The sequence below is a fragment of the Salminus brasiliensis genome, chromosome 5 (genome assembly GCF_030463535.1).
Source record: "Salminus brasiliensis chromosome 5, fSalBra1.hap2, whole genome shotgun sequence".
In the NCBI taxonomy this organism is placed as follows: Eukaryota; Metazoa; Chordata; class Actinopteri; order Characiformes; family Bryconidae; genus Salminus; species Salminus brasiliensis.
The window spans coordinates 24749967-24817240 of record NC_132882.1 but is presented as its reverse complement, the minus strand read 5'-3'; the positions used below and the strand labels follow the sequence as shown (position 1 = coordinate 24817240).

At 40.9% G+C, this 67274-nt stretch overlaps 5 protein-coding genes across 7 annotated transcripts; all 5 read left to right on the top strand.

The window, feature by feature from the left end:
• The first annotated feature begins 1630 nt into the window (after window positions 1-1630).
• On the top strand, window positions 1631-12864 carry mboat7 (membrane bound O-acyltransferase domain containing 7). Its single transcript, XM_072679906.1, has 9 exons — window positions 1631-1698; window positions 2882-2961; window positions 4312-4441; window positions 5238-5364; window positions 5651-5807; window positions 6398-6593; window positions 7926-8078; window positions 8311-8487; window positions 9257-12864. The coding sequence occupies exons 2-9, from the start codon at window positions 2886-2888 to the stop codon at window positions 9651-9653; spliced, it is 1413 nt and encodes a 470-aa protein (XP_072536007.1). The 5' UTR covers window positions 1631-1698; window positions 2882-2885; the 3' UTR covers window positions 9654-12864.
• Window positions 12865-13569: 705 nt separating this feature from the next.
• On the top strand, window positions 13570-29807 carry tmc4 (transmembrane channel-like 4). The gene is made up of 16 exons (XM_072678875.1): window positions 13570-13684; window positions 16535-16721; window positions 17467-17615; window positions 17848-18021; window positions 21022-21107; window positions 21648-21793; window positions 23253-23400; window positions 23499-23657; window positions 24430-24584; window positions 25992-26118; window positions 26737-26834; window positions 26984-27167; window positions 27363-27493; window positions 27827-27982; window positions 28130-28208; window positions 29343-29807. Exons 1-16 carry the CDS (start codon window positions 13648-13650, stop codon window positions 29580-29582), a joined length of 2256 nt encoding a protein of 751 aa, XP_072534976.1. The 5' UTR covers window positions 13570-13647; the 3' UTR covers window positions 29583-29807.
• Window positions 29808-30547: 740 nt separating this feature from the next.
• On the top strand, window positions 30548-35106 carry leng1 (leukocyte receptor cluster (LRC) member 1). Of its 2 annotated transcripts, XM_072678873.1 has the most exons (6): window positions 30557-30624; window positions 31016-31153; window positions 31897-32079; window positions 32602-32799; window positions 32900-33015; window positions 34401-35106. In XM_072678873.1, exons 2-6 carry the CDS (start codon window positions 31022-31024, stop codon window positions 34609-34611), a joined length of 840 nt encoding a protein of 279 aa, XP_072534974.1. In that variant the 5' UTR covers window positions 30557-30624; window positions 31016-31021; the 3' UTR covers window positions 34612-35106. The 2 variants fall into 2 exon arrangements, with proteins under 2 accessions (XP_072534973.1, XP_072534974.1); XM_072678872.1 differs by having other exon boundaries at window positions 30548-31153.
• Window positions 35107-37513: 2407 nt separating this feature from the next.
• Window positions 37514-59949, top strand: lmtk3 (lemur tyrosine kinase 3). 2 transcript variants are annotated; one of them, XM_072679905.1, is made up of 16 exons: window positions 37514-37980; window positions 41297-41430; window positions 43166-43310; window positions 43834-43907; window positions 44411-44529; window positions 45724-45811; window positions 46404-46552; window positions 46836-46920; window positions 47473-47591; window positions 48146-48295; window positions 48499-54967; window positions 55205-55368; window positions 55858-56000; window positions 56526-56788; window positions 57020-57104; window positions 58547-59949. In XM_072679905.1, the coding sequence occupies exons 1-16, from the start codon at window positions 37881-37883 to the stop codon at window positions 58669-58671; spliced, it is 8412 nt and encodes a 2803-aa protein (XP_072536006.1). In that variant the 5' UTR covers window positions 37514-37880; the 3' UTR covers window positions 58672-59949. The 2 variants fall into 2 exon arrangements, with proteins under 2 accessions (XP_072536006.1, XP_072536004.1); XM_072679903.1 differs by having other exon boundaries at window positions 56454-56788.
• A 312-nt stretch (window positions 59950-60261) lies between these two features.
• On the top strand, window positions 60262-66955 carry prpf31 (PRP31 pre-mRNA processing factor 31 homolog (yeast)). The gene is made up of 14 exons (XM_072678871.1): window positions 60262-60390; window positions 61450-61665; window positions 61745-61805; window positions 61904-61987; window positions 62873-62970; window positions 63423-63529; window positions 63835-64004; window positions 64177-64334; window positions 64820-64909; window positions 65079-65206; window positions 65293-65365; window positions 65611-65739; window positions 66076-66174; window positions 66365-66955. Exons 2-14 carry the CDS (start codon window positions 61450-61452, stop codon window positions 66482-66484), a joined length of 1533 nt encoding a protein of 510 aa, XP_072534972.1. The 5' UTR covers window positions 60262-60390; the 3' UTR covers window positions 66485-66955.
• The last annotated feature ends 319 nt before the right edge of the window (window positions 66956-67274 follow it).

Genomic DNA, 67274 nt, shown 5'->3' with positions numbered 1-67274 from the left:
GCACGCAATGTTGATCGTAAACAGATCAAGCAACTGACAGAATCTATGGATGGAAGGCTTTTGAGTGTCATCGTAAAGAAAGGTGGCTATATTGCTCACTGATTTGTTTTTGGTTTTGTTTTTGAATGTCAGAAATGTTTATTTCTAAATTTTGTTATATTGGTTTACCTGGTGAAAATAAACAAGTGAGATGGGTATATATTTGTTTTTTATTAAGTTCTCTAATAATTCTGCACAGTAATAGTTACCTGCACAAACAGATATTCTCCTAAGATAGCCAAATCTAAAAAAAACCCACTCCAACTTCCAAAAATATTAAGCTTTGATATTTGAGTCTTTTGGGTTGATTGAGAACATGGTTGTTGTTCAATAATAAAAAGAATCTTCTCAAATACAACTTGCCTAATAATTCTGCACACACTGTACAATATAATGATTACATGAGGCCACAAGTAGTTTTAGAGTTAATAACTAATAAAGAAATGATCTTGTTTTTACTCAGACAATGACTATGAGCATGATCTTGCCCTCAAAGTGTATGTGTGTTTTGTGTGTGTGTGTAATTTTTGTTAGCACACCTGATACCATTCTGCCCCTTTTGCCCTTTAAGCTGCAGTTGTTTCCACAACAGTTTGGAGGGCAATGTGTTAATGAAGTGAAAAATCTACAGGGCGGGTTCAGGAAAAATAAAGCCCTGAATGACAGACACATGATTGTGTTCCAAATTTTGTTGCAATAAAACTCTCTCATGCTTCTTTCATACACACACACCCACATATATGGAAATAACTAAATATGACACATGAAAACAACTTAATAAAAAGAAATAGATCAATAGAAAAGGTTATTTATTAAAAGCTCTATCTCTTTTCTCTCACTTTACCATGTACAGCGAAATGTGTACTTCGCATTTTACCCATCTGTGGTAGTGAACTCACATACACACACACATACACACCCAGAGCAGTGGGCAGCCACATCCAACCCCTGGGGCATAGAGGTATTACTGTAAATCCTTCTCCACAGGACCAGACATAAGGGGGTGTTTAGCAGCATTTAAGTCATCTCTTCGGTAACTATACCAATATATATGAAAACAACTATATAAAAATAAATAGATCAACAGAAAGTGTTATTTATTATTTAAAAAAGAAATTAAAGAAATCTCTTTCTCTCTCTCAGGCCTATAAAATAAATACACCCGGACTTGTCTGAATCCGTGTTTTCTGTGTCTTTCTCCAGTCACCCCACTGCCGCCTGGTGGTCTGTTAGTTTATGGGAGGGTTGGCATGTTTACAGTTACAGTCTCCTGCTGTTTAATCCGCACTGTAAACTAATCCTTTATCCAAACCTTTAATCCGTTTATATTTAATCAGACGAATTTAAGTTCTTAAGGTATGTGTGAGAGTGTGAGTGAGAGTAAGTGAGTGAGTGTGTGTGTGTGTGTGTGCGTGTGTTTTTACTGCTGTTGGGTGTTACGCTGAAGAAGCGGAGGCTCTAGGAAGTTGCGTCACCCAATCGTATGACAGCTATTGAACCGTCAGTGACGCACCGGTGTAACCGGCTCGCTGATTGGTCGAGAAACAACACGCTTGCGAGATTTTCCCGCCTCGGACCCCGCCCACCCTGCTAAGCGTAGGAAGTGACTCGTTGAGGAAGTGCTCACAGACCCCAGGGCTCACTGCTGTGTGTGTGCGTGTGAGTATTAATGAATACATTCAGTTTTCTGCTTTTTAGCTGAAGGTCATGAGCTGATCGCTTTAAACCCAGCTCAGAGTGAGTGCAGTCTCACAGCCTGTCGCAACCCCCAGTGTCGTTGACTCATGTGATTGATAATCAATACTGCTGATCAATCTGTGGCTCTCATTGCAGTATTAGGTTAAAGTCTGTAAGGCGAAGATGCACAACCACACCTGTGTGATGTTGGAGCTCTGTAATCTGAGTAATGTGTGAAAGTGAGGAAGAAACACAGGCTTAACTGTGTTAGGGCTCAGGAGGGTGAAGAGTGGGAGAAGCTGTGTGTGTGTGTGTGTGTGTGTGTGTGTGTGTGTGTGTGTGTGTTATTTAAAGGCAGAGTTAAACTGCTTTCCCACCCAGAAATCTTTTAGTAGTGAGTTCTGCATAATTTCCTCAATTGAAGGAGATCTGTTTGGGGGGTTGGGGGAGGGAGGGGGGGGGGGGGGGGTTACTGTTTGTGAGCTACATACTAGAGTGAATTAATTCTATATGCCATATATTTTGCTGTCATGCAAAAAACTCTTCTTTTTTTTGGTTGTCGTTTTCACTCTTTGGCATACTTTGAATCTGACAGTTGTTCTTTACATTGTGTTTTACATGATAAATGGGCAAATGCAAATTATTATAAAAAAATGTATTTAAAATAAATTTAACTTTCATTTTCCTTTGCCTGTGAAGTTGCCATTTTGGAGATACAAGTTTCTTGTGTGTAATAGTGGTGATATTATTGTTGGACACTGCTATTTTGAGTTAACTACTAGTAAGAAGTACCTCTGCGTAAAAGAGCCCCTGTAGAGCTCAAGTTGACAATGGCTTGGTGTCTTCCTGAACCTGCTAGAGTAAATATACCGGTTGAATATCTGTCTGTTGCCTTGCTTTTGAGATCCATACCAAATTTTACACTGAACTCACAGGTTATCTGTGTTATGAGCAAAACCATCATTCATACAGGTGTGTCTTATATTGGAGAATTGGAAATAAACAAGTAAAATGCTACATAATGAATTACTGACTTCCTCTGCAACTAATGGAGAGACCGCACTGCCTGGTATATACACTATTCCAGCGGGCAGCATAGAGCTTATAGTAAGACCAGTAAGAAACACATCAACTATTGTTAACTCTTAACTCTTGGTGCCAACAGAGAAATGTCTCCAGATGAGCTGGTCTACCTGGGGATCCTTGCCGCATCAGTACCTGTCGGATTCCTTTTCCGCTACCTGAGTGAGTCACACTTTATGATACGCAATTGTACCCAAATGTAGTCAAACAGCCAGTACATGTAATGAAGTTTGCTTCGTAAGTTTCGCACTGGAGCAACAAGGACGTAATAGAAGCGCATACACTATCAATGAACATTTTTCAATCTTCAAACCTGAATCATCTCACCTTTTACTCAAACCAGGACAATTTGTGTAGTTTCTGACACCAAATGACAAATGAGAGGAAGTTGGGAACAACCTCACACTTGTTTTAAATTTTTACTAAATTCTTTTCCAAGTATTTGTGAGAGCTGTACATCTCTGCTCAAAATCAAAATATGAGCTTTGACCCCGTTTACACCTGGTCACTTCATGTCACTGTTTTCTGGATTGTATGCCAATAAGATTTTAGCCACATGCATTCACACTTTATAGTGCAATGTGCCTCTGGTTAGTATGACTGAAATTCGATAGCTGTACCAATCCGATTGAATTCACATTTCAAACCACATCCAAATATGATTTTGATTCAATTTGCAAAAAACAGATTTCATGTGGGGTTTTTTTGGCTGTCCTGTCTATCAAAAATTAATATGCATGCAACCTAGAAATTTTGGCTGATGGCTCAAACATAGCCCCAGTTTCCAGCACCTGCTGTTCATAATCAAATCAGCAATCTGTACAATCTGTACATACATAAATGGTGTTAATTGTGAAAGATGCAGGGAACAGTAACTGTAACGTTTAGTGAACAGTCTTCTAAATTGATGCATGATCAATTATTTCAGTACAGTTGATCCAAATGAGCTTCTCTGCCTAAATACATAAAACATGTTCATGAAGGTAAATATTGCAGACATAGTAAAACACTTAAATATTTTTATATATATAATATTTTTCTTCTTTGGTATATTTGATAATGAGTCAGTGTATAAAAAAACGTACAAATGTTTAAGATGTTTCTCTTTGTGACACTGTATTAAAACTAACCCCACAGCGTGGAGGCTGTACTTTAGTCAGACCAAAATGAAAGTTGTTTATATGCTTCAAGTTGGCACTCTATCACAGCCACCAAATATTGACGTGAATTTTTATTAAGGTACAAAATCAGGGAGAATATCTGCCCAAACAAGGTTGACATATGACCTTGCTATTGAAATGTGAGATGATGACTAAAGGCATGTTCTACTTGAACCTGTTTAACTACATAAAAAAACATTATACTCTGCAGGAGTTTGTTCCTCCACAGTTATCTAAAAACTGACAGGAGTACAGTATCTTGCCACATCGCTAGAACTGGATGCACTGAATCTAGAAGTGTGTAGATCAATTTCTGCAACTAAAATATCTATGATGATACATTATGTAATAGGTCCACCGGTAAAGCAGGGCGCAGCGCTGCTCCTGGGTCTCACCATCACCATCGCAACCTGTGGCATCCACACACTACACTCACTGTGCACGGTTTTAGGAACATGGCTGATCATCACATTCAGCTGGAGGTGAGTGCTGTTCTCACCAATGTGGATTACAAAACTCATGAAACCTTCTCACACCAGGGCCTGACTATTGCTTCTTATGACTGAAATGACGCATCTGTGGTCTTGTGAAGCTCTTACCATGTTCTGCATTTCTTTTCCCTCATCTAACTTAGAAAAGCACGTCTGCTGTGAGCTTTAGCAGAAAAGATATTATCTTGTTTTCTGAGCCTGTTTGTGTCTGCTGTGTTTTCCTGTGGTTATCTACCACAGCACAAGCATTTTGCATCACATTTCTAATGCTGAGGGTGCCTTTAAAGATTGAATTTTAATGGTTTATAGTAATGGTGATCTAATGGTAATAGTTCGCAGTTAGTTGCTTTCAGTGGTCCAGGTCATTGAGTCTTCTAGCAGCAATGAGTCAGAACCAGCGGACAGTGTGATGTCTTTAGAATTACGAATCCACAAATTCCCCATGACCCTGAGGCTACTAGGCTATAAAACCACAGGTAACAGAATTTAGTAATGACCAGGCCTTTATCTGTCACATCATGAACCCTTGCCAATTCTTGGCACTGTCTTTTGAAAGTCATTCTGGATAAGAGCTGGTGCCAAACAAATAAATGTGAAAGGAAATGTAAACAGCAAACTAAGGAACCCAGTGCCATACAATTCTCAAAAAGCAGTTAGTCAAAGCAAGACTGAAACGAAGAGAGACCCATCCTCCTCTGGACCGCACTAGATAGTGTGGTTACAGTTAAAGCAAGTTTACAGTGGCCTTTAAACAGTAGAATATTCACCTGCTGTATTTTCTCTGCAGGAATGCACCCTCTCTTTCTCTGGCATGGACATTCCTCTATCTGCTCTTCTTCCGGCTGGCCACATGGTTCGGCCTGCCTTCTCCCGGCCCTTTTGCCAACGCCATTCAGCTTCTCCTCACACTAAAGGTAAACCACGCAAAACTGCTTCTTTTTCAAGATGTAGGAACAGGTACACTATATGGTAATATATAGTAAAAGTATTGGGACACCTACAGGTGCTATTATTACTTGCCATTGGAACTCATCACATGGCTGAGATGCTGCGGTTCATGAACACTCCCACTTTTTAAAAATACCTCTCACAGTTGATGGTGGAATATCCAGGTGGAAATACATACACAGACTTGTTGCAACAATTTTTTGTTACAGAAAATCTGGTTCTACCGGCTAAGTTTTTCTTTCTATTTAACAGATGGTCAGCTTAGCCAATGAGGTCCAGAGTTATCACTTTGAGAAGAAAAAAGATGTGAGCACCTTCTCCAAGTCCCCAGTGGTTGGTGGTCTCTCCCACAAACCCTCCCTCTATGACGTTATATCCTACAGTTACTGCTACATTGGGATCATGACAGGTATTTTGCCTGACCTCGCTTGTCTGTCTTTACTGTGGACTGGTTTGTGTGTTGGGCTGAACATTTCTCATGTGCACTGTATTGTCTGCTTTGCTTGCATCATAAACTCTCTCTATCTGTCCCTTCTTTTTCGCGGTCACTAGCTCAATAATGTGAGTCCACTTTCTTTGTCAACTGATTGTGTATATAATTCCTGTGCTTTCCAACATCCCAACTCCTTGCTCCTATGCATGCGCTTCAACCCACCCCAACCCATCATGTCCTGTTCTGATTACATTGTATTTGTTCCTGTGTCCTTTACCCATTTTCATATCATTTGCATGTGCCCTACCATGTGATCATTTTGCACCCTGCACTTCCTTCATGTGGTTCATATCTGATGTATCATTTGATATCTTCTCATATCATTGAATATCTTGGCATATCTTATTACACCACATGATTTCACACACCATCATTTCATAACATTCAAACATACAAACACTACATCATATATCATACCATATACCATCTTCTCATTCTCATTATCATCTCCTACCTCTCTCCCCACCTCCTTCTTCCCTCTCTCTTTCTTGGCTGGTATCCCCCAGGCCCGTTTTTCCGCTATCAGACATTTGTGGACTGGCTGGGACAGCCGGACGCCGTGTCTCTGCCGGGCAGAGAGCCGTGTCTACACAGGCTGAAGATGGTGCCTGTCTACGGGGTTCTCTTCCTCGTTGCCAACTCCTATTTCCCCCTCTCATACGTCCGCACTGAGGAGTTCCTGGAGCACAACTACTTTTTCAGGTGAGTATCTTGCATGCATCAAAGTCTGTTATGGATCACATTAATATACAGTATGTCAGTATGCTCAATAATTACATATCATTAGAAGGCCTACCAGTCATCTTCTGTCTCTTCAACAATGGTAAGTTTTGCACTTCACTGGATGCTTTTGGTTAGTGGACCAACATTGACCACTGCAGCACAATACTACCACCAGTCAGTGTCGCTATTGGGTTGAGAATACCCCACCACCTAAATAATATCTGATCTGCAGCGGTCCTGCGATCAGAAACTGACCAATGATGAATGGGTTAGAGGGAGACTGACAATTTGTGCATCTACAGATTGGATGTAGTTGACCTGTGATAGGGGACCTCAAAAAGTGACAGTAAGGGGACATACAAGAAAAGAATAGACATAGAGAATCAGTGTACGTGTGCATCTTTCTGTTAGAAATAAGGTTCTATGTTCAGCCGCTCTGCATTTTATTAGTGGCTGGATGTTCTTGGAAATCTAATTTGAATAACTGGGGAAGGACAGTGCTGTCTCACCAAGCATATTTGCATGAGCTTTAAATAGTGCGTGGGGTATAAGGGCAGCTTAAGCTTTAATCTGACTTAAACACGAAGGTAGGAAGAGAATGTGTGATCAGTTTCTGTGAGAAGTGAGAGAAAGTTGCGTCATTGGTGTGAGTTCGGGCTGTTAACAGCTTTTTGCTTGGCTGCCTGTGAAAGTGTTACCTGTTTTTCTTTAATTGAAAAAACGCAATAACAAGTGCAGTGTGTTGTTCCTCTTGGAGCTATAAAATAAATGTAGATTTGAAATACTGCATCTTTGGGTCATGATTGATGACCAATCCTCAAAGCAGCTGCTGTGGTGATGGAAAGTTTTAGTGTGGGTAGTCCCACAAACTTCCTGTAGTGTAGTGCAAAAAACAGTTAATTTGTTAAAGCAGTAACTCTGATAGAAGCTGAAGGAAGCTTCAACTAACCATCATGATTTAAAGTAAAAAGTAGTGTTTAATAAAAGCTGTGTTGGTGTTCAAATGCTGTTAACTTCACTGTAGGAAGGATGTTCTTTCCAGCGTGTGCTTCTTTCTTGCTTCTCCAGACAAACCATTGATCCATAGGCTTAAAAAGTCCCATATATTGATCCATTTAAAACACTCAATGCAGAATTGACTGATTATTGTTGTACATCTGATGGCAAATTTTATAGTGAATCCAATGTGTTTTTTTTCTGGGCCCAGGCTGAATTATTCTGCTGTAAACCAACTGTGCTGTGCTGCTGTTGAAGCTATAGCGCTTTGCAGAGATGTGTATACATGCCGGTTTTTGTGTTCTGCTGTTGTAGGTTTTTCTACATGGTTGTGGTGTTCTTCGTGTTCCGGATGAGGTTCTACGCTGCTTGGTGTGGAGCAGAGGCAGGCTGTATCAGCGCAGGACTTGGCTGCTATCCACTAGGGGCACTCTCCAAACCTGGAGGAGGACCAACAGTCCAGTACAGGTCAGTTCACTCTCTGTTTGTGCCTGTGCTCACCTGCTGGAGGTCCCCTTGGCTGGTAAACAGGTGAAGATTGTAGTCTGTTGACTGCTGAGTCTGTATTAGACTGCTGTTGTGCTGCTAGAAAGAGGACGATGTTTGAGGTGATGTTGGCACCAGTTGTCTTTACATCTACATGCATAGCGATCCAATGATGTTTATGTGGAAGTGGTGTGTGATTGTTTTTCCTATCCAGCCCTGATCCTGACACTCCCGTGGAGTACGACTTCAAGACCATCCAGAACATTGACTGCTACAACACCGACTTCTGTGTGAAGGTCCGGCACGGCATGCGCTACTGGAACATGACTGTTCAGTGGTGGCTGCATCATTACATCTATCCAAACGCTCCCTTTAGAGCGTATGCCCTAAGGTATACACACACACACACACACACACACACACACACACCCTACATAGTCCATGTCTACTTGTGAGTTGTTCCTTTAAATCACTGCTGAATCCTAATTGTTCTGACAAAACAAATTCCCAACCTTTCTCTCTCTCTTTTTCCTTCTTGTTTATTTTCTGTTTATTTTCTGTCTTATATCTCCTCTCCCCCACTTTCCCTCCCTCAATTCTCCCCCCTCTCTTTCTTCCTCTCTTTTCCTCTCTCTCCCTCACTTGCTTTCTTTCTCTCCTCTCTCATGTCTTCTTCTTTCTTTTTCTCTCCATTTACTTCTTTCTATCTCTTTTTTTCCTCTCTCCTCTCACTTTCTCTCTTCCTATCTCTCCCACTTTCTCTTTCCTCTCCCCCTCTCTCGTTTCTCTCTTTCTATCTCTCCTTATTCTTTCTTGCTCTCTCTCTTTCCTCTATTCATATCTCTCTCCATCTCCCTCATCTCTTTTTCATCTTTATCTCCTCTTGCTCTTTCCCTCCCTACTTGCTTCCTCTCTCTCCCCTCACTCTCCCTCTCTTCTTCCTCTTTCTCTTTCTTTTCTTTTTCTCTCTTCCTCTTTCACCCTCCTCTCTTCCTCTTTTTCTCCTCTCTCTCCTTCTTCTCTTCCCCCATTGCTTCCTCTCTCACTCTCACTCTCACTCTCTCTCTCTCTCTCTCTCTCTCTCTCTCTCTCTCTCTCTCTCTCTCTCTCTCCTTTACTATCACTCTTTATTCTTCTCTCCTTTCTTCTTCTCCCCTCAGGGCTGGTTGGACTATGTTGATCAGTGCATACTGGCACGGCCTCCACGCTGGTTACTACCTGTCCTTCCTCACCATCCCTTTGTGCATCGCGGCTGAAACCTCCATGGAGGCATCAGTCAGGGCCCGTTTGGGCCCCAGTGGTCAGAAAGCCTTCGACTGGGTCCACTGGTTCCTCAAAATGAGGGCCTACGACTACATGTGCATGGGGTTCGTCCTGCTGAAGGCCAGCGACACCCTCAACTACTGGAGCTCCATCTACTTCATCATCCACGTCATAGCTCTCCTCTGCATAGCGACTGGCCGACTGGTGGGAGGAGGGAGGGGGGAGAGGAAGAGGGGGAGTGAGGGAGAGAGGGAGGTGAAGAGAGAGGAAACACTCAGAGAAAAGGCAGAATGAAACTGATGTAAGCGTCTTGTGCAAGTAGTGGGACGAGAGCTGGTGTATTTAAACAAGTAAAAAAAAACTACATTTCCCATCCTGCACTGTATTTTGCCAGCCGGCAGTTGCCATTTAATTGTTGTGCGAGGTTTTTGGTGGTTGTGTGAGGAAAGGAGATGCAGTATTATGTTATCAGAACTTACAGAACTACTGTACTAAAATGTTGGGTTTTTTGTTTCTATGACCTGCCATTTTTTATTATAACGAGAATTTAAAAAAGGAATGTGGGATTGTCTGTTTTCTGTCCTTTAGTGAATTTGTCTGTTTTTGTTTTGCCAGACTGATTAACAGGCTGATTTTTTTTTATTATTATTTTTTTTGTATCTAAATTTTATTTCGGCCCATGTCTGTATCGTGCTTGCGTCATTTTATTGTGTATTTGTATTTTGTGATTTGTATTTTTCCAACAGTAATATATCACAAAGCACATTCAGTACACTGACGACAGGGGGCCTCCTTGAGCTGTTCCTGTTCAGTCATCAGATGTATCTGGTGACTGTGACATAACTGGCTTGCATATTTCTACTGTAAAATTGACCTCTGCCTTGAGTCAAGATGGGCTTAGACATGGCTGGCCATGTGTGGACAACGAGTGCACAGATTTAAGGCTATTGTCTGTTGGAACAGTGTTACTCAACCCTGGTCCTGAAGGCACACTGCCCTGCACATTTTAGTGGACACCCTGCTCTAACACACCCCCTGCATCTTTGAAAGGTTACATGCTTTGTTAATGAGCTGATTATTTGAATCAGGTGTGCTGGGAGCAGGGAGAGCACCAAAGCATGTAGCGCCAGGGTTGAGAAACTCTTTGTTAGACTGCAGGTAGAGTTAAAGAGGAATTCCACCAGTTTTTTCAAACTATCTGCATAATGTAATCTGATGTAAATGTAAATGAACTAATTCAGAGTAGCTTGATGTAAATAGGGCTCTGTTGTTGATAAACTGAGTCAGAGTTGTTCACAGTGGTGGTGAACTACTTTCTGAAGAATTTACTACTACTCTTAAAGTTACATTGAAAATCACAGTTATTACATTAAATGATTAAATGATGCTGCCTGATGACTGGGGCACTATTTTATGATAGACAGAGATGTGGCTTTGGCCTAAAATGTATTTAAATGAAAAAATAATTGTGATGGAGCTGTACATGCAGGAAAAATAGTCAGCATTACACATACATGCTCTGAATATGTTCACTGATGGTTTGAATAGTTAACAAAGTAGCTATAGTAGACATTGCAACCCCTGGTTCCTATTATCACCACTGTAAAGAAATCTTGAGTTAGTAAAAAATCTTTCGTTTTTTAGCATTTCACACCAAACCAGTCTTAAAATAACTGAATTATGCAGACATGGTGCAAAAAACTGGTGCAAGTCTTTTTTTAAGACCTGTGGCACTCCTGCTCCACTGTCCTTTTAATGTAAAGAGGAAATTCTACACAGTCTAGGGGTGGAGTGACTTCCCTTTTGTTTGGTTTCTTCACTTTTGCAGAACTTGACCGCCTTCACTCTGTATTGCTGAAAATCAGTGCATTTGTTTAGTCTGAATTGTTGTACTTTATCACTCAATGTGTTCTAGAATGGCTTTTTGTGCTTACAGCCTACACAGTAGTTTCAGTAACTAATGTCATTGACTACCTGCATAGGGACTTCATTACACTTGCGTAAAAACTGAATACCGTATTTATAAAATAGTATTGAAATATTTCTCTCATTATGCCAGTAATTCCAAGATGAGCACCTAATATCAGTACTGTGTCATATACTTCATGAAACCTGTCCTCTTATAATTACCAGGAAAGATGTGTTTAAATACTCCGCTTCATTAATGTTATTCAGTACTTATGCATGTATTAATAAGTGTTAACATGGCTACTAATGGTTACTGTGTAATTCATAGTAATTAGGAGTTATTAAGCCCTAATTATCAAGAGTTTAAGTCAGGGTGGGGAACTCCAGTACTGGAGGACCTGTTTCTGGCACAGTTTTGAGCTTTTCCCGCTCAAGCTTGCCTGATTCATCATTTCGCTTGCTAATTGGCAGGTTTAGCAGGTGTGTTGGAGCAGGGAAATCAGCAAACTGTGCTGGACTCCCGCCTTTGGTTCCCCACCCTGGTTTAAGGCAATAAATATTTCTATTTATTTACTCCTTTGATAAGTGATCAGGTTTCCTTACCCAATATTTACAGTTAGTGTTCTGTTTCACTCCTCAGCCTTATTTTTGAATGTTGTTGTTTTCTCCCCTCTTCCATCACTGCCAGAATGTGTCTGTATGTAATTGATAGGCCAAACAGCAACAATTCACAAGCCATTGGGGCCAGTTAACATGCAGTTGTTCTTGTTTGTCTGTAGCCTGGATGTGATTCTGTGCAGCTTGCTGTGACTACCGTCCCAAAATCCTGTAAGGCTCAGCTAGCGTAAACTCTGTGCACAAGAATTCTGAGCCTGATGGTGTAAATTTGTCTCCAGTTGGCCTCAGTATTCTCTCCCAGTTCAGAGGAGTGGTAATTGCTCATCCACCTGGCCAGTATCAAAACCTGCATGGTGGTTGTAAAACATTATGGTCCAATAAACAAGGCTGGTTACTTGGCTGTGTTCTGCTGGGCTCCCAGTCCTGTCTGTTAGTCTGTCTGACTTAAGTCAGGTTTGTTGAATGGCTGTAGGATGTTCAGATGGAGAAGAGGAACCTATATTATTTAAGAAGGGCTCTAAGTGACTCAGCAGACTGAAAGGCTGACACTATGGCCAGCAGATTGTGAGTTCGAATCCCAGGTCATGCCGCGTTGCCATCAGCAGCCGGAGCCTCAAAGAGCACAATTGGCCATGCTCTTTTAACCTCTTCCTCTGACCGCGTTGGCTGCCTAGGGATGCTGCATTTGCGGCAGGTGGAAAAGAGGCGGTGGCTGACTTCGCATGTGTTGGAGGTTGCATTGGCTTGTCCCGATCCTCTTAGTGTCAGGGTTAATACCCAGATACTTCAGATACTTCAGCAAGGAGAAATGGTTTAAACCTAAATGGTCTTCATCTGAAACATGAGTTTACCGCTCCTGAATGTCTTCTTTTGTCTATTCATATGTTCACCTGTGATCATCAAATAGAAATAATTTGAAAAACATGTAATTGGTTCTATGTTTTTATGTTTTCCTATAAAGATGCTATTATTCTCAAGTGCTTTGGGCTTTTGTGGGTTTCTGTGCCATGACAAAAAAACACCTGATTATCTTCTTTCACTGCTCTCACAATAGAGTCCTTCTCAGTTTCAAGTTTTTTTTTAATATTGCGTAACTGTGTGTGTGTGTGTGTGTGTGTGTGTGTGTGACGCAAGTGTTTATGGTGCCTGTCAGTCAGTTGGAGTGCGATCTTCCTGTAAAAGACACTAAATCAGTTAATGATTAACATTGCAGACCCTGGGTACAGGTTCTGATATAACACGCTGCCCTAAGTAGCTACCAGTACTCTGACACACACCTTGTATACCTTTGGTCTCTATGGGAACCACCAGCTGACAGGCCTTTGTAGCTTCTGCTCATAACTTGGTGAGCTGATATTGAATATATCATCATACACATTAATATGAAACTGATCCTTGACTGCTGTGACCTTCCCAGGATTTACACGTTTCTCCAGAACAAATGAAGCCACAAGCCGTCCTCCGTTAGGAGCGATCACTAGGACGCGTTCAGTGGATTCATTTGCCCTCATTTGCTCTCTGTAAACAGAGAACCCTGGACTCACAATAGACGTTTGACAGGTTCTGCAACGAGGAAGTGTCCTCAAGGTGCGTTTGTACCTCGAGCTCAAAGTCCAGGCATGAGAGATTCCTGGACACACACGCACTTCTGACCCACTGCTACTGTCAGCTGGGCAGCAGGTTAGAAGAGCTGTGACGGCTGATGATGTGTCGTGCCTCACCTGTTGTTTGAGGGACTGGTGGAGACCGGGCAGCGTTCGAGATGGAGTTGAGGGAGTTTGGCGACTCACAAGCCTCAGGTAAGTGCTCAGGTGGGAGACTGGGAGGCGTAGGGATGCTCAGGTAAACTGCTCAGGTGTGAGAGCTTGTCAGTAATGAGACATTTGTTTATCCACGTTATTGGAAAGCCCTGACTTGTAATCCACCTTGCTGGTGTAATGTTAGGGACTGGGCTGGGCTGTTCTTTGAGCGATTTCATAGAAAGACAATTATTGGTTACATAAAGAGCCATGTTTGTAAAAGAGATATCTTATAGGATATTTTAAAGGTTTAAAGATGTTTATGTAAAATTGGTTCTTTCTCTATTATGAACATATGACCTCCATTAACATAGGGCCTCATTTATCTTACTAAGAATATTAATTAATCTTTATTTGTGTTTTTTATCCAAACAAAAAGTGTATTCCAGATTCATGAAGTGTTTTTAAACCACAGAATTGTTCACATCTCTGCTCTTAAAATGATGAACCCATTTGTCCTTGTAAATTAAACAAATCCTAAATAAGAAAAGCCAAATATATGGGTTTTAGAGGGACGAAATTCTGAATAAGGCTGTTTCATACTGTTTTATGAAACCAATGGCTCAAAATTCCCTTTATAGCACCTTTGTTGTTGAATGTTTAATTGTCTAGTGTTTGACCACAGAATCACTCTTAACTGGAAAGTACTTATTTGTGAGTGATGGACCCCTCTAAGCCACTCTCACGCAATGGTACCACCACCATGTGGGTGTCACTGCCGTGTTGAGAATGATTAACTACAGAAATAAATCTGGTTAACAAATGATTAGTTGTTACTGATACTCTCTAAATGATAACAGGTGGGCTACAGTCTGTATTCTGTTACTGTTGGATCAAAACAGGACAGTTTTGCAGGACTTCTGCAGGACTGCATAAAACTTGTAGACCCCTGACACACCAAGCCAACTGTCAGCTTTTGAATGCTGTGAGCATTGGGGAGCATTGCCTGCTGACCATCACTTGTAGTCTGTGTGGTGGTTATATTCTGAAAGTCTTAACAAAGACTAAACAGCATTTTAGACATGTTTGCAAATGTATTGGAAAGTAAAAAATCAAATATTGCATAAGGCATATTTAGACCCTTCTCTCAGTACTTAGTTAAAGCACCTTAGTTGAAGCCAGTGATTACAGCCTCCTGTCTTCTTGGGTATGATGCCACAGTGTTGGCACCTGGATTTGGGGATTTTCTGCCATTCTTCTCTGCAGATCCTCTTAAGCTCTGTCAGATTTGATGTGGGGATTCAGTGGACAGTTATTTGCAGGTCTCTCCAAAGATGTTCCATTGGGTTCAAGTCAGGGCTCTTGCTGGGCCACTCAAAGACATTCACAGAGTTGTCCCTAAGCCTCTCCTATGTTGTCCTGTCTTGGAATGTGAATTTTCGTCTCAGTCTGGTTTTCATTAAGAATATCTCTGTACTTTGCTCCATTCAGCTTTCCCTTAACCCTGACCAGTCTCCCTGTCCCAGCTGCTGGAAAGAAAAGCCACAGCATGATGCTGCCACCCCCATGCTTTACTGTAGGCATGGTATTGGGCAGGTTATAAGCAGTACCTGGTTTTCTTCCAGACATGACACTTAGAATTGAGGCCAAAAGGTTCAATCTTGGTTTCATCAGACCAGAGAATCCTGCTGAGAGAATCCTGACAGTCATGTATGTGCTTTTTTGTAAACTCCAGACATGCTTTCATGTGTCTTTTACTGAGGAGAGGCTTCTGTCTGGCCACTCTGCTGTAAAGCCCAGATTGGTGCAGTGCAGCAATGATGGTTGACCTTCTGAACGTTTCTCCCATCTGCACACAGAATATTTGGAGCTCTGCCAGAGTGAGTTCTTGGTCACCTCTCCTACCAAGGCAATTCTCCCCTGATTACTTAGTTTAGTGGGGCGGCCAGCTCTAGGAAGAGTCCTGGTTGTTCCAAACGTCTGTGCCACTGTGCTCATGGGAACTTTCAGTGCAATAGATTATTTTTGTAGCCTTCTCCAGAGCTGTGCCTCCGCACAATCCTGTCTCTGAGCTCTACAGGCAGTTCTTTCTTTTTGAAATGACAGGAATAAATAGTACACCTCTATAGTGGGTAACTGAAGTTCTAGTAACTAAAGGATCTATTGGGTGGAAAGTGGCCAGTTGTGTGGGCAGCGAGGACACGGAAATGCAGGTTCAGGATCCTTGTAGTACAGATGTACACATCTGCTGGGTTTGATGCCTCTACTGAATCTTATGAAAGACACTGGTGTAATGGAAGAGAGACCGTAGGACGGTGTCCTATCAGCACAGCTCAGTTAGAGAAGTGGGTCAGATTTATTTATAGTGCTGCAGCACTAACTGTAGTCTCTGCAGGGAAGGATGTTACACAACACCATCACTGTTCCCTCGAATTCACACAACCTTCATTTTACCTTGTGAAACTTCAACAGTTCCATGCTAGCAATTAATATAATCTCTTATGCCAAGCCTGGCCTTTTCTTAGAGCACTCAATATCTTATATATAATATAGTCACATGCTGGAAAGAAGCGCTCACTTAAAGCATCTAACCCTGCTTACGTATGTCCATTAAAGTTAGAGACAGCAAGTCTTAATTATACCTTTTCTATAAGGCAACCTGTATTGTGTCTCATTCAAAATGCATTCAGTTTTGGTAGGTACTGACCACTGCATACCAGGAATGCCCCACAAGACCTGCCTAATTTTTTGGAGATGCTCTACAGAATATTTCATAACTATCAGTGAAAAAGCTATTCAATTTTGACAAAACCATTGCAGGTATATTTCTTTACATGTGTGTCAGTGTATGCTTCTCTAATGTATCAATCTGAAGTTAATAACATAAGCCTGCTCTGTTCATTTCTTGAGGCTTTGAATATCACTACAGCCCCCAGTCTTCACTGAGGCACCGGGGCCCTTCTGGCCCACCGGAGAATGGAAATGCAGTGCAGTTTGACTGGAGCTCGCATCCTGATGAGAGCGATGATGGAGATTCACATCAGCCCCAGAACCTTAGAGAGCTACCGCTACACATGGGCCTAAAGAGAGCTATATGGTACATAGACATATTTGAAAAGAACTTTAACTGCAGAATGTACCTTAGTTTCATAGTAGTTGCGGGATAATTCACAGTAGTTATTGAAGGTAAGTTTTGGGGTGAAAAATGCCAAGATGTGGTTTTACATGCCTATTTACAACCCTGTTATTTTGGCTTAGAATGAAACATGCTGATTTTCCTTTTATAGTGGGCTCTATACTGAGCTTTTATTGGCTGTTTTGCATCACCACAGCTGCTTAGAGGAACTATGTAGCGTAGAATAGCTTTGTTTTTAGCACTATAACAAAAATACTGCAATTATTTTTTGATCTTACCAGATTGTGATGCTGTCCTCTAAGTATCCTGTGCAGTTAGCTAGCTGAAGAGATTCTAGCCATCTCGCCTATATGGCTTTAACTTCTTCACTTGCAAAGTTTGAGTTGCCTTTTTGCAGACACTGGCACAGGAAATGTTGTATTCACAAAGCCTGGTTTGAGTAGCGACCCATATTCCTGTATTTCTCAAGAGTGTTTGAGGTTCAAGTTATGTCACTACCAAGTACCAAATATCTTTGTTATTCAACCATGCCAAGATACATACAGTTTTCCAACCCTACTACACAGGCATTATCATTATCATTGTGTTGAAAACATCATAATGGTACAATTTCGTTGCCTAAATAATGTTACTTTATGTTACCACTGCAGTGACAGGGTATTATTATTTTATGCTTTCTCCCCGTCTCTCTTTCTCTCTCTCTCAGGCAGGTGCAACAGATGAGAGTGCCAGTCGTGACCTCTTGGGGCTCATGGCGTATCCATCAGGCCAAAGCATTCCACCGCTTTCGTGAGGATGCCAAGGACGTGCTGGCTAAGGTAGCACTCTGGAGGAAAACAACACACAAGATTGGAGGTGAAGATAAAGACATACTCTAAAATGAGAGCCATAATCTGTTCAGCTCAGTGATTCTGACCCCATACAGTTACCCCTGCGCTTACACAGCTTATTCAAATCAGATCATCATGTAGACCTTCATGAGTAAAATCAATCATGCTACAGTAGGAGGAATGTGTCAGATGAGCTGAAGGCCACAGAGTGAGATCCAAGAACAGGCTGACCCTTGTGTTACTGTTTATTTGGGCAGGGCACTTTGGTGGAGGTGTCCAGTCTTACTTCCTGTTCCTGAGATTTCTCGTTATTCTCAATTTCCTGTCCTTCCTGCTGATGGCTGGGTTTGTGATCATCCCGAGCATCGTCTTTCATGTCACCTCCAATGACTCCAGCAGCATAGACCTCCTGCCCTCCGTCAACCTGACAGGTAAGAGATCACTCAAGAACAAAAAAGCTAGATTAGACAGCTAGAATACATTTTACAGAATCATGCCTGCTTTGGAGTAAGAGAAAGCATGGACTAATTGGGATAAGTAGAAGGAAAAGAGGGGGTTTCCATATAAAGCAGTAACACATTATCTGTTAAACATGGTGGAGGCACTATTCATTTCATGGATGCATGGCTGCCAATGGGTAACTGGTGGTACTCTGGTGAGTACTACTGGTGGTGATTGCTGATCAGTAAGATGAATTCTGAAGAGTATAGAAATACATTTTCTTCTAGGACAACCCCCCACAATACAGGTGGATAATATCCCAAAGCATAATTTGATGATTATTTGGTGATGTCCATGGGTTCCAGACTTCAGGCAATCAATAAATGGTTTGTATCCAAGTATCAGATATACTCTTTATATTTATGTTAGTCCAATTACCTTTGAGCCGGCGAGGAACTGCAAAAAAATGTCTGTATTTCCTGAAGGGTTAATCCACTATTTTAGTTAACCTTCTTAAATTAGAGCTATAACTGTATATATTCTCCTGAAGCCACTTTTTTTTAAAGAATCCATTTAAATTATACATTTAGACCCTGAAATGCTTCAGGTTGATGAGGGTTAATGATAAACATGTTAATGTTAAGCAGAGGGGCTGCCCCAGTCATGATTTCCTCCTTCCTCTGCTGATCTGAAATGTGATCTGAAGCAAAAGCTTAATATATGAAAATAAGGTCTTGATAGACACAACTATGAGGAAGTACAGCTTTTGTGTACTGGTTTCCCAGCACAGCAAACGAAATGGACGATGAAACCAGCAGGAAACAGAACCTTGAGCCAAATCCAGATGAATAAATCATCAATTGTAGTGCTGCACAGGGAATGTTGGAGTAGGCATCATTATACAATATTATGCAAAGTAACAGGGATGCAATGGTTGAATTCTGAATAATAGAAATGTGTACACTTATATAGTTACAGCAGATTCTTACAGTTCAGATCTGAGCATGTGTCTTGCACTTACTCCTGTTCTCAGAACTGGGGACATCCAGGAGAAATTTGCACCGAGCTTTGTTTTTCAGACTAGTTCACATGATATCAGCTGCTTCCTTGATGAGAATTTTTTTTGTCACTTTTAACTGTATTCATGTTTACCTGTTCTAATGGGATCTGTTGTTTTTACAAGCATTTAGATTGTGTCAGTGTGTTGAAGTGCATAGGTGCAACTGATCATAGTGTGTCTACCTCTTTGTTGTGCCTTTTACTCTGGAAGGTTCTGTTCTGTGCTGTGTTGCTTTTTAGTAATGTTATTTCTTTGTCTTGATCCTGGTTTATTTGCTAGTCTGATTAATTTTCTTTGTAGTTATATCTTTGATTGTCTTCTAGTTGCCCCCCTTTTTCCATGTCTTTGATCAACCTGTTTGACTTTTGATCCCTGTATGTGTCACTGGTTATGATTCTGGAAAAGTCAATTTAATGAATTCATGGCCTTAACATTTCCAGGTTTATTACGTCATAAGGCTTGGTATTCAGTAATTACATGGAAAGCAATGCAAATTGGCTGTTACCGATTTAGTTATTGGAGAGAGGAATGGAAGTCTGGGTCCACTGGTGTTTTCCAGGCTGTTAAGGAGTAAATTTCATTATGGCACACATGTCCATTCAATGAAATGGAAACATGTAGACATTTGTTACCTTCACATAAAACACAATCACTAATGGCGACACAACTTCGGTCTATATAAAAAACCTGGGTTCTTTTTTTTCACTCAAAATAATAGATATATTGAACTTGAATTTTTAAGTGATTCGCTTCCAAAATCTTCCTAGTATATGCAATGATTCTATACACAAGGACAAAGGTTCTCTTTAGAACTGAATCATTTTAAAGGGGTCCATCTAAAAAAAAAAAAAAAACGTTACCCTCGCCATGTTGACACCAGACCTACCTTCTTATATGTGTGTTCACTTCTATGGTTAACTGTGTATCTTCACTGTTGTTAGCTGTAACAGTGTTACGCAGTGTAACAGAGGTATTACATGCCTTGTAGCTGCATGTTAGCTCAGCAGCTCTACGTTCAACCTGAAACTTGTGCTGCTTCTTCCGATTTCATTATGTTGACTGTTGGAGTAATGCATACAACACCAGGCCATTACTTGAGTATATAACCCAACCCAGTATTTTACATTCTTCACAAAAATCATGTTTCTCTATAGTACAGCAAAAGAATTATTTGACGCATAACAATAATGAAACCTTTTTGGTGCTATATAGATCCATCCATAGGATTTCCATCAGTGCAAAGAACCATTTAAGCATCCAAAGGGTTTATTTGGTTTCATGCATGGTTATCTTGCCTTTCCTAAATAATCTACAGAATCATTTTTAAGTGTGAAGAACCATGGCAGGGAACCATTTGGATCTTTAAATAGTTCTTCGCAATGGTGAAAATCCTGAAGATGGATCTATATAGCACCAAAAAGGGTTCCATTATTGTTATGCGTCAAATAACAGTCAACATAATAAAAGTGGAAGAAGCAGCAAGTTTCAGGTTGAGCGTAGAGCTGCTGAGCTAACATGCAGCCACAGAGCATGTAATAACTCTGTTACACTGCGTAACACTGTTACAGCCAACAACAGTGAAGATACACAGTTAACCATAGAAGTAACCACACATATGAGAAGGGAGGTCTGGTGTCAACACGACGAGGGTAAAATAAACAAGTAATACATTATGTAAATAGAGGATCCCAAGGTGCTACATGTTGAGTTTTACTGCACTGTCCCAATAAGTAGATCTGACAACTTTAAGTGTAACAACACAATGTCGCATGCATCTGTTAAGTAACCTACATAAAAGGAAACACTGTGATTTTTAAAAAAGAAGTGATTTTTGGGTGGGTTGAGTGTGCAAGTATCAGTAGAAAAGAAAGTAATGACCATATTTTTGTGTTTTGCATTTGCTTCCCTTGCACTTTTTTTATTGTGGCAGGTGTGGACACGTGTCTACTGTATGACCACAGTCCTAAAGCTCTTACCGCTTTCTACACCTACTTCCTGGACTTGCTTTCAGGAACGGTAAAAACACACAAGCACACACACCCCTCAGATCCCCAGTTTCGCTCCAATCTTTGCATTCACAAATGGCACTCAGCTGATCACAGATCATTGCAAACACTGGAAACGAGGGGGTAATACTGAGATGTTAAACAGTGCACAGTGCAAACAGACAGTCCTCATTAGAGTGCAGTAGATTGGAGAGTGTGCAAACAGCTCATTGAATGTCAAATTGAGGTAAATAATGAGGTGCATGCAATGATGTAGTTAAGGATGCAGATGATGTGTATTTGTAGAGGTGGTGTGCAATTACATGTGCACACAATGGCCTGCTCTCGTAATATGACCTTGTGGTCTCTCTTGTGCTTTTATAATAGTTAATCCCTTAAGCCTTTAAAATTTATCTTAAGACCTTTTGTTCAGTAACCATTAATGCTACTAATGCATAAGTTCTATAAGTGAGAAATTGGAGTGTGGACCCACCTATGGGCTCTTTAGGGTGCTAGAGATGATGTGCTTGCAAAGCAAGTGCTGTGATTCACTTCTCTCTCACTTTGCCAGGGCTTCATGGAATATTCTTACATGTTTTACGGTTTCTATAACAACACACTGGTCATAAGCAGCGGCTTCTCCTACAACGTCCCCCTCGCCTACCTGCTGACCGCCGCCTTCTACTTCCTCTTCTGCCTCGCCTGCATCATCGTTCGGTCAGTAAGATGCTCTCACCACCTTCTTTTCAACCGCATTGTTTCAGTGCCAGGTGCACCTTGGCTGCCTACAGTTCTGCACTGACTGGAGTAGAAGAGCATGACAAACATTGCAAGTAGTTATAAATTAAACAACCAAGTCTAAGAACCCATCATCAGGTCCAGATTTCTCTTCCTCACTCTCAACTACAGTTACTGATAGGTTGTAAGATTAATAATTGAACAATGAGCCAATGGTCCAGTAGACTATGTGCTACCATGTACCATGTGTGTATTCTTCAGTTATTAATCTTAAAGCAATGTCATGTAGCATTTTTACCTTAAAATGCTACACTTTTACCTAACTGTGGAAAGCCAGTAAGACAACACTCATGAGAACTGTGTAATACTGTGAAACCCAAATCATTTTCATGTAAAATACTGTAAAATTTCTGTACTGCTTCAGTCCACGTGATTCTTTTACTTTTAGTGACAGTGCTATATCTCCCAGCTCATCAATCAAATCATGAATTCTATTTCTGTAGGGAGAGGCCCAGAGCAAGAAATGACATTTATTGCATAGTGCTGCTTTAAGGTTTATTATGCAGTAGTTACTACAATTATTATAATAATATGATTAGATAATTAGAAATTAGATATAAGCATGAAGAAGGAAGGTCTGGACTCCGATGATGGACTCTTATATTGGCTTTGATTTGTCTATTGGACGGACAGTGTGACCTGGCTTTTGTTCCTGGTACAATAAACAAAAACTTTGTATATGGTACTGAAAGTGGATTCTTTGACTCTTAACGGTTGTGGGACTCTTTTGGTTAGATATAGAGCCATTATTTTAAAGGTTCTTTGTAGGACCACTTACAAAAGGTTTCTGTCAATGCAAAGAACTATTTTAAGATCCAAGGTCTTCAGAGTGTAGAACCATTTGGATGCTAAAATAGTTCTTTGCCTTGATGGATATAATTTTGTAGATGGTTCTGTATTGCACCAAAAGGGTTTCATTATCATTATGAGGCAAATAATTTGTAGTATTATGTAGATCCCATTATGGTGAGATGGTAAGAGACTGGATTGAGTAAATCACTTAAAAGTATCGGATAAAAGAAAAAGGAAAAAGATTCTATATAATACTTTCTTAATGAAAATGGAAATTGGTGATATATAGAGACTTATATGGATGCTTTAAAAAACAAGTGTTCTTTGATATCATGATATCAACAATTCTTAAAGAACCCTTTTTAGGAATGTAGAACCGTGACAAACAACCATTTTAATGCATAAATAGCATTAAAGACTGTATCATCTATGTTAAATACTTCTTTGCCTGATTAACATGGTCTTTGCATTGTTATAAATGGTAAGATACTGGTTATATGTAATTAGTGCATTTGTGTATGTTAAGAAAGGTTTTAAAGGTTTCCTTAAAGTTTTTTTTATGAAGGTTGCACTGATTGTTCTATAGGATGGGCAGCATGACCCGGGTTATGGTGGCAGCAGGTGGAACGGCTGCAGGTGGCTACAGTGCATTAGTTTTCACGGGATGGGATTATGGCCTCCAGGGAGAGCGCGCCACCATGCTGAAACAGAACAACATGCGCTACCAGTTACAGGTGAGAGGAGGGAACTGAGCAGATGAGTTGGGTTATTAAGAGTTGGGTCAGTCTGGACTGATGAATAGTGTATGTATTTACACGCCTCTCTGCCGCAGGTGGACTTGGAGGAGGAGAGGATTAAAAAGATGGCTGCCTCTCTGACTCTGACTCAGACAGTGGGTCTGTACTCACTCCGCATTTTTCTACACATCCTCGTTCTGGCCATGATCATTGGGGCTTTCATGGGCATTGCTTACGCAACACAGTTCAGCCAGGTGAGCAGCACCTACACACCCGCATAGTCAAACCAGCCAGAGATGCTGCTTACTGTCAGCCAGAACAGTCACATTTACACCAAATCATTAACCTTATTGTTTCACTGTGGTTTAAAGCAGCATTATGCAAAAATCTGCATTTCTTGCTCCTTGCCTTCCTACAGTTGGGAAGTGTAATTCATGTTTAGGCCACCCCTAAAACACACATGTTTTACATGCATTTCTGAACAAGCTGAGATTTACAGAACTGTCACTGAAAGTGACAGAAGCATGTGGACTAGAGGTAAGCAATATTACTGGATTTTACACTAATTTGGTTTCGCATTTTTACGTAATTCTCATGGGTGTTTTCCTGCCTGCAGAGTTACATAGTGCATAGTGCAAGTAGCATGATAGAGGCACTACTCTCCTTAATACATATCAATGGAGCAATAACATGATTTTGAAGTCACATAATGTTGCTTTAATTCAGTTTAATCCAGTTATTATTTGGTAGGATTCAGAATGATTAAAAAGAAAAACCTAAATGCACATCTGTGACATGGCAGTGAAATAAAAACAATAAACCCATACACCAAACTTTGTTTACAAATCTCCCAAGAAAACAATTGACCAAAAAATGTTTATGCTATTAGGTATGCATATTATATAATATACTTAAAAAACCTTCCAAAACTGAGCAGGTTAAGCTATCTTCACATTAGTACATCACAATACATTAATTCAATTTCAGACCTGTAGTATTTTCCCTGTCTCTCGTTCTCTTTTTCAGTCTCAGCAACAAGAAGGTTTTGTGGGGCTGCTGCTTGAGTACCTGCCCTCCATTGTCATAACAACAAGTAACTTTGTGGTGCCTTTGCTGTGTGACAAGGTCGCCCTTTTGGAGAAATATGCTCCCAGTACTACGGTTATCCTAGCACTGCTTCGGTGAGATCTTCCCTCAAAACCACTTACACTGACCACACCACACACAGCACAGGACAAATGAGATCATTTAGAGATTTGCCATTCATCCTCCACTTTATGACAATTTCATAACTTGTACTTCCACATACTGACCACTTCATTTGGCCCAACATCTGTATAGCTGTACAGTTCCAGACTATTTGAGTAGTGGATCACTCTGAACACACCAGCGACTCTGACACAGTGATGCGTGTATGTGGGTTTTTAGATATGTGTGTGTTAAAGTCACGACTGAGAGATTATGCGAAAAAAAAATGTGAAATTTGATTGTAGGTCATGTTACATTTATTCAACATTATAATAAAAAATCATATCATAATAATAGATTTATAACAGAAAATCTATAACTGAAATATTAGAAAAGCATTTAAAGCAGCATTATGTAGCAATTTTACATTCAAACAACAGCTTCAAAATCATGCTGATGCTCCTCTGACTTTATTCCTCTGGTACTCCAAGCTCAGCATGCTGCTAACTGCATCGCGTAACTCAGGTGAAGTGGACACAACAACACTCACAAGAGCTGCGTAACTCATAGTAGTCATATTACGAGTCATATTTATGTAGAATCCAGTAATATTAGTATACTGTGTCAGTCCACATTCTTTCTCTTTTACGTTTGGTGACGGTTCTGTATCTCTCAGCTTGTCCAGAAATGTATGTGTAAGGTGGGTTATTAAGACTGTACTGGGGCCAGGGACAAGAAATACCAATTTTAGCATATTGCTGCTTTAAAAAAACGACAGGCTTATAGCTTTGCATTAGGCTAACATAGTTAAACTTTGCTTAACGGGATGCATGTGATGCAGAGCTGATTCAGGTTTTGCTTCTGGTGCTTCACCTTACACAGCTGTGATCTCACTGAAAACAAAGAAGGCCTTGCACTCGACTGGTCTCGAGTAAATTTCCAAGCTCTCTCTTTACTTCAGATAAATAGACTACAACAAGACCAAGGTCATTCATTTGTGGTCTCAACATCATGTGCTAAAAGATTATGTAGGACTGATGTATCCAGTGTTTCTAAGGTTTTGTTTTTTAATCACTCACAGTTAGAATCTCATTTTACGAATGAGTGATTGATGGTAGTCTCTTATGTTTAGTAACCATGTAATGCAGTAACAAACACAGTACAGAGATATTAGTCTGTGGGTCATCAGTGTTGGAGAGGTACTGCTGTGTGGCTAATTGCTCGGCCTTGGTCGGAACAGGATGAGAGCTCTAGATCTTTTGTCTGCCGCCTGCGTCGTTTCTGTCATCAGATGGCCTTCAGCAAAGCATAGGCGTATGTGAGCACTGTTTATCACTGTGCTGCGCGCATGGCTGCCTCTGCTGACCACTGTCTACCTCTCGCTCTCTCGCTCTCTGTAGGGCAGTGTTTCTGCGTTTAGTGAGTTTGGGTGTGCTGCTGTACACTCTGTGGAATCAGATCACCTGTGGGGGAGATGTCTCCACTGAGGACTGCAAGACATGCAGTTACAACCACACACAGTATCAGGTAAACCCCAGCACACTAACATCGCTCAGCATAAGACAAATCACTATTACAAAATTCCACTTTTCACACGATATTGTAGATGTTGAGAATAAAAAAATATTTATGCAAAAGTTTGGGCACCCCTGATTTGGGTATTCCTGATTTTTAAGGTGTACCATATTGCAAAAAGAACAAAACACATTAAATGTAGTGTGTGTGTGTGTGTGTGTGTGTGTGTGTGTGTGTGTGTGTGTGTTTAAAAGCAACGATAAAGTAAATACATAGTTTTTTTTTCTTCCCCTATGTTAACTTAATATAATTTTATTGAATTTATAAAATTATATATATAATATTATGTATATAATTTAATAAAATAATGCTCTAAAAAGTGCAGAAAAATGTCATATTTAAGTTTCTTTCCTGTGGAGGATTTGTTTACTTATTTACACTTTATTTACATCTGCAAAATGTGTCATTTGAAAGGGAATCCCCAAATGCAAAGACAGATGATGAGATTACTGAAGACACAATATTGTCTGATAGTCTGGATTTACACACCCCTGATTTGTGTTTTGGTGCTTCACTGGTTATAGATGTGTAGGTTTGTTGATGCTTTTTCCATCTCATTCACTCTCGCAGTGCTGGGAGACACGTGTGGGTCAGGAGATGTACAAACTGACACTCTTTGACTTCTTAATCGCCATCGCCATGCTTGTTTTTGTGGAGTTTCCACGAAGGTCTGGCCAATTCAGTTCAATTCAGTTCAATTAATCTCAATTCAGCTCAATTCAGTTCAATTCAATATGCTCAACTGGCCTGACTGTTGTGTGCTTGTGTGTGTTAAAGGTTTAGACGTCTTTGTGAGACCTCTGTTTGGGTGTTTCAGAATCATTGTGGACCACTCGTCATGTAAGCTGGCGCAGTGGCTGGGCCGGCAGGAGTTTCTGGTGCCTCCGAATGTTCTGGCTCTGGTGTACAGTCAGACAGTGGTTTGGACAGGCGCCCTCTTCTGCCCTCTACTGCCCCTCATCAACACCGTCAAATTTATCATCTTCTTCTACTGCAAAAAGGTGTGACATCCTTTTCTTCATTTTCTTCATCATCTTTACTGTTGTTGTCATTTTTTTGTTTATGTAAGTCTTCTTCAGAGTCCACAGAGCATAGAAACCACACCACACCTTAGGGTTATATAAGAGTATTAAGTGTAGGTGGTCCTCGCTAATATATTCATACAAATTTGTGTATGTGTGATCTCTTCGTCTCAGGTCACTCTGTTCCAGAACTGTCGTCCAGCTCTCAGAACCTTCCGCTCCACCAGCTCCAACTTCTTCTTCTTTCTGGTACTGTTGTTTGGCTGGGGGCTTTCCAGTGTGGTGCTGGTTTACAGTGTGGCCACGTGAGTGTAGTAGCATTATTATTATTATTATTATTATTATTATTATTATTATTATTATTATTATTAATAGTAGTAGTAGAAGTAGTATTTGAGTCATAGACTCAAAACACACATATTAACAACACATCGTTTAACTACATACATGTATGTGTCTAGTTAAGAGACACAAGTATGTTTAACCCGATAGCATTATTCTATTATTAGTATTAGTAATAATAATAAGTATTAGTATTATTACTTTTGAGAGTGTACTGTTGTAAAAAATAGTAGTAATAATAATAAATAATAATAATATTTGTTGTTCTTCATCATCATCGTGTTTCCTTTCTCCAGCATTCACCCCTCTTTCGGATGTGGTCCATTCCGCTTTTCCTCCACCATGTGGAGTGTCGTTCCCGGATCCTTCCACTCGCTTTCCAACACCACTCAGGAGTTTCTACTCTACATCGGCTCTCAGACCTTCTCCATCCCACTCTTAATTTCCTCCTGGTCAGTGCCCTCATCCTACATTTAATTCCCAGTTGATGTATGACATGTGTTAACTTTCCAGTCTAATTCAGCCTACTTAAGCCATCTTTCATTCATGTGACCCAGTGTGAGTTAAAATGATGGACGATGTGTTTTGTACTTCTTCAGTGTGTTTCTGTGTTATGTGGCTGCACTCGCCTCCGTTTATGGGAAAACTGTAGCACTGCTAAGGAATCAACATAAAATGGTGAGACACACAGCCTATACTTTACTCTTTTATCCTTAAATTAGGCTTACAGTTTATTAGCCATACAATCTTTACCAAGGGAGCTTTCAGTGTCAGCAGAAATGATCGAGGTACAAAAGATCGAGGTCAGTAGATCCAGTAGTTCAGATTTCAGTCAGACAACATTGTGACTTCAGAGCTAATACAACTAGAGGAGCTGGCCCAACCATTTTTTTTGTATTGTGAGTTTGTATTGTTGGGTAATTTACCACATCATGACAAAGTTAAAACTTGAAACTTTGTGAAAGCTCCCAGTCCTAATGAATAACTGGTAAAATCCCAAAAGTAAAAAGATGACCATGAGTGTAAACATTAAAAGTTTAAAAAGGTATTAAAATTTACTGAGAAAAATCATATCATTAGCATTAGCATTAAAAACACCCCAAAGAAAGGAAAAAAGGGCAAACAATAATTAGGAAAAAGAAAAAATAGGAACAGATATACTCAGACATGAGAAACTATAAAGGTACGATAATACAAAAGAATTTCTCTTCATGGTCAGAAGTAAAACAATCTGAGCAATAAAATTCCTGTCTGTGCATTTACAGTTAATGCAAATGCCCAGAAAGGCTAAAAATCTGGCTTCACAGACCCAGAAACCCTAGAACTCTAGGGTTCAAAGGCCCAGAGAAGCTAGAACTCTAGGGTTCAAAGGCCCAGAAAAGCTAGAACTCTAGGGTTCACAGGCTCAGAGCACAGCTGGACTTTTGATGTCCACAGCCACTCCAGAGCAAGCCAAAGGCAACAATGAACAGAGACAACTCACAAGATGTCCTCTTCTAGGTGACTCCAGAAAATAGTTGACTACGAAAGCACATGTAGGCATGCCTGTACTTACTATTACAATTATTACACTTATTAAATGTAAAGATATGAACATCCAAAAAGGATAGGTGAGGGCATCTCCAATCACTCCAATACTCATTCCAAAATACATTATGACATGGAAAGCAATGTACTTCATTTTCATGGTTTTACCCTAGACATCTAACCTGCCACCTCTGTGCCACCTTCACCAAATGCTTCTGCATACAACCACTAAAGTCTGAACATAAGTCTGAAAATATATATGTATATATATCTGTATTCATACAGGAGGGCCGTGATAAACAGTTTCTGGTCAAACAGATCAAAGAGCTAAGCGCACGACTTCCAAAAGAAGAGCAGGAACCAGAGCAGCTCCCGAGAAAAAGCCAAGCCCAGTGGGACACAACACCACCCTGGGGGGAACAACTCAACCCTGCATTTGAACCAGACAAAGAAATGATGACAGAACCCAGTGCTTTCTACCCAGGTGACTTTGAGAATCACAGCCCACATTACCGGGAAGGATGACCCGGGGCTTAGACTCATTAACTGACTACTTCACACACGGACACATCAGTCTTTCTTTCAGGCTTGGAAACTGCATCTATGTGGACTCAAAGCATTGAGCTGTATGTTTGAAAGCTTTTCAGGACTCATGGTATAAAGATTGATTTGCTTTACCTCTGAAACAGCCGGATAAACAACATTGTGTAATTTAATGTAACAAATGAGTAAAATGCAAAATTAACTGTTCTGTGGTTGCAGCTATTCTTTCTTTGTGTCATTCTTTTTTTCTGCGCCCACTGATCAGTTTCTATTTGAACTCAAGGCATGTTCTGGTTTGGGTTGTTGTCACCAGTCCTGTTCTGAATGTATATTGTTTTAATATGAAAATGAAGAAACCAGTCTGCAGTCTGTAAGGAGGATATTCACACTAGTAGTAGATCCCCTTTGTTGCTAAAGATAAGGTCAAATAAAAATGTGTACAGGAATGAAATTAAAAAAGAAATGGTGGTGGGGAAAATAAATGTCCCAAATTGCTCCAAAACTCACAAATAGAGAAAAACACCTTTTTAAAGTCAAAGTGCAAAATATTTTATTATTATATTTATTATGTTATTAAGTCATTTTGGAGCATTTCTCCAGATTCAAATTATACCAAAAAGTGGAAAACATACTACTAGTAGGCAATACTAATCGTGATAGTAGTAGTTCTCGTTCTTCATAGTTATTTATAATTATTTAAATGCCTATTAAGATTTGACACAGTTTAATCAAACACAAATATCTATTCACAGTTTGATCATGAATAAAAAGAATAACATACGTTTAAAATTAAGCCAAGATTTACCCGCATATTAAAAATAATCTCACAACCATGATTCAATAAAACCAAACGTCTTCATGACGCCGGTTGGAGGGCCCTGCTCGTCCGCGCCCTCCTGTGATCTTCACATGTAAGTGCAGCGTACGTCATTTACGTGATGACGCATTCGGCATTACGTCGGGCTGTCGCCGTCTTCAGCTGCGCGCTGTGTTGTGAAGACTTAACGAAGATTTGTGTTTAGTAATATTCTTTCAAAAAACACTTTAATTGAATCGCGGGCGCGTTTTTCTGGAGCGTTTTGGAGAAATGTGTGTGAAACACAGGAGGCACGTAGCTACAACGAATCGGCCCAGAGGGGAACGATAGCACTAGCTACGTTAGCTTAGCTAGCGCTAGCTAGCTTAGCCGGTTTGTTTTGGTAGCTAGCTTCCGTTGAGGCGAAACGGTGAACCATTAAAGTCAGTAAAATATCAAACAGAAAGTCATTAACATATTTAGACGTTTGTAAACCAGTTAGGCGTGAACGGAATAAATTAAATAAAAAAATAAACATTTAACGGTCGCAGTAAAGTATAAAGATAGTCTCTTTAATTAATTCAAATTGAAATTCTCTTTAATTTCCTTATAAAAACACGCAAACATGAACATCCTGCCCAAGAAGAGCTGGCATGTGCGCAACAAGGACAACATAGCGCGCGTGCGGCGGGATGAGGCTCACGCTGCAGAAGAGGAGCGCGAGATCCAACGGAGAGCGGAGCGCGCGGAGCAAGAGGTAACCATGGCAACCGAGTATCGTATTAGTGGTTGACAAGGTCAGTAATGCAGGTTCAGCCGAGACGTGTGTGATCTTTGGCTTCTTCAGTTTTACACTAGAACTAGAATCACTAGAACTGTGTCATTTACTGCTTTCAGTAGTCGTAGGTCAGTAGGTCACCTCTGCCAGGAAACCCCAGACTGTTAGTTAGAGGGTTTATGGCAGCATGGTTAAATCACATCATTAATATTAGCTAGCTAAAATTAGAATCAGGGCGCCCACTCCAGCAAAGTTCATTTGTCTGTGACACCATGATATCATTGACGTGACGTGCAACTATCACAGTTCAGATTTTCTTGGGCTGCCCCTGTCTCTCGTACCTAAATCCAGCACTGACGGTCCTGCAGGGAATTTAGAGATCATGTAATGTGATTGGTGTAGCATAGTGGGCAACAACACTGCCCTCCCATGTGGCAGACTAAGGGTTGATTCTCTGGCCTGGTAACCCCACCATGCTACAGCCATGAGAGTTCACTTACCTGTGTGACCTGATTATTTGCTGTGGATAAGAATGTCAGCCGAATGCCATAAATATAATTATTGTATCTCACCCAAACAACATGCCATAAAGTGTTGGTGTGCCCACAGCTTCACCCTCACAGTTTAAAGCTGTTGTGAATTTATCTCTGTAAATGAGAAACAATGAGAGACGAGGAGATGACTCGTGGTTTTCTTGCTCATGTCTTGTGCTTTTTCCACAGGCTCGAACTGAGTTTTTGAGGAAGAAGTCTCGCACAGCCCTCGAGCAGAGAGGAGGATACAGAGAGGAAGAAGAGCAAAGCCGAGGTTCTAGAGAGATTGAACATCTCAACTTGTTTCCTCTGGAGGAGTCTTCAGAAAAGAAGGGCAATTCAGAATATCTCAAAGAGAAGAAGGAAGAGAAGGTATGAAGCCTGCATGCTGTAAAAACACTGTCTTTGCATGTATAAGCACACTTGTGGTGAATTCATATTGTGGCTTATGTTTTCTCTAATGTAAAATCACAGCCAAGGGAAGAGTATTGGTTTCTAATACGTCAGAGTCTCCCAATAATTAGTAACTACAGCCATGTTTAGTTACATGAATGTCTTTGGAATAGAGTCCACTCCTACTGCCTTACAGATTGTCTGTTATTCTGGTTCTGGTGTTTAAAATGTTATACAACATGTCTCCAAAAGAAGACAGGTGTGACAGTCATGTTTAGGATGTGAGAGAGAGACTCAAAATTGGACATCTGGTTCTCTTCAGTGCGGTTATAAATAGCTAAGGAGAGATTCTGTTTCACCAATTACTTCAAAAAGACCCATTTCTGTAAAAACTCTCAGAACATTTAAACGAACCCTTCTGTGGTTCTTTCAGGGGAAAGAATTCCAGTTTTGCTGAACACCAAATTTGTTATTGCATTGTATCTCTTGCCTGTCTATCAGGAGAAACAGGAGCGTGCCATTGGTCTGTTGGTGTCTCTTGGTCCTGCCCCTGGAACGGAGGCCACACCGTGGTATCTGAAACAGAGAGAAAAGGAGAAAGAGGAGGAGAAAGACAGAAAGGAGATAGACAGAAAGGAGAAGGACAAAAGGAAGAGCATAACTGAAGAGGAGAGAGAGAAAAAAGACCGGAAGTTAAAGGTACACCACATCACTTTGCAGGTCATCAGAAATGTTTTTTTTTTTTTGCTGTATGTAAAGTATTCTGAAGCAACATTTTTTTGTGCTGTCTCTTTAAAAGGAAATGCTGGACCCTCTTATGGACATGAAAAAAGCCCTGTCAGTGAAAGACAGAAAGGTGAAAAAACACAAGAAAAAGGAGAAAAGAGATGGAGGGGAGAAGAGGAGTGGAGAAAGGTGAGCATTCTGTTTGCACACACAGCACTCCTATGCTAATTTAATGTAATGTCACCTTGTGATTGTTGAAACCATGTTGAAACCCTATTTCCGAGTGTGGGTGTGTGTCAGAAAACGTTCTATTTTTTCCCACCACTGCGTTTGCAAATGTGCCACATTTGGCTAAAAAACAACAACAAAAAAACACAAATCTTGGCAACCCTAACAGAACCAAACACTGCACTGCTTTAAAAATGAGAAATAAAAGTGTGCAGTTCTACATGGGCACCATTTTTTTTTTAGCTTGAAGACATATTTTTGCTTGTGCTGAAACCCTGTTGCACTGCTGGCTTTTTCACTCTTTGTGAATCTCACAGTTGTCCTTTACACAAAACCTTGACTTCCACTGAATTTAGTTTTTTTTTTTTTCTGTAAAGTTGCTGCTTTAGAGATACAATGTTTTTATCTGACAGCAATGATTAACATCACCTTAATCCGAAGGGGATGGAAACGGGGAGTTGGTAGTTTTACAAGGGGGTGTTTTTTGTCACTTATTCTTGACCAGAGGGATGGCATTTCCCTTTAATTCAAACTTTAGCTTTACATCACAGGTTTCTTGCTTTGGTTTTGCTCTGGAGTTCTGAAGCTAATATCACTTAGTTAGGGAAGCTTATAGCCACTAGTTTAGCATTGTGCAAACCTCATGCCCAAGTCACCATACACTTGCCTCAAACCTTGTCTAGTTAACTAGTCTATCACTTCAAGGGGATGAGGAGCAACAAACCACACAGGGATGTTAATTCTTTACAAAGCAAGAACTTTGAGCGTTATTCTGTAATCTAGAAGCTTCAAAATATTTATTGAAATATAAAAAATAACCATGAGAGCGAAGTCAAGCTTAGCACTGTCAATTGAGTGTAGTGAGGCCTTTTAGTATTAGACATTTTGGCACTGTTAGACAAAAACCTTGTTTCTCTGTTTTTGCCGTTTCTATTTTTCACTTTTTGACCAATAGAAATAGTCCAAAATGTCTTGCAATAAAATCTGTTTAAGTTGACCTTCATTAAGTGTTAGAAGGCTTTTTCTTCTAATGTAAAGTTACCGTTTTGAAGACACAAGGTTTTTACAGTGCCAAAATGTGACTGTTAGAATACATGAACATGAAGGTGTGTAGGTCGACACTGCTTAAAGCTTAAATAGGAATATAGCTATCTTCGAAACTTGCTTCTATAAGGTGTTGCTTCAGACTGGGGACGGCAGGTGATAGGCCTTGTCCTCCCTGGTTGGTTTGGTTTTGTGCAACAGGAGAAAGGTTTGATCTGAGAACACTGGATCTGGCTTTTAATCATTCAAAAGTACAGTCGAATTCACTGTAATGAAATGTAATCTCTTCTGTCTCCCAACAGCTCAGTTGAAAAACTGCGTGCAGAACGTCTGCAGAGAGAACTGGAAGAGAGGAAGCGAACACAGGCACTGCTGGATCAGAGGAATGGAGTAGGGAAAAAGAGAGAAGCAGAGAATATGGGAGACAGGGAGAGACCATACAACAACGCCTATTTCCCCGAGCTAGCACGGAAAAGGCAGAAAAGGGACAGAGACTCTTATGGCTTCTGCTAGCTTTCACTGTTTCCTGAAGATACAGTTCACAGTGAGTCAGACTAAGCAAACAGTATAAAAATATGGTTTCCATAAAAATGCATTGATTTTTCAATGTACTCTCTGTTAGATCTGTTGTTAAACTGCAGACCACTTGAGTATCTGAGATGCTGAGATGAGCCTTGGTCTTTGTGAAGGAATCAGCCTGAAGCAATGTGCAGTCAATCAAATAAGAGTCATATTTTACTCTCCATAGTGAAATTGCATTTGACCTACCTGAATTCAGGACAGCTGAAATTAAGACTGTCAGTGGGCTCACTGTCTTGATGCGTGTGAAAAGATGACCTGAACTTTTTTTTAAATGATTAGCATAAGCACTGTTGGAACAGAAACATCAGCAGTGTTAACCACAGTGACTGGTAGATTACTATGACTCGTGTAAAGTAATTCTGTTTTTTTGTGATAAATGTTCATTCGTATTTCTGTTTTAAGAAAAAATAACATCTATCCAATCTATCCGATTGACTTTCTTATTTGTGTTGTTTTTTGTGCAGATAAAGAAACTATGAAATACGCTACCAAATGTTTGTGGATACCCCTTCTAATGAATATATATACTATAACTTGCATCCCATGCTTACACAGATGAACAAATGCACACACTAACTCTCAGATAACCATGAACCTATTGGCACCATGCCTAACGCCAGGAGTGGGTATAAAGCTATTAAGCTGTGGAGCAGTGGAATAATGGTGCCAATACTCAAGATGAGTGACCTCATGAACGCTCTTGTCAGTGAATGTGATCAAATACCCCCAGCAGTGCTCCAAAATCTAGTAGAAAGCCTTCCCAGTAGAGACAGTAGCACCAACAAAATCAGGATAAATTCTTTTTAGAAACAATGAATGAGCAGGTGTCCCAATGCTTTTGCCCATATAGTGTATTTGGCATCATTTCAAGTCAAACCGTTAGAACAACTTTGAGCTTTGAGCTACTGATTTTTCAGCCCCTTAGGCAAATGGCAACCACCTCCTCTGGCAGCTCACAGACATTCAAATCAGGCAAATACAAACCCCTGATACAACCAAATCAGACCTTTGTGAATAAATGTCTGTCAAGCATGTGAGAAATCGTTTAGTGACTACTCACTGCTTCAGACAAAACCACTATATATATATATATATATATATATATATATATATATATATATATATATATAGATAGATAGATAGATAGATAGATATAAACAATATTTTTCCACCCGATTTGGAAGGCCAATTACACAATCCCCATTCCTGTTAACTCCCCCTATCACTTGCAGTGCCCCCAACACTAAGAGGTTAGACTAGCACGTGACTCCTCTCACACACGTAAGGCCAGTTTTAGTTCAGTTTCTACATCTTGCTCTTGGAGACATTATCTTGGAGTGCAGAGCAGGCAACAACTTGCAGTAATTAGTAGTGTTTAATTAGCTTGATGATCAAAAGCCTGTGTCCTGCAGTGCTAAAACATTGATGCAGAGATGTGAATAGACTGGGCAGTGCTGATAGCCAAAGAGAATGTAACTGACTACACTGACCAACATTGAGGCCATGTCCGCCTACTTCAAATATCAGACATTCTTAAAAAGAAAGGTGCTACAACGGGTTCTTTGAGTAATGTTCTAGAAGAACCATTTTTGGTTCCTTTAAGAACCCTTTTTGTAAAAGAGTCTAAAGAACCTTTTACATTAACTTCTTTAGACCTGTAAAAGGTTCTTCACGCTTCCATCTCTTTTGTAAATGTGTTTTTTGTGGAACTAGTTCTTCCGTGGCATCGTTCTGAATCGTTGATGAATCGTTTCTTGATGGTGAAGTGACTCTTTTTAGCGCAGATTGAGAACCAGATATGGAATTGCAAACAAATCCCACTTGTACAGAGTTCTAGCTCAGATGTTTCCCCTTTGAACATATAGTGCACTGCTTTGCTGTAGAAGGCATTATTTGTGAGCTGTGTAGTGCACTGCGTAGGACCTAGGGAGACATTTAGGATTCAACCTACATTTCCTCCAGAGCTTAATGTTTTGTCTGCACTACATTCAATTAGGGCTGGGCAATAGGACAGTATTTCATCATATTGTGATATATCGTGATACATAATATGCTTTTCTAAGCATATTGAGGACATTGTTAGTGCTTAATGAACACTGATCAACAGCAGGTTTCATTACTAACAGTGTAATTAGACTGGTTTGATTAGATGATAAAGACAAAACACTGTATTCAGTACTACAGAGTATCTGAATAGTATTTTTTTAAGAATCTGTCCCAATGTATTTAATCTATGTATAGTGATAAATATGGTTTTGTGTATTGTGAAAAATGTCCTTACATATTGTGATATAGTATCTTTACCATATCGCCCAGTCCTACACTCTACATGTTTTCCGAATCAGATCATTACTGCTGACCTTTACCAATCAGATTGGATCTGCATGTTTCAGGACTAAGATAAAATACAAGATAAAATATGATAGATTTAAAAATCTAAATCAGATGTGTGTGTTTTTTCTGCTTCAGACTTAATAAGTATTCAAATTCTAAATAAACTGGATTTGGAGTGCGTGTGTGAACGCAGCGCAATCTGAAGCGGATTTTGCAGTGTCTGTAAACATGGTGGTGGTGAGGGGCCTCACGATATGAAGGTTATTATCACGGTGACGGGGAGCATTATGAACGTGACTGTGGGGATGAAGAGGATGCTAGTGGTGAGGATCTTGTTGATATTAAAGGGACGATCAAGGCAAGTCATAAACAGAGCGGGTTCATCGGTGCCTGACGTATTTGATCTGGAGACAGTGGAGAACACGAGACGGGGAGAGAGTACTAGAAGCACACTGGCGAGAGAGAGAGAGAGAGAGACAGAGACGGGGGGGGGGGGTGATATTAACGCGTCTGACGTAGTTACCATTTTCTGGTGAGAATACAGGCTAGCAGAGCTAACGCTCCTCCGCTGAGCAGCCTTTCTTTTTACATGAGGACAATAACGCTTTCTCCTGAGCTGTGTGAAAACATTACGCGAATGATACTAATAATGAAGCCGAGCTGAGCGATCTCGGGTTAAGGAGAAGCACAAAGGCGCTTTAAACCCCGGATTAGAGGCGGAGGAGGAGGGTGAGAGGGGCGCTAGCAGCACCACCACCACCACAACAACAACAGCATCAGCACCATCCGCGGCGGAGCTCCTTTATTCGAGCGGGACAGAGTAAGAGGCCGGCGGCGCGGATGGTGCGCGGGAACCCAGCGGCAGTATGCGAGCACCGCGGCGCTGGGGGACCGTGCTGCTGCTGCTAGCGGGACTCATGTCCCTCCTCAGTCCGGACAGAGCGCTCGGAGCGCCGCAGAGAGAAGGTGAGAGGAGCCGCTGAGTCGGAGGTGGAGGTTAAAGCCGCCTGGCTGGGACGGAGACGGCGGGGATGGATGGATGGAGGGAGGCGGGGGAATAGTACCATGGCAATTCATACAGATAGTAATGATGTTTATTAACTTACTGTTATAAAAATAATAATAATAAAAATCCTGTCATTGTGTAAACCGAGCTTCAGCGCCGCTGTGCATTGGCCTGACTGTGAAATGTGAAGGGCAGGCTGTGTGTGTACTGTGGGGTATTTTTATGGATCGTAACCGCTATTTCTGCGATCTTATTCGGTCAAATGCGTCGAGTACTGGTTATAGAGGCAGTCGGATATATATAGAGGGTGTTATTAAAGGCGTTATTCGTTTAGATATAGGAAACGGGGAAATATATAAATATGCTCATGTTCTCGTGTCATAAGCGAAAGATCAATAAAACCGTAAAAAGCTAACCCTGCTCCCACACATCAGTGTGTGATGTGTAAAAACAGTAGGATCTCCAGGCCGGTGTGTGTTTTTGTGACTAATATAATAACCTGTGATCGGGATCGTTTTACCGTCGGTTATTCACACGCTGACAGTCGCAATAGGCCTCATGTTTATTTGTGTGTAACGTTATGCAGCGCCTGTCTGCCCATATGACCAGCGAAGACGGAGCAAAATAAAATATGAATAAAATTCAGCAGACATACAGCCTCTGTACACACTTGCGAACAGCATATATATATATATATATATTTGTTATCGTTGGCGGTCTGATAAAAGCGTGTATCGCCATTTCGCTGCCTTTAACCCTCATATTCCCCAAAGATGCTCCTATTGTTAATCTCGGCCGGGCTCTACCTGTAATCCTGACCCTCTCCTGTCTGTGTTTGAATTGCTTTTTAAAACGAAAAAGCAAAGAAATGTGAAAAGTGTGCGAAAGTAGACTGCCAGCTACCATAACAGCGAACTAACATTTCAATGACATAATGAAAATGTTGTGATTCATTATCACCAGATTTACACACATGTGCGATGTGTTTTTGACCCATGTGGGGGCATTAGCGCTATACAGGAGTATAAATACCCCCACCTATAGGGTAATAATGCACCACCAACGGGCTGCTTATTCAAGGGGGAAAAAAACAATTTATATTAAAATAAAAATATTTTTTTATTATTTTATCACTTACGAGATCACTTTCTATATGCTTACAGCCTCATTCAAAGATTTGTTCTGATTTTACTTTATTAAGTGTTGACTTTTGTGACTATTGTTTTTAATCATGGAAATATGTTAGACCCTAATCATATTGTCACTGTAAAAAAAACAAACTCCAAAATGATGACTTCACAGGAAGGCAAAAATGCTCTTCACTTTGAATGGATGTCAATACATCAATCCAATCAGTTACTCAGTGTACAGGAGCAGATACAGGGTTCGTACATTGAGAAAACTAAAAACACACAAAAATGGAGATACTTGGTTTTCATTGAACAGCAGTGATATACACTTGTTATTATAAAGGCTTGACTTTTTAAAGTATGATAAAGGTTTGTGTCTTTAAAAAAAACTAAACTTTTTTGTACTTTTTTCAAAAGAAGATTGAAGAAACTTGTTTTAGAAGTGTTATCTGAATTATTTACATGAGCTTATGATATGGATGCTATAATAAGCTGCTATGGCTTATTTGAGAGTTCAGCTTCTTCTCAGGACGTTTGTTACTGAAGTGATTGTTGGCTCTCTTAATTAGACTCAGTACTATAATTATAGTTTTGAAACCGGGTATAACGTGTGTAAAGCAGACAAACCAATACATGAATATGGTGGAAATTGTGTTTAAAAAAACAAAAACAAATAAATAGTAGGAACCAAATAAATGTAGTTTTAAAATGAGAAACTCTTATATGAGCTTAAATTAGAAGAAAAAATAACATTAACATGTCAGTTAGTTTTCATGCTCACTTTATAGATAACTACCAACAAGATTTCATAATTAAGGCTGTTCATTGATTCAATAATCTCTGACAAAACGGGAAAATTGACACTGTATGGACAAATGTATTGGGACATCTGCTCATTCATGGTTTCTTCCAGAAACAAACAAAAAAATAAAAATAAAAAAATAATATATTATAAAAAAAAAAATATATATATATATATATATATATATATATATATATATATATATATATATATATATATATATTCCATTCAGTGACAACAGTGTTCAGGGACTAGACAAGCTGTGCATGTGCATTTGCACATCTATGTCAGCAATGTGTCCACAAACATTTGGACCTATAGTGTATTTCAGCTTTTACCTCAAGGTTTACATATCTTGAGAAACGGAGCACCTTTTTTTCTAGTTATTGAACATTTGAGTTTCTTTTATCTGCATCTCAGCTCATTCTCACATTCATGGTTGTATTTGTTCTTCATACATTAGTAGTTTAATTCCAAATCCCTGAAAGCAAATCAACACAGCCCTCCAGTTCCTCTTCAGGTTCGTCCCCGATGTCTGAGAAACACACATGGCTGGACCTGATGACTCACAGCACTGTCAGACTCCATTGGTCATGCCAAGAAGTTTTTTGTAGATTATTTTGTGTGTGTGTGTGTGTGTTTGTCTGTGAATATGCAGTGTTAGCGGTAATTTTCCATGCCATAGGTTATTTTAACCCCAGTGCCCTCCTCCCTTCTCTCTTCCACAGATGGTTCACCCCACGAGCAAGTTGAGGTACTCTAATTAAAAATGCCCCCAACCCTTCTGACTTGGTACCTTCCCTATCTGAGTGAATCTTTCTCAATTATTCAACCCTTTCCCCTAAAACAGGCCCTCACCCAATACAACTTTCCAAACGCCTGTCCCTCTCACTCACTAGTGAAAAGTACAAGGAATGTCTTGTATTATGAATTCTCCGGCTCCTTTGGTTTCCCTAAACTTTAACCTTTATCTTTCGAACCTCCTCCTTCTTACCCATGCAAATGCTGCTCCGCTCTGATTTCCTCTGCTGTCCTTCTTACTTTGACCAGCTGCCCAATGACTTGCATTTCATTGGGCTCCTATGTTCTGTTATAAATTTACTGCTAAAAGCTAATAGCTAACCTTATATCTCCTCTCCTTTCTCAGTGTTTTTCCCCAGTAGGACTATCTCTCTCTCTCTCTTTCTCTCTATATCGCTCTCTCCTCTTACTCTCTCAGTTCCTTTTCTGCTCTTTGTCTTACATTACCTAATTAGATTCATCTTTCGCCACCATCAAGATGGATGCGTGAAGCTAACTGCCATATGTGACTTTCCTCTGTCTCTTCTTTTTCGCCCTTCGCAGTTTCCGTCTCGCGGGATGGCTCCCTCTCTCCTCCACCCTACGTTGTCATCCTCATCTCCTGCTCTGGCCTGGTCTCCTTCATTCTGCTGCTCCTCACCTGTCTGTGCTGCAAACGGGGAGGAGTTGGCTTCAATGTAAGTCTCCTCTCAGATAAAATTAGATTATCATCTGCGGGACAGGGCTCAGACACAGGCAGACAGGAATCTAAATACAGGCACATTAACCCTTAGAAGAATGTTGTCATTACTGTTTAACTCTATGTTTACAGTTAAATATTACCCCCTTATGCTCTGTGACTTTTATTACTCCCTGAGGATATTAGGATAAGGACATGCAAAGCAGGCAAACTGATTGAGTTGTTCGTAAGCTATAACAGTGGGGGGAAAAAGCCAGGAAGCTGGCCCCAAGGAGGAGGAGGCTCCACTGGTTTACACTCACACTAGCTATAAGGGCAGTGAGAACACACACTTGGAGCAGTAGGTGAGGGTTGCTTCCCTCCTCAAGGGCACCTCAACAGTAGATGCCAGTCCTAAGGATTAAACCAGTGACCTGTCCGGTCCTAAGCCTACTTCACTGAACTTTAGGCCACAGCTGCCCCTAAATATAAATATAACTGCATAGATAATTACATAACTAGTTACTAGGGGTGTAACAGTACAAAAAAGTCATGGTTCGGTACGCACCACAGTTTGGGCCTCACGGTTCAATACAGAATAAATAATAAACTAAGACTAACTAAGACTTTTTTTCTTATTTAATTTGAACAAACAGTTGTGCAAGTTTATTCCTTCTACTGCTGTATAGCACCCCCTGAGGTAGCGAATACAGCCTGTGGTGTGTTAATTAAGCAGTAAAGTGTAAATATTAGCATGTTCAGTGTGTTTCCACAAATGCATTGTCTTCGTCTGATCCACCATGATTTCATGAGCTGAAATAATAATGTTTAAAGTCAGAATATTGGTAAAATACTTAATTTTTTATCAAAGGTGAGAACAGTGAGAGATGAATTCAGAGAGAGACAAACAAGCGCCTGAGTCAAGTGGCTGCCAGAGGGAGATAGATGAGAGATGAGGGTGTGGTGGGGCAAACAAGGCTATAGTTGCCACAGCAATACGCCTAAACCACTACATTTCCCACAATACCATGCAAAGCCAACAGCTTGTGAAATGACCATATTTACTCTAATAGTGTGTACCATGTCATTCTCTGTGTGACTGCGTGCACCGAACCGGGACCCCTGTATGGTGAAGGTTCAGTACGATTACACATACCACCATTCAACAGAGGGTCAGAGGTTTAAATCCCAGGACTGACTTTTTTCTAAGTGGAGCACTGCAGTTGATACAGAATTCACTTCAAATGTCAATGGACTTCATTATGTAATTAATTATGTAATGATTTAATTACTATCAAATATAGTGACTGGTGTAGCATAGTATAGCACCGTGGCAAACCCAGCCAGGCAAGCACACCAGGGTACACCAATATGGGTTCTTTGGGAAAGACTCCGAATGCTACATTCACCAATGTGTGTAACAACTGTTTGTCACTCTAAATATCCAGTATAAATAATACTGGATATTTATAACATTTTATCACAGAGTTTGAAAATGTGCAGGCTGAGGGTGATTTTAAAATAATAAAAAAAATGTGATGATTTTTGCTTTTACTGTGAGTGAGTGCAGTGCATCAGTAACTATAGATTACTAAAGTTGAAATACACGTCTATTACCTATAGGCTACAAATCGCATATCTCCAAAATGGTACTATAGAAGGCAAAAAACTCAACTTTCCTTTTTAATGGAAGCCAGTGTAAAAAGATAGTTGATCAGTACAAAACTAATCTGTTACTCTCTGTCTCCCTTCAGGAGTTTGATAATGCTGAGGCAGAGGAATGCTCAGGAGGCTCTAGCCCAGCACCTGAGGACAGCCTGTCCTCATGTCCATCTCTTCCAGAGGTCTATACATTGCCTCTGCGAGACCGAACATGCCCTGCACTGTCCAATGGCATAGGTACCCTCTCACGCACTGTCCACCTGCAGCCAGGCCCAAAAAACACAGTCCTCCACACACATCATCTAACTACTCAAAGCACACAGCTGGACCCTGACTACCAACACCCACCTCAGTGATAAAACCACATCTGCAGACAATACCCGACAGGTTAACTAACCCATAAATAGTACATATGTAAACATGTGCAGCACAGGTAAAAGTAACACCACCCCATCTACTTTTACTGTGGGTAAGCAGCAGCCTGGAAAGGCTTTACATTACATGTTGGAACAATGCTTTGAGCATTTGACTGCATTCAACCTCAAGTGAGGCAGCACACAAGTAGGGCAATTTGTGACGACATATTTGGCTTCTAAAGCAAGACAACACTAGGCACACTTCCCATGCAACACCACAGATACACAAGTACATACAGTACCACTAGCACAGGTACAGTACACACACAAAACACCACACATCATTCTCTCTGCTTATCCCACACACTCCACCTTATCTCTTTTGTCTTCATTTGGTTCCACAGACTCCAGTTCTCAGTGTTTTCGGAGACACACTCTCAACTACCTGCAGGAGATTGGAAATGGATGGTTTGGAAAGGTAATTCCAATGATAAATTATAATATAAGAAATAGTGCTAGAAATTTAGAAATTGTGAATTTAGAAGTGCTCCTTAAAGTTAAATATTAAATATTGCTGTGTCCCAGGACAGTACTCTAACCTATGATGTCTTGTATTTATAATTAAGTTTTATTATTTTGTCTAATGTTGCCTGCGTCAATAATGATCAATCATTCAGCTGGCTTTGAATTGAACATCATCAGACGAAAAGTCATTTTCATTGAGATATACAGCAGGCTGTCCACTGTCCAGAATGGCACTGGCCCAGATTTGGATCGTGTGTTGCCTTTGAGAGCTTATCCAGTTTCTGTGGTTGGCTAGAAAACAAGATTTAAGGTGTTTCACTCCCTGTGATCACTCTTTCCTCCTGCCTTGCAGTGTGACTTCATTATGCTCTTTTTTTTTAATGCTCCCGTCGCTGTATTCTATTCTGCATCTTTCTCGCTTTCTCTCTCTCCCCTCCCTCTCTCTCTTTCTCTCAGGTGATTCTGGCAGAGGTACTATGCGACTGCAGCTCCTCTCAGGCTGTGGTAAAGGAGCTGAAAGTCAGCGCCAGTCCGCTGGAACAGCGCAAGTTCCTGGCAGAGGCCGAGCCATACAGGTCACAGCTTTAATAAAGTGTGAAATTTTGTCCAAGTCCAGCCTGGCCTGACGCACTGCAGCTGAAGTTTTAATTCTGAGCCTTGTTAGGTTACCTAGTCTTTTAGGTTAACATATGAACGTTGATTGCCTTTACATTACATCTCAGATAAGTACAGTCTGAAATTGTGGGCCTGGTTGGACAACAAAACAAGTGACTTCAGTATGCCAAAAACAAAAAATGATTAAGGTAATTCAATTGAAAAAGCGAGAAACTAAATTAAATTAGGAGAAATGCAGGCCATTATTCATTATCCATTTAAAAAAGTGGGAAAAGGACTATAAGACCTAAACATGAAATATGAGCCCCATAATTATTTTTAGGAATTATAATCTGGAACAGCAAGGCCCTGTCAGGTTAGAACCAATATTTCTAGCCCTAGACAGGTAGGAAAATGTTTCAGTGCTCACTGCTACTTTGATTACGGAGGTACAAAAGCAGCAAGAGTCAAGCGCCAACCAACCACACTGATGCAAGAACATGAGCAGCAGCTTATCTGACCAGTCTTTATTCCCAGTCTCTTACATACTAACCATAAATAGTTAGGAGAATATAGGAAATCTTGAAGAAGCCCATATGGAGCATATGTGTATGCTATGTTAAGCTGATTTTGTAATGATCAGTGTCACATAAGAGTGTAACCGTGCATAGCAATCCAAAAATGTGATGATGTACATCGTGGAGAGCAGGTGTTTTATTAATTATGAAAGGTAATGCAGCTGCATTGTTTAAATATCCAAGTCTGAGGACAACCAGTAGCAAAGTACAACCCACTCTAGCATGTGCTACACTCCTCCTGCTCCTCCCAGCTCTAGTCTCATTAGTAGATTATACAGCAACGTGGATACAGTATTCATTTTTTTCATTCATATGTTGTATCTGATTTTTTAAAGACATTCAGTATCTTATCTGTGTAACTTAAGTGCAGTAACTGATAAAAACACTGCCTAGAAACTGGGTTAGTGAACACTCCAACAGCACAAATGGCCTATATATTGTTCCCAGTTTGGAGTATAATTACACTTGCCTACTCTGTCTCTTTCTCTGTGTCTCCTCATTCCTTTATGGTCACTGTAATTTACCCTTTAACATTTTTCACCTAGTTGTCCTTTTTAGGCCTAGATAGCTAATTCTCTCTCTGTTTTTTTCTTACAGAAGCCTCCAGCATCCCAACATCCTGCAGTGTTTGGGGCAGTGCAGTGAGAACATCCCCTATCTGCTGGTCATGGAGTTCTGCCAGCTGGTAAGCACTCAGAGTTCTACTCCAGCACTCATCCATATCCAGTATTTGGAACCTGACTGAATAACCTTATTATAATATCAAATACACACACACACACACACACACATGCATATATATACAACAGTCAGCGAGTGTCAAATTGTGATGGCTAGATGACTAGGCCAGGGTATTTTCAGAACATCAGGCAGGCTTTGTGGGGTGTTCCCTGTATGCAGTGGTCAGTACCTACCAAAAGTGGTCCAAGAACCACCTGTGAACCCGGCGACAGGGTCATGGGCACCTAAGTCTCATTGATGTGATCCAAAAAGGCCCCAGATATCACAAGACACATTCAGAGGTCCTGTGGAGACAATGCCTTTTGGCAGGTGGTGGTAAAGTTATGCCTGATACCTGGTATACATACGTTTTTTTCAACAGGGGTAAGAAAATTCAAAAGGTTCAAAAAAGTGTTGCTATTACTAAAAAACATTTGAAGAACCCTATGTTTACATTTATGGCATTTAGCAAACGCTCTTATCCAGAGTGATGTCCAAACATAGAGAGGTAGAAATTTTAGAGGTAGAATATTTATTGTATTTATTATAACCTCCAGGGTGACCTCAAAAGGTATCTAAGGGCTCAGAGGAAGTCAGACGGCATGACACCGGACCTTTTGAACCGGGACCTCTTGACATTGCAACGAATGGCATATGAGATCACCTCAGGCCTCCTGCACCTTCATGAGAACAACTACATACACAGGTGAGCAAACTAGTACATTATTCTCCTCCGTTTTCCTATTTTCTTTTAAAAAAGCTACAAATCTCTGTGGCAGGAGCTGGGAGCTTCTCCAATGATGCACAACACTGCATAAATGCTTATTGTAACACATAACCATCCTCTCACCCTGGTCAAACATAATTTCTACACTTTATGGGTCCTGCTTTTCAAGGTGCCAGGTTGTGTACAGTAAATGCAAATTGATGGTGCTGACTTATAGATGTAAATAAATTGATGCGTTAGGCTTGTGTTTGTCTCCCTCCAGTGATCTGGCACTGAGAAACTGTCTGCTTACCTCAGATCTGACAGTCAGGATTGGAGACTACGGTCTCTCACACAACCACTACAAGGTACTTATCATGCACTTTGCATCTTAAGAACACTGTTTCAGTTAATATGCCATTAATCTACATGCTCAGGTATGCATGAGCGCATTTGTGAGCACAAAAAGTTATTGCATGCATACCTTACTGAACATCATATTCTTCTGATCACTAATTAAAATGCATGACTTCTAGAGATGCTCTGAAATGTAAAGTAATGGCTGGCATCGATATCCAAAAATGGTCATGCACATATTGGCCCATACCTACGACAGGCATGTGCAAATGAATTGCTTAACTTGATGGCTGAATTGATCAAATAAAATTGACTCAATTTTATCCTAAAATAAATGACCTTTCATGATCTTATTTTTTACCTGCTAAAATGAAGTCAAATTATTTCAACATCATTTTTTAAATCCCATAAAATCTCTATTTAACCTTGGATTGTTATTTTATCAGAACAGGTGTATCATAGTAGACTAATCTGATTACTCACTGCATTTAGCTTAAAGAACATGAAATCTAATTTCTCTGAATCTTGAAGGATATGTGTTGGCTTTTCTGTGCCACTAACAGGAAGACTACTATCTGACTCCGGATAAGCTATGGATTCCTCTGCGCTGGATCGCCCCAGAGCTGCTGGAGTTCCGAGGAGGATTAGTGGTCACGGACCAGACCAAGACCAGCAACGTCTGGTACAGACAATATAGATTGATCAGTAATAGGACACTGTGCAGTAGATCAGTCAGTTAGAGCTGCAACAAACAACTATTTTCATAGTAAATCTAGCAATTAATAACAATTAATAAAAATCTCAATACCAAATAGCTGTCAGCTTTTACATTTAGCTTTAGAAGTTGTTTTATGTAGTTTCTAACCAACAATTAAGACAATAAAGACAAGTAACTTTTTAAAAAAATCACTGTTTTAATTATTTTAATTATTGTTGACATGGTCTATTTGTTAATTTTTTTTCTGCACAAGCTGTAATTTCAAACGGTATTTCACACTGTTATGGTTACATTTTGTTGATTATTGCGCAGTTCATGCACATTCCGAGCCGTTCCCAGTTAACTTGAGAAAATAGTCAGCGATTTTAGTCGACATTGTTCATTGGTAGAAGAGCTTAAAAAAGACACCAATCCTGAAAATCAAAGAATCTTCAGTCTACATAATCTACTTATTTTGTATGATTCATTTCTGTAAGCCCAACATAATCGATTTAATGCATTGTTTTTTTGATTGGTAGGTCTTTGGGCGTTGTGATTTGGGAGCTGTTTGAATTTGGTGCCCAACCACACAGACATCTGAGTGATGAAGAAGTCCTTACATTTGTCATCAAGGAGAGGCAGATCACGCTTGCACAACCACGCCTCAAGCTATCTCATGCAGACTACTGGTCAGTTTCTATTATTGCTTTTTATTAGGTTTAGGTTTATTTGATTTCCTTTTGCTTTCATGCTGGAAATTAGCCTATTTTTTCATCAGCTTGTTCATATTTGTGAAGCAAAGCATTGTCAGCGCACCAAGAGTTTCAGTGGCGATAAAGTACACATATTTATTGTTTTCAAATTAAAGAAAAAAGTTCTTTGTGTTTTTTAGGTACGAGGTCATGCAGTCGTGTTGGCTTCCACCCTCTCAGCGGCCAACGGTCAATGAAGTCTTCATTCTCCTCTCCTCTCTCCTGGCTGCGGAACAAGGGAGGAGTGTATCAGAGGATGAGGATGAAGAGGAGTATGAGGAACAACATGGCAGAGGAAGAAGAGGCGAGAGCGAAGAGTCATTCGAAAGACGATGGGATTCTCTTCGCCCCAATGCGTTTCAGTCAGCTGCTGGCGAACGGCAGAGAGAAAGAGTTTATTGCAGAGAGGGCGGAAGTTTCAGAGGGAATGGTAACTCCTTCCCTCTGCTGGATCCTGTGAATTCAATTACTCCTACAACATCTGAGCTTGACGACATCTTAACAGTCACTGAGACTAGCAAAGGGTTAAATTTTGAATACTTCTGGGAGAAGGCCCATGGTAGGAGGGGTTACAAACCTCTTCCTCCCCCTCAACCAATACCTACGCCCAGCTCTGGTCACAGGCAGTCTCTTGACACACCCACAGTGGTTCCTGTGATCAGTGCTCGTAGCCCCTCATTAGCCAGTGAGTACTACATTCGCCTGGAGGAGCACACCCCGCAGGACAAATCCCCTTCTCTGAAAGGAAAAACGTCATTACGAGCAGATTCTGTCAGTCCCGGGGATCTGGAGTTAGTAGAGATTCGTAGTGGAAGTCTTGGAAAAGAAAGACCTGCTTTTGGTTATCAGGACAAATTTGGACGAGGTGCTGCTTCTCAGACCGTTCAGACCGTAAGGTCCAGTGAAGTCCAGGTGCTGGTGCCAAACACAGGCCTGGTTGAGTTTAGTAAAGAAGGCTGCAGCAGAGTGACCGATTTTGCAGTGGTAGATGTTGGAGACAGAACAGAAGATGTGAAAAGAGACTCAAACCCGAGGTGCTCTGGATCTGTAATTTCCCAAGCACCCATTCTTCCTCCAAAACCCCGCTCAATGTCCATCTCATCAGGCAACCACTTGCACTCGCGGCCCCTACCTGTTCCTCCTCCGATATACCCTCGATCCTATGGGCTGGGTCACTACCCTGGATCATCCTACCCCATGGGAAAGTCTGAGGCTTCAGATTCAATATTCCTGAGCAGCTCTTCCTCATCTAAAGCTAATTTTGATCATTTAGGGTTTAATCGCACACACCAGACACTGCCTCCATCTCCCTCTCTCTCTCCATCCATTCCCCCATCCTCTGGAGGACCGTCTGTGTTTCCTCCACCTCAGACCTGCCCTCCACCCCTCCCTCCTCATTACAGACTTCAGAGAAGTTCCTACCCCCATTATTCTGGAGAAACATTTCCCAGACATAACAACTCTGCAGTGCACTTACAACGAGACCCGTTAAGCTGTGACTATGCTGACAAGCGAATTGCTGACAGAAGTCTGACACGTTCGCAGTCCTTGCACAATTCAAGGGATGGCACGGACTCCTACATTAAAGACAAGGGGTCCCCATTGGGCAGAGATTCGTCTTATTGTAAAATGACTCGCTCACAGTCCACAGTTCCAGAGTTTGAGAGAAAGTCCTCCTCCAGCCCAGCATACTCAGAGGAAGATGATGATGATTCCCTGTTTCTGTCTCCAAGCAGATCCAGCAGTGCCACTACCATTGAACACATTAGCCTGGCAGAGGAGCAAGACCCTGCTACAACGGAACTTTTCTCCAGAGGAATGAAGCGAACCCAATCCCGGCTTGATACCATTCTCCCGGCCATCTGGAAGGAAGATGCAGAGCTGCATCGGGAGAGAGTTGCAGCAGCCAAGAAATCCCCAATACATCTGTTTCTAACTGAAATCTCCAGCGAATCTTCAGACTCAAACATGGGACAAACCTCATGGGGCAGGGAGAGTGACAAGGAGAATGGATTTCGAGGGATGCGACGCTCCCAGTCCCTCCTTACTGAACTCGACTCAGCCTCTCAGGGTTGGGAGTCAGACAGAGGATCGCTTACCGGACTGGACAATGGCCCTAAAAAGAGGGATTTGTTTCTCACTGAGATTGACACAGCAGTATCAGATTGTGAAGATGTGTATGACGGTGATGGGGGAATCCCAGTGTCTCGCTTTGGAACCACACCCTTCCCTTACGCTCGTCCACAAGACCTGCCAACATATGCAGAAGCAGAAGAAGCGTATTCTCAAGGAATGAAGAGATCACGCTCCCTGTTATCTGACATCACTACCGAGACTGAGTCTAAGAAAGAGGAAATGACCCGAGAGGAGTTTCTAAGGGAGATCCAATCAGCTGAGACTTTTCTAACTGAAATAATAACAAGACAGCGCAAACAGGAGGAAAGTCTGTCACCTACAGCAATATCACCTGAGTATGAGTCAATATGCATTGAACCAGGGTCCTCACAAACGATAAGATTTGAATCTGAAAGATCATCAGGGAAGCCCATGAGTGACATGAAAGAAGCCATCTACGCTCAAGTTACCAAAAGAGTGAAAAAGAGTGAAATAAAAGTCGCAGTTCGTCCAGAAATTCCAGTATTGCAAATAGCATCAGAATTGCAAAGCATTAAGACAGAGAAAACAACAGCACCTGATACTAATCTGGTTAAGGCAGACACAAAGCCTCAGTGCCCTGCTGACTTTGTTCCTTCAGGAATTTTGCCTAAAACAGGGCTTCTAATGGACCAGTTGTCTCCTCTTATGACAGACGAAAAAGATGCTGAGGTGACAGACAGTGGAAATGAAGCATTAGGGTCCAGTGTATCTCTTAGTTATGTAAAGCCTGGAGAACGAGGAGAACTGTGTAGACAGTCTGAAACTCAGTCCTTTTTAGAGGGTAACTCAGATGAGGGCCTAATCAAAACCCCTGAGCGTGTTAGTGCAGTTCCTAAGATGGACAGGGAAGAAATATGCATGCAGGCACAGCTAACAACAGATGAGGGCCGTCCAGTCAGCCCTGGCGCTATAGACTCAGAGGTTCTAGGTGATGATTCGCCTAAAAGTTCGTCAACATTTATAGACATTCCTGAGCAAACCAAGTCAGCAAATACCAATTCCTGCACAACTGAGACCATCTGGGACACAGTATTGTTTCCCACAGTTATTCAAAACAGACAAAGCCTAGAATCACCACAGACTAAGCCCCAGGCCTCACAAATGGAGACTCCTCCATCTCCTCTATCCAGTGAGCAACTATCTCATACTGAAAGCGACAAACATTCCAATATGATATATGATGCTAAAGAAAAAGAAATCTTAAAGAATTTGACTTCAAATGAGTCAGCACTGCCTCTGGGACAAACAGACATGGATGCCTTCCCATTTCCTTTGGCAAGGGAACCAAACTCTGATCAGTCCCTGTCCACTATTACACCCACAGACTCCACAATGTCACCTCTTACGTCTAGTTCTATGGATTGCCTCACACCTGGAGACTCATGGACTGTTGGGGGAGGCTCTGGCTGGAGGGTCCTTGGAACTGAAACACCTCATCGAGACTCTGCCTATTTCTCAGACAGTGATTGGGACGCTAGTGAGGGTGTGCCCAGACGAGGAGGCGATGGACTGTGCTCCTCTCGTCCTGGCAGTAGCAAAGCAGGAGAGAGAGGAGGAATACTGATGGGTATTGAGGAAAAGACTGAAGTGGATGATGACGGTCTAGTAGGGCACGAGAGTTTGGAAAACAAAGCAAAAGACAAGGGACAGATTAAAGAATTATTGTCAGATAAAATGGTCTTGCGGAGATCTGGTGATGGCATAGAGACGGTAGAGGTCAGCATTGCTGAAAAGAGTCTCGAACATGGTAATGATAAAAGTGTCCTGAATGTTTCAGAGGACTCAAAGACTCACAACAGCACTGAGCTTATTGACAATTTACTCTCCACTATTGATGACGAGCCACTGAAAGGGTTTCCGTACAGCAGTGGCTTGCAACTCAGTTACCAAATGTCATCCCTTGATGATTCTAGTCAGGAAAGAGAGTTTCATAACTCAGGACACAGCTATGGATTGCCTCCTAAAACAATAGAAAAAAGCCCAGTGGAGGAACTCCTAGGGCATCAGGCATATTTGAAAGGTAATGAAAATGAAATTTTAGATTCTTCGCAACTAAACGAAATTCAAAAGCAGATACCAATGCCAGACAGCAGTGAATCCAGGTTGTCTCAGTTTTACAGCCTTCAGACAGAAACTTTGCCATCCTTCACCAGCATCCAGGTTAAGAACAAGTCCAGCACTGAGGACACACAGTCAATCTTAACCCACTCCATCTGGTCTGAGACCAATACAGAGTTGACGTCAAAAACAAAGAGGCTGACATTAGATGCACAAGAGGTTGATACCAATGAACTGGGCTTGAGAAACCTGTCTTACACTGAAGAAAGTGAAGAGGAGCAGGAAAAGGCGAAGTCTGAAAGCGAAGGGCAGCTAGCTGCAGTTGAGCTGTGTTTCACAACCAAGAAATCTCCAAATACAGAAAGAGAGCAGGCCCTTCCAACAGAGACCTCAGCTAAAGAAAGTTTTCATGACATTGTTGAGGAACCCTCAAGGGGACTAGAACTGAAGGCCAAAGAGTTGTGGAATGCTAATAATGTCGAAGGCACAGGTGTATGTCTGAAGGGAGAATTTGATTGCCATCGATTCCAGGAAGGAGATCTTCCATTGTGCTCAACTGAAAATGACCAATGGGCATCAGCTGAAAATGAACACTGGGCGACAGCTGAGATTCAGAGTTCCGAAAGAGAATTAGGGTCAGAGTTTTTCCCAGGTCTTGAACAAAACAAGTGTGCAGAGGGAGAGCGATTGGTTGCAGGCTGTGAATTTTGGGACGAAGAAGCAAATGATGAACTAGCAAAGAGTGAGCCTCATCCTACCATTTTGGAGGCTCTTGAAAATAAGTGCAATGATGAAAGGCTGCAACAAGCCAATTACTCTGCGCAACACACTATTCCCAGTTGGGTTCAGCCAGCTCCTCCACTGCAGATGATGGTTATTCATCAGGAGGAAAACAATGAGAATCCTGACATGGAGAATGGAGAGCTGCAACATGAAATAAACTGCATAAAGGTGGAGGTGGATAATCTGGAAAACCCAGAGCAAGAACTACTCCCCCAGCTGAATGGTGTTGAAAATATGAGCTCCAGTGCCCCAGGTTCCAAAGTGTATATACAAAATGAAGCAGATGAAGATGACATTTTGGACCCTGAAGGGAATCAAAACTTCAACAGACTGGCGAACATCCTTAACTTCGAGAATGAGGCAAGAGAAAGAGATGTAGAGCACTCCTCCCACCCTAGTGACTTTGTGAGGTTTGAAGGTGTGAAAATTGATGAATCTCAAACTGACCACAACAACAGCTGGGCCACAATACCATTTCAGACCGAAGAGATGAAGGCCTTGGTCATGCCCTCCACAGTAGAAACGTCAAACTTGCCTGGCACTGCTAGTACTGCTATTAAACCTCACGTAACTGCAGAATGCCAAGACAGTTACGACAGTCTGGCTGACAGAGAGGATTTTGGAAATCACTGCCAAACGTCAAATAGGGAGAGCGAAGAGCTTATATTTTCTGAAAAAGACAAATGCGATTCTCTTCCCTGTCCCAGTCTGACGGTTAACACTGAAGAAGAACCGTGCACAGTCCATACAGGCAGTGTCCAGTGCTGCGCTCCTGCACTGGTGTCTATGGAGATCTCTGACTGCGATGCTTCTCAGCATGCAGAGATGAGTGACTGCCAAGGCCCCACCAACTATCCAAACACAGTGCACCATATAGAGATTAAGTCTAATGCAAATGTACAGAGCACAACTGACCAACCCTGGCCTGAGGTCATAGACCATGAAAGTCTATCAGACTTTTCTAATGATGCCGATTCTTTAGATCAGTCTGAGAGGGAGCGTTCAACCAACACTCACAGCAAAGGAATTACTGCAAATTTGGGACAGAAAACACATATGTCATTACTCACCGAAAATCAGACTCACCTGGTGTCAGACTGCATCAGTGAGAATGACAGAAATAGCACGTCCCGTCCAATGATCTCTCAATGCTCTTTAAACTCCATCCCAGAGTTGCTGATCTCAGAGTGGAAGGATTTAGATGAGGAGCCCTTGGAGGACTTTGAGAAGCTAGAGAAGTTGTGCTGCATTTCTGGAGATGAAGATATTCTTGGAGACCTCTTCTTGGGAAATTTGGAACTGCTTGAGTCACTGAAAAAGAGTACTATCACAGCGGAGGGCCAAGACAACTCTGGGACTTTACAAGGCCGGACAAGAGTTGAGCTGAAGGAAGAGGTCGATGGAATCTCAGATATTTCCACAGCAAAATCACAAGTCTTTGAGCAGAATGAGAAGGGCTCTCAGAACTTCCAAGAAGGTTCTCAGCTTTTACTGGAAAAGAAGCTGGGAGCACATGTGTCATCGAACATTTCACCATGTCATTCAAGTGAAGCTACCAAAGGTCAACGATCACTGTCCCAAATGCCAACAAAAAATGGGCTAATGATGCAGGTAAAAAAAAAATCAGTACAAATGTATTAGGGCCTAGAACTTTTAAGCATTTAAGCATATTCTTACTACTACATTAAATAATTATTACTTATAAATATTGTGACAATATATCATAGTGCTATACACATAGAAGGTGTGCCATTAGTTTTTGTGTTGACCTAGCTAGTGATTAAGCTGTGTATTTGTCATTAGCACATGTAATTCACATTTAAACCATCTTTCACTTTTCACTTCAAGGTTTGTGAAGAGAAACTACAGTACTCTCTCAGTGAGAACGTCAAAACCAATGTGCTCTGGGGATCTGCCCTCACTGACAGCGTCATCCTGCGTCCTTGGGGTGACACCAACCTCACCACTGAGAATGATGCTGCCAGGGAAAAAGCCTCCCTGGAAACAGAGAGGTACATTGTGTAAACATGTATATAAATGAATATTTATATTACTAAGCAGCTTAAGGTACTTTATGTACACTATATGGACAAAGGTATTGGGACATCTGCTCATTCATTGTATGTTGGAGTAACTGTCTATACTGTCCAGAAAAGGCTTTCTACTAGATTTTGAATAGAGCACCTTCATTCCAGAAAACACAGTTCCACTACTCCACAGCTCAATGCTGGGGGCTTTATACCCCTCTAGCCCATGCCTGACATTAGGCATGGAGCCAGAGGGTTAATGTTTATCTGCTCCAGAGATTCTGTCAGCGGCATAGCTGAATGTATTCATTAGAAGGGGTGTCAATCTCAGGGACAATCTGAGGATAATCTTGGGGATATTCTGGTCCACAAGTTTTCATATTTCATTAACATGGCTTGTAATGTTAAAGGTTAAGGTTAAGGTTACTGTTGATGTGTTTTGATGTCATAAATAATTTATCCCGCTTACTCCAGTCTCTGCAGTAAAGGAGAGGCAGTCTCCTCAAGCCCAGCGTTATCTAAGAGTGAAGATGCTGAAGAAGAAAGTGAGATGCTGACAGTGATGGAGCAGCCTGAGATCGCACCTGCCCTACCTGCTACAAACCAAGCTATGAAAGGTACTTTTAACATAAGTGAGCTAGTACACCTGAACATAAATGAGGACCTGGGTCTATACGATTTCTCAGTGGAAAGAAGGAGAGCCAAGTCCTGATTGGTTAAACAAGGTGACCGTTGTATAGGTGACAGTTGTAGTTAAATGAAATCTCCATTTTCTAGAAAGTGGACTCCCAACAACACATATGGATAGGGCAAATGCTAATGGTTCATCAGTACTGATTTTGAGAACCACTGTCTTACAGAGAACCATAAAGCTTTCTTTTATACGTAATGGCAATCAGATTTACACCATTTATCCAGCTGTCATTTACAGAGTTTATGTTGGCTAGAATCATGACCCAGATTATATGATGGCAGTCCTTCAGCTCTGCAGTGTGTTTAGATGCGAGATATTTAACACACTTTCTCACACTCTCCATCTTTGCTTTCATTTTCATCATCCCCCTTTCCAGCTAAACTCGCTCGTCTCTCCCTTTCCCTCCCTCCACTGGCACTCTCGCTCCCTCTCTCTCCTGGCACCAAAGGAGGATTCTGGGACGGGGGTGACCACAGAATTGGTCGCAGGAGGGGGGTTTCAACCGGAAGCGATCCTGAAGAAGACGAGGAAGAAGAACAGGAGGACGAGTCCTCCAGGAAGGTTATCGTCATCACAGAAACAGATGTTCACAAGCGAGTAGGCCTGCGGAGCTTGCTGAAATCGCCCAAGGAACCCCTAGACAAAGAGAACCGCGACCATGGAAGGAACGTGTCCTTTTTCGATGATGTCACAGTCTATCTTTTCGATCAGGTGCCAATAACGCATTCAACTTTGTGTGGAGCCTAAAATATATCAAGGAAAACTCACTGTCCCAGAACCGCACATTGTGTGCCATACTTAATACATCTTATTTCTGAATGGACATATTGCTGTTGTTAGAATTAGATTTATTAGACTAATTGTAATTGTTCTAATTGCAGTTAGACAGACTTGTAGACTTAATTGGTTCCTTGCTCATTACCTTCCGATCTCATCTTGTAGGAAACTCCAACTAATGAGCTGAGTTCTGGCTCTGCACCTACAAGTCCGTCTCCTCTTGGAAAGCCTGCTCACTTCGATGGACTTGGTGAGTATCTGAAAGAGAGAGCACACTGTTGCTGGACTGGATCACTCAGGATGCATGTTAATGCCAGGTGTCATCGGGGCCTTAGTTACATAAAGCATAAATTTACAGATCTTGCATATATATATATATATATATGGGAAGGGTAGAATTTTGAAATATTTTGGGTAAAAATGAAAAGACTAGGCATTTTTATATCAGTATTTGCTAATACATGGTTATTCTTTCACTGGCAAACTAATTAGAGAAATGCTGCCTTTTTCACTACAAATGTTCAAATATGAAACCACTTCTCTTAAGTGCCAGACTGACTGTGAGTTTGAGTTACATTATTTATTTGATTTATTTTTCACAAATCAGCACTAAATTTAGATGCTCTCATTTCTCAGCCCCTCTTGGTGTGCAGAGCAGTTCAAAGCTCTGCTCAAGTCTATTTAAGGAGTACTGGATACTGAAATCCTGAGCTTCTGTATCACAAGAGATAAGTAGATGAAGTATAATGCTGTGACCCTTCGGTGACGTTTAATATGTGTTAATTGAACAGCTTCACACTATATACGCTAATGTTTGGATTTTAAAGAAAATGAGCTGAGGCCGTTAGTCTAATAGAATGAACCTCCTAAAGCAACATTTATGTAGCAAATTTACCCTAAACTAACAGCTTCAAAATCATTTTGATGCTCCACTGACTTGTAATAGGGAGTGGCATCTCCTGCTACTACACTAAGTAACTTATGGTGGAGCGGGAAGGGCAAAGCTTGTGAGAACTGCATAACACAGTCCACATGCTTCTTTCATTTCCGACGTCGGTTTTGTATTTCTCAGCTTGCCGACAAATGCACATCTACTGCTGTCCATCAAGGGGAGCTAAAAGCGTAGTTTGTATTTACATCAGTGGTGCAAAAATAAATGACACTTCCCAACAGTTCTTGAGTAATGCTGCTTTAAAGCAGCACTATGGGAAATTGGCATTTCTTGCTTCTGGGTCTCCCTACAGTCGAGAAGTGTCATTCACGCTTTGAGGCACCCTAAAGGATCTATATTTTGTTGTTAAAAAAATCCATATTTTAACAACCTGGAAATTCATCCAGTAGCATTCCCCAGGAAAAAATGTAGCAATCTTCAAAATGATTTTCCTCATGGAGAAACCCAGCTTAGATCTGGAGCTCTTAATATGGGCATGACACTGGCTGCAGAGTGACAGCCTATAATTGGGCTGTAAAATTGCTGGTGTGTGAGAGGAATGCTACTTGAGTGCCAATAGCTCCACTTTGTGGACAATCTGAATATATTTCACAAAATGAACAAAGTGAACATAAACAACATAAAAAACAACCTGATTTTTTAAAAATATCACTATGTGCTCTTTATATCAGTGCTGGGGGAAATGAAAGTTAGCTTCATCAAGCTTCATCTTGCTAATGGCATATGTTTGTTCCTGCTAGGAGGCAGCAATCACAAGGCCAGCAAGAACAAGGACCACATGAAGCCAAGATCTCCCACAGGTATCAGTTCAGTCCCGGCATCACGCTTCACTGTCAGCCCTGCCGACGACCCGCATTTGGTGTGACCCACTCTTCCTTCCGACACACCTGGAGAAAATGTAGCTCTCTGGAGTGACAGAGTTGTCTCTGCAGTCATCGTGAACCACGGTGGCTTCTGGAGGTTATTTTTTTAAATCAGGCTAAAGACTCCTGTTTCCAAGGCTGGAGATATTCCAGGTTTTACTTTGCTGCAGGAGCAGGTCCATTCTGTGCAAAGCAGGAACCTCTACAGCCAAGCAGCCGGGAGCTATGTAAAATCTGAGATGGAGTTTACGGCTATGCAACGGGAGTCTTATTGTGTACCAGCTTAACTGCTCTATTTTCATGGCTTCTTGAAGTACGTTTGTATTCCGATCCTCTTTCACAGAAGGGGAAGCACTTTCTTTGACCAGTACCTGTCTATTTGTGAGCTTGAATAGAAATATTGCCATTGTAAATTCGTTCTCATTGCAGTCAGACATCCTTGTAGGCTCGAGAGGGCAAACCCACCCTCCCTATCTAACAGTGCAGTGCTCTTTTAGTATTTGTACAAATGGATAGTGAATTTACTGTACAAACTCATTTTAGAACCATTTATTTTAGATGTATTGTTAGAACGCACGACACAAAATGAACCTGCTACCTACTGTTATGTTTTATACTGTATTTTTTATTGCAAATTGTTGTGTATTTCTGTTAACTACATTGTGTATTTATTTATTTATTTATTTATTTATTTATTTATTTATTTATTTATTTGCAGTCTGATTTACTGTACAGTTGCAGCAGTTGCACAATTACTTTGCTTTCATTGTTTTTGGATGTTGTGCTTTGTTTTAATAAGTTGCTTCATCCGTCTCATCAAATAAAGCCAGATATTTCCATAAGTATAAATGCTTTGAAATATTTTATATTATTTACCTATTTCTAGATGTTAGTCTGTATCTATTTGTCATTTAGTGTGTCTATTTATAAATGTTATTTTTAACAGTATGTATTTGACATGTTCTCGTCATTACTTACATTCAAAGCGATTATTGTTGCTAAGCATGGAGGAAAAAAAGAGAAGTCAGCGCACATGGCCATGAGTTGATCTGTTCATTAATATTATTTTGATGATCAGTCGGTGTCGAAAGTGACCCAGATCATTTGTAAAGTCGCTTTCAGCGTCTGTTTCATTGCGAGGTTTCTTGAGGTTCTGGATAACCTGGAGAGCAAAAAAAAAAAATAAATAAATAAAAACACAAACACACAAACAAAATCACATGGAGACTGTGAAACATTTAATGAACTGTTTGATGAAAATAAATTGTACTGGCTTATAATACCCTGTTGTACTGACTTTTTGAGAAGTGCTTTAAAATCCCAAATACGTTTTATTTCATGTAGATTATTCTAAATGATTGGTTCTAAAAAATAAATTAATTTTAAATAATAAATATATATATAAAAAAAATTAAAAATAAATAAAATATTAAATCTTGATTAGTGTGAGTATGCACAGTATGCATAAATTATTCTCGATTAAATTTTGATGCAAGCTATGAGTTTCGCCGTCCGTCTCAATGAAACTACATTTCCCATAAGGCCTTTCGTGTGTCTGCGCTATAAACGACGCATTTAATGCGCGACCGGAACGACACCAGTGCGTTGTTTGTAAATGTGAGTCTGGATCCGTTTTCAGATTTAGAAATTTAAACCATTACTTTGGCTGTTTTGTTACACGTATCTTGTTCCTGTGCGAAGACTAAGGACGCGTCCAGGAGGTGAGTAGTAACGAATAGTCCTCTTTTATACTTTCTCTTATTTTGTGCCGTTTTGTCCGTTTCACCCAACAGTATTTAGGCTTTTCTTGGTTAAGTGGAGATACGTCTTATTTAAAGTCGCAGTTTCTGTTAAAACTAATGTTATTAATGTGACTGCTCGCATTAACTGAGCTTTACTGTTTGGGCTAGCTGCTATTGAGCTAGCTGGATCACTGCAGTCCAGTGAAAAACCATGTATCTCCATTTGTGTCCATGCTTTTAGTTTGCTCCCTGGTTTGAACCCTGCAGCTGTTTTGTACACTGTGCGAATAATTCCGGACGAGTAGACCAACAGAAACGCTCTAACATTCATTTTACACAAACTTTCATTCAAAGTAAAGAATATTTTACCTTCTAATGTAAGTCACCATTTTGGAGGTACACGTTTTTCACCGGACAGCGACGATATTCACGTTAGGAGCTGAAATGTAGCCAAATGGGACCTAAAATGCCGGGTTTTAGTTAATGATATTGTTTCTAAGACCTATTTAAGTATTAACTTCTGGCAGTAGTGAATAATTTTGTTCCCCACGCTAAATACTGCAGTAACAAAAAAAACCATGCAAATATACGATGCAAAACGTTATTTCAGAGCAAAATGATTGTCCTACAATTCATTGGGGTTTTTTTGTATTTACAACACAAGATGATCATATTCACCGTTTGTGTTGGACACAGATGGAATTTGTCCTCCATCTTTAACCCATCTGTGCAGTAAAAACACACTACTGACCAAACACATGTGCCCGGAGCGGTGGGCAGCTATCGCTGTGGCACCCGGGGAGAAGAGGGGGTGAAGGGCCTCAACAGTGGCAGGTTGCTGAGCAAGAATATCGAACCCCGAAACCCTGTCATCAAAAGCCACTGCTGAGGCACCACTGCCCTATACTGTACCATAGCACACCCAGCAGAACACTGTATGTGTGGCCTTTGTTTACCAGAAGTGAAGGTGTTAAAGGAGACCCTACTGACAACTGGTACCACAAATAATGAATGTATTCCAATGTTTCTTCCTCCCAGATGTCTTTAGCAGATGAGCTGCTTGCAGATTTGGAGGAGGCAGGAGATGAAGGCGAGGATGGACTGTATCCAGTAGGGGAAGACGAGGAGAGTGATGGGGAGGGGAGAGAGAGAGTGGCCAATGGGGGATTGGAGGACATACCGGAGGAGATGGAGCTGGACTACAGTGGGACAGAAAGCGTGTCGTCCATAGCAAAGCTACGAAACAGCAAATCTGTCAGTACCCCAACAAGTCACTCACTGATTGTTCATGCCTCGCTTACTTGGTCTCTAAAATGTGCTCTCTTTTTGGCAGTTTTCTGAAATCATGGAGAAGATTTCTCAGTATGTGGGGAATCCACGCAAAAACACAGATGGTAAGAAGCAGCCTCCTTAATATAGGTTGGAGGTTCACATGGAGATGTAGGTGAAATAACAGCACTTCTTGTGTTTCAATGATCTTCTCTGCTTACAGTATCTGGTCCTGTGGAGGCAGACCCAGAATACCGGCTCATCGTCGCTGCCAACAACCTGACTGTGGAAATCGATAACGAATTGAGTGAGTTTGGCTTATTTGAAATTCCTGCTTTTCTCATGCTTTAACGCATAATTTGTTCTTTTTTTTTGGAATGTGTTAATGAACATTAAATGTCTGCCAAGAATTGAACAGAAGTTAGCACTGCATTCATGTGCACTCACTGTGCACGTTTTGAGGATCACCCACTCAGTCATGCAGTTATCTAAACGGCCAGTTGTGGTAGTAATGCATAAATGTTTGCATCATCCATCCAAATTTTTTTGAGTAGGTTAGGAACCTCCAAAAAACATCCAGTAAGTTGCAGACCTGCACATGGAAACGTCTTGTTGAGAAGATGTCAGCAAAGAATGGCCAGACTTGTTCAAGCTGACAGAGGCTACAATAAGTCTGATAACCACTCTTGTACAGTTATGATGAGCAGAAATGCATCTTAGAATGCGCACCACTCCGAATCTTAAGGCAGTTGTGCTACAACAGCAGAAGACCATACTGGGTTCCCCTGCTGTCAACCAAGAACAGAAATCTGAGGCCACAGTGGGAAAAGACTCACCTAAACTGGATGGTGAACTGGGCAGTAAAAACAATAAAATGAATAAATACATTAAAAATAAGAAACGGTCTGGTCTGAATCTAAGGTGGACAGATGGTAGAGCTAGAATTTGGCACCAACAGCTTGAATCCATAGACCCAGCCTGCCTGGTCAACTGTCTGATGGGAATGAACGGGCCCAAAATGTGCAGAAAAACCAATTACTTGAATGTCGCAGCCTATTTAAGTTATGTTGTTGACATGTGTATCCCTTAATAAATTCATTTATCCAACTTCTAACAAATACTTCCAGTAAAATGCACATTTTACAGTTATTTGTATTATTGATTTATTAAATTATTCCTTTTTGTTCTTCAGATATCATTCACAAATTTGTTCGTGACAAATACTCCAAGAGATTCCCAGAGCTTGAGTCACTGGTGCCCAATTCCCTGGACTATATTAGAACAGTAAAGGTAAGCAGCGTTTTTTAAAACGAGGACCATTCTGCGGCCACTGGCAGAGTCTGAAGCAGGCCTTATTTTAAATTAATAGTTCGTCTTAAAATCTAGTTTACTGCAGCCATCTGGCTGGGAATCCCAGAGATTACAATTGGCTTGGCTCTCTGAGTGGGTAGGGGAAAAAAAAAAAAAAAAAAAAATCCTATACCATAACTCAAAAGCTAATGTAGCTAAGACTTAATGAGGCGCTCTTGGGTATCTGTTGGCATCAAATGAGCTCCCACTTCATGCTGTCGTTGTTACCATTACTTGGTAGCTACATTATCTATGTAGCACCAGCTCAAAACTCAAGAAGCACATATTTGGCTGATCATCTGCATGTGCAGTTTGAATGTAAATTGTGTAATTTTTTTACTTGATGCAACAGTTATTCTGCTTTGAGATTGTGAATAAATGTTTGTGTACAGGAGCTGGGAAACAATCTAGAAAAGTGCAAGAATAACGAGACTCTACAGCAGATCCTTACCAACGCTACCATCATGGTGGTCAGCGTCACTGCTTCCACAACACAGGGGTGAGGAAATGTAACTGTTATTCATTCTTGCAGGTTTTTTTTTCTTCCCGTTTTTTGAAGGGCAACAGGTTGGGTTTTTTTTTTGTTTTTGTTCCTGCTTTATTTTCCCTTTACCACTGATTTAGTTTCATTGTATAGCTTGATATACGTGGTGTTGCAGTCACGTTTTTTTAAAATGGCATCTTTACAAGAGAAGGAGAGACTTTCTTTTTCTTTTTCACAATGACAAATGCAAGATTTTTGCATGACAGACAAGAAAATGGAAAAAGCTATAATCAAATAGTCGTTCACTTTCATGTTTTAAGAACCTTACTGGGTGAGGAGGAACTCCAGCGATTGGAAGAAGCATGCGACATGGCTCTTGAGCTCAACCAGTCGAAACACAGGATCTATGAGTATGTGGAATCCAGGATGTCCTTCATCGCTCCTAATCTGTCCATCATAGTTGGAGCATCTACTGCTGCAAAGCTGATGGGTAAGAGTGAATGCTGGTAAAAACTGAAAGAAGCACCACAATTTTTTCTTTATTTATTTTTTTACAATTGTAACAGAAAAGTGATTGTTTTTGACCATGTGGTGATGTATTTCCATGAGTAGTTTGTGTACTGTATTCTGCTTCACTGTTTCTCACTGCACCTGCTGTTTAGGAATTGCTGGAGGATTGACTAACCTGTCTAAGATGCCAGCGTGTAACCTGATGCTGCTGGGCGCTCAAAGGAAAACCCTATCTGGGTTTAGCAGCACCTCTCTACTCCCGCACACCGGCTACATCTACCACTGTGATGTGGTGCAGTCTCTTCCTCCGGTCAGTGCCCTCACAGGCTTCAGTTACTGTGTGTTTACTGCAGATATCAGTGGTCCTCTCCTGCTCTGATCATGGAGATCTACCATTGTCATGTTCCAACTGCAGACTTGTAAATTTATCAGCAAAGATGTGCAAGGCTACTGCTGCCTACTTTTTTCTTCCAGCACATGATCTCAAACATGTCTTGGCTGACCAACTGCATCATGGATGTTTTGTGCTTTTGGAACTGTAAACACCAAAGATTTGTCACCTCTACGTACCCTCTGCTACTAAACTTACATGGCTTTAATTCTTATGAATAAATTGCCGAAATGCTGAATTTAGTCTGAAATGCTTTAGTCTCCTAATAAAAAGTGGCACACTGCCACCTAGTGTTTCATAGTCTCAGTCTAGGCATACTACACTGGCATAATTTTCTCAAATACCCTTTTGTTGTTTATTTGTAAATTCAGGCCTAGTACAATGTGTATCGTTTTTTTCTGCAGGACTTGAGAAGGAAGGCAGCACGTCTGGTCTCTGCCAAGTGCACGCTGGCCTCTCGTGTGGACAGTTTTCATGAGAGTGCTGATGGCAAGGTGAGGAGTGATTATCTGCCCTCCAACTATGACAATTAACAATCAAATGCTGTATACATATGACCTGGAAAAGGTTACACGTGCACTATTTTTGCATAGAATATCTCTCTCAAAAACAAACATAGACTGCATCTGTTAAACTCCTGTGTGTGCACGTGTTTGAATGCAGGTTGGGTACGACCTCAAGGAGGAAATTGAGCGGAAATTCGACAAGTGGCAGGAGCCACCACCCGTCAAACAAGTCAAGCCCCTTCCAGCGCCACTAGATCCCTCAAGGAAGAAGAGAGGGGGCAGGAGGTACTGCTGGAGTGTGTGTGTTTGTGGGTCAGGGTTCTCGTCTACTGATTCACCTGGTTTTGAGTTGCATGAGTTGGTTCTTTCAGGTATCGTAAGATGAAGGAGAGGTTGGGACTCACAGAGATCAGGAAACACGCAAACAGAATGACATTTGCAGAGGTCAGTGAAGATCAGTGTGTCTGTGTAGCATGTTGACACAATCCTGCCTAATCATTGGACAGATGTTTCATCAATTAGTAGTCAGTAGGTTGACTTATTTTTAGAAGTCTTTTAATTGCAGTTAAAAAAAAAAAAAGTCTTGATTGTGTCGGTCTACCTGTCACCTTGATGTACTGGTGCTATTTAGAATTGCCTCCCGTGGGAGTGCTTGTTGTGCTGTAAAAATTGTTTTGACTGTCTCTCAGATTGAGGACGATGCATATCAGGAGGATCTGGGCTTCAGTCTGGGTCAGCTGGGGAAGTCTGGCAGTGGCCGAGTGAGACAGGCGCAGGTCAACGATGCTACCAAGGCCCGCATTTCCAAATCCCTGCAGGTACAGATAAGTTGTTGGTGCTGTTTCAGCACCAATTATTCATAGATTTACAGGTCATGGCACATCAAAGAAGTTAAAGTGGGAATGTCCTTAGTGTTGATAATCTGTTTCGCTAGAGATCTAGATCAATGTGGATACCTTGCATCTCCATTTTTGTTTTTCACCGTTTGGCTCTCCTATTGAATCAGGCAGTTCTTCACATGGTTTCAAAATGTAATGATGAATGGACCAATAGAAATGCTCCACAGGTTTTGTTAGTTAGGAATATTTTTTTTCCTTCCTAGTAATGTGTGTGTTTGTGTGTGTGTGTGTGTGTGTGTGTGTGCGCTTTGGCAGCGAACATTGCAAAAACAGAGCATGACCTACGGTGGGAAGTCTACAGTCAGAGACAGATCTTCAGGAACAAGCTCCAGCGTAGCATTCACCCCTCTACAGGTACATATATAGCCTGTATACACATGTACATACATGCACACAAGCTCCGGATGACGAGTGTATCCATCGTTATGCAATTTAACGCAGAACCAAAAGGTCACCAGTTTTCTAAATGGGTGAGTTTGCCTCTCTCTCTCTCTCTCTCTCTCTCTCTCTCTCTCTGTCTAAAACTGCTCTGCCTTTATTTTAGGGGTTGGAGATTGTCAATCCACAGGCTGCAGAAAAGAAGGTCGCTGAAGCAAACCAGAAGTACTTCTCCAATATGGCAGAATTCCTCAAGGTCAAGAAAGAGGGCAGTGACAAAGTGTGAGCGTTAATCTTACTCCTCATGTTCACGCATCCCAACCCAAGGCATGAGCAGGCACATTCTGTGGATGCTGCCTCTGTATGGACAGTAAGGAGTAACCTGTGTGAGGAGCTGTGTTCCACACTGTTTTATTTTAAAGATCCTTCGTTATTTTGTAAGAAAAGCATGGAAGGAACAGCAGGTGTGACCTTTTTTTTTTTTTTTTTTTGACTAGTATATTAAAAGCCATTGCTGATTTACTGATTGTTGGCCTATGTTAACCTTAATTGTTAAGCTATTTAAGTGTGTACTGTAACTTGTCTATTTGTGCTACTCCTAACAGTTTTATTTTTACCATTTCTCCAAAACAGTGGAGTCAAGCTCTACTGCCTTTATTTCACATACTACAAATATCAGTGGCTAAAGCAAAGTCTCTTCACTTGCTGGTTCAAATTTGTTACTGCAAAAATCTGAAATAAACTTCATAAATTTGTAGCATTTGGCATAGCAGGAACTGTGTATCAAAATGAGAAGTATGTTCTCTGTAGGTGATTTGACCTAGGAACTTGGATCACCATATTTTTGCTTTTTGACTACTAGAAAGGATCGATAATGACATGGAATCAAATATTTTTACACTGACTTACTTTCATTGGAAGTTAGGAAGGTTTTGTCCTTCTCTAAAGTCGTAGGTTTGGAGATACTACATTACAACTGAAGCTTAAGAGGAGACACAATCACTGACGACATGGTGGACTTCCTTCCCTGGGAGGAAAAAAGGATACTGCTAATTATCGGCAACTTCTCCCATGAT

What these genes read in the sequence shown, in the direction of transcription:
- mboat7 (XM_072679906.1), top strand. Translation starts at nt 2,886, where the DNA reads ATGTCTCCAGATGAGCTGGTCTACCTGGGGATCCTTGCCGCATCAGTA. An exon ending in GAGCACAACTACTTTTTCAG is followed by an intron (nt 6,594 to 7,925) that starts GTGAGTATCTTG and finishes CTGCTGTTGTAG; the next exon opens with GTTTTTCTACATGGTTGTGG. An exon ending in GGACCAACAGTCCAGTACAG is followed by an intron (nt 8,079 to 8,310) that starts GTCAGTTCACTC and finishes TTTCCTATCCAG; the next exon opens with CCCTGATCCTGACACTCCCG.
- tmc4 (XM_072678875.1), top strand. Translation starts at nt 13,648, where the DNA reads ATGGAGTTGAGGGAGTTTGGCGACTCACAAGCCTCAG. An exon ending in TGGACTTGCTTTCAGGAACG is followed by an intron (nt 21,108 to 21,647) that starts GTAAAAACACAC and finishes TCACTTTGCCAG; the next exon opens with GGCTTCATGGAATATTCTTA. An exon ending in TAAGGAATCAACATAAAATG is followed by an intron (nt 28,209 to 29,342) that starts GTGAGACACACA and finishes GTATTCATACAG; the next exon opens with GAGGGCCGTGATAAACAGTT.
- leng1 (XM_072678872.1), top strand. Translation starts at nt 31,022, where the DNA reads ATGAACATCCTGCCCAAGAAGAGCTGGCATGTGCGCAACAAGGACAAC. An exon ending in AAGAGAAGAAGGAAGAGAAG is followed by an intron (nt 32,080 to 32,601) that starts GTATGAAGCCTG and finishes CCTGTCTATCAG; the next exon opens with GAGAAACAGGAGCGTGCCAT. An exon ending in AAAAAGACCGGAAGTTAAAG is followed by an intron (nt 32,800 to 32,899) that starts GTACACCACATC and finishes TCTCTTTAAAAG; the next exon opens with GAAATGCTGGACCCTCTTAT.
- lmtk3 (XM_072679903.1), top strand. Translation starts at nt 37,881, where the DNA reads ATGCGAGCACCGCGGCGCTGGGGGACCGTGCTGCTGCTGCTAGCGGGA. An exon ending in CAGTCTATCTTTTCGATCAG is followed by an intron (nt 56,789 to 57,019) that starts GTGCCAATAACG and finishes CTCATCTTGTAG; the next exon opens with GAAACTCCAACTAATGAGCT. An exon ending in TGCTCACTTCGATGGACTTG is followed by an intron (nt 57,105 to 58,546) that starts GTGAGTATCTGA and finishes TGTTCCTGCTAG; the next exon opens with GAGGCAGCAATCACAAGGCC.
- prpf31 (XM_072678871.1), top strand. Translation starts at nt 61,450, where the DNA reads ATGTCTTTAGCAGATGAGCTGCTTGCAGATTTGGAGGAGGCAGGAGAT. An exon ending in ACTATATTAGAACAGTAAAG is followed by an intron (nt 62,971 to 63,422) that starts GTAAGCAGCGTT and finishes GTTTGTGTACAG; the next exon opens with GAGCTGGGAAACAATCTAGA. An exon ending in ACTGCTTCCACAACACAGGG is followed by an intron (nt 63,530 to 63,834) that starts GTGAGGAAATGT and finishes TCATGTTTTAAG; the next exon opens with AACCTTACTGGGTGAGGAGG.